The 72089-nt window shown below is 37.0% G+C and overlaps 1 protein-coding gene and 1 pseudogene across 1 annotated transcript; both read left to right on the forward strand.

Annotated features, from left to right (window-relative positions):
- Window positions 1-13453: 13453 nt before the first annotated feature.
- On the forward strand, window positions 13454-37715 carry LOC149262202 (protein TPR1-like; annotated as a pseudogene).
- An 8215-nt stretch (window positions 37716-45930) lies between these two features.
- Window positions 45931-51331, forward strand: LOC149262203 (malate dehydrogenase, mitochondrial-like). The gene is made up of 6 exons (XM_089375830.1): window positions 45931-46200; window positions 48373-48546; window positions 49372-49552; window positions 49914-49975; window positions 50220-50347; window positions 51216-51331. The coding sequence occupies exons 1-6, from the start codon at window positions 45931-45933 to the stop codon at window positions 51304-51306; spliced, it is 906 nt and encodes a 301-aa protein (XP_089231956.1). The 3' UTR covers window positions 51307-51331.
- The last annotated feature ends 20758 nt before the right edge of the window (window positions 51332-72089 follow it).

The raw sequence follows: 72089 nt of genomic DNA on the forward strand, positions 1-72089 counted from the left end.
AAGACAGAGGTGATTTGTTTCATTTACACTGCGCAGCACCACTCTATCATTTCCTTATCCTTCTCAGTCGTGCCTAAGCCATCTCCTTACCTCCCAGCTAGATCATTTGTCCACCAACTCTTCTATTATCCATGTTGTTTTATCTTTTCGGCCTTCCATTGCCTCCACCCTTCTATCGACCTACCAGCTTTACACACCCCCTCTCCATCTCATCTCTCTGTCCATAAGCCATCACAAGCTCCCCTCTCATCCTACCTATCCACCCATACATCTCATTCACTCCTCCATCACCCAAAACTCCGATTGCAGAACATCCTGTAGAAGTTAGCAGACTTCCTGTAGAAATCCCGAGCTTCCTGTAGGATCCCCTGCAGACATCCTGTAGGAGCTTGCAAACACGGTTGCCAGGAATCTGAACGTTGTGAACTTCTGTGGAATGATGTTATGGATCCCCTTGAACCTCTCAGAGTCCTCCTGACCTTTTCCAAGCCTTCCTCCCCTTGAACTACCCCTGCACAGTCAAGGCCCAGTAAGAAGCACAGTCATAATAACTCCGACCACTTGAGCAAAAATACAAAAACATGTTCTCTTCAGATGAAAGTAGTTTAGACTCATGCATCTCATCTCACTAGAAGTAATGGCATTCAGTTCATTCTTGCAAAGTAGGTTAATTTCCTTTGAGATAGCTTTCATTCATCACTTAAAAAGCTTCTTCTGAGAATATATAGAAGTTGGCTTGAGCCCTAGCGGACTTGTGCCAGCTGACCAAGTGACAGCTGCGACAAGAGCTAGTACTTGTGCATACAACATCGTCGCTTCCAAGTTTGTTACGAACTACCGGGTTGATAAAATTAGAGAAGGAAGCTCCAGGAGTTGTAGCATTATTGCTACAATACTGGAGCCCACCAACACCATCTCTAAACATTGATATTGCATTTAATTTCTTTAGACCAACCCTCAATGGTATTAAGCCTAGTGACAACGTTCTTTATAATCAAATCACAAAAACCATCAACTTGAAAGAGGAACCATTATCCCTTCAAGTCTTTTCCATAACTTGCCCCGAGGAATTGTGTCAAAAGCTTTTCTAAATTCAATAAAACAACACACAAATTTAGTTTTACTATTGCAACATTCCTCAACAATGATATTAAGAGTGACAAAATGGTCAATAGTTGAGTGATGTCTTCTAAAATCAACTTACCCTTTAACTCTTTAACCATGACTTTCAAGTCATATACTAATTTTCTTGTTAGCCTCACTCTCTTAAAAATCAATAATAAATCCAATTATTAAATTAAATAAATAAAATCACGAGAATTCCTCAAACTAAGGGTTCTAGTTTGGATGAGAGATTCTCTCCAATTAGCTCTCCTAAATTAGTGTGTAAGTTGAGAAATTGTCTCAACCAAATGAGTCTAAGATAGACGCACTATCTCAAGACCACTTGCTCATGTATTCAAATGTATTATTAAATTATTTGAATAAGGGTGAATTACATGAGCATGGGAGACCACGTGATGGCTCTCTGCCTTTTCCGCCAGTTTAATTTTTGTTTGTTAATTTATTGTGAATATTTTTATATGGCTTTGTGATTCTTCTTCATGTGATATCAGAGTTGTAGCCTATTGAGGAATCGATTGTACATTCAAACACTATGTATTCTCTTTTGGTGGAGCAGTCTGACTGTCTTGTGCGTTGAGCCACAGAACTATGGAAAGATCTGAGCCACTTGACCAGTGTGTGATGCCAGATGCTAAGTCGGCCTTTTGAGGGAGATCGTGGATTATTTTGGAGCCACGTGAGGGCAGCGAGGCGTGCCTCTGGATCTGCGGAGTCACAACGTCCTTTTGGAGTGTGGATAAGTGAACTGGTGGACGCGGTTGCACAACAGTTTTGGCTGGCGTTCCGATTTTTCGAGGTTAGCTTTTATTGCAATTTTTTTTTGAGATACTGCATACATTTCAGGCCCTTTTTCCATAAGCTAGCCAAAATTCCTCCGTTGGCGCAAAAGGGTTTATGGCTTGACGTCTGCAAACAATGAAAACTTTTTAAATTTTAGGGCCTGGAAAATCAATGGAAATAAATCATAAATTCTAGACCATTTTTCTGCCTGACCGTGAGCCCTTTAAGATCGGTTTTTCTTTGAGCTGATATAAAGAGAAAGGATCAAGAAGCTATGTGAGTTGTTCTTGGCGAGATGAAGGAAGGAATCAGCAATGGCTTGATTTCGGTGAAAATTTCTACATTTGCGTAAGTGTCAAGCTAGTTCTGCAGCTTCTTCCACTGGCATATCTCAGCGGTACCCACTATCCAGGACACCATAAGCATGAGGCAAACCAGATCCAACAGAAAAACGTGTCCCCTTTTTGGAGTTTTTCAAGAAAATCCGCCAAATGTTTGAAAAAAATTCTAACAGAGAATCCATCAAATTTATAGGATTCCCTGCAACAAGACTTGAGTGCCACAGGAGAATTATAGCGAAGTGAGCATCTAAATCTATGGATTGCCTCTTATTATACTTCTCCAGCATTGATGTTGGTCAGATACACATTTGCATTAAAACTCCTTGTTTCCTCCAGTATTTGTATCGATGTTGAACAGCCGGCCTTGTAGACACAATTTTCTATCTCTTATTGAACAATGTAGTATTGGGATTGATGAGTCGCAGGGGTAGTTTGGGGAAGGATTTAGGGTTTCTCCATAGGAAATTTGTGGGTTTTTCGGTGTGAATTGTTGTCAAGATGAACTGGATTTTGGTCAGGATTGACTTCTCCAGGCTTTTTTAGGTTCTATTTGGACTGTTTTCCTATGAAAACCACGAAGGGAAACCATGGATATATTTTTTTCAGTTGTGTATTATTAAAACCTAGTTCTTAGCAGCCTGTTTGTGGACAAGCTTTGGAATTTTTTTAGGTGAAATTTCGGTTACAAACATGCTGGAGTAAAGAAAATATGTTGGGAATAGCCATGTCGATTGTTCGTTTATGGAGAAGGATCTGATGCATTGAAAACACATTCAGTGTGAAAATACTTGCATTGGAAGACTTGCCCAGGGAAGACCTCCTTGTGTTGCTAAATTAAATGGTGCGTAAATCAAATGATGTTTACATGGATGAACATGGATAAAAGTAAAGTTTACAAGATTCCAACTAAAAGGGATTGATGCACTTCCTTCAAGGTATGCTTAAAGTGATACTTAATGCACATTTTTTTAAAGACATAAGCTTTTGAAAATATATTTTATTACTTTTCATAAAAGTAATAAAATATCTTATATTTCTTGGTGACTTGTAAAAGTGCTTTCGGGGATTCCTATTTCAAACATAAAGAGGCTATATTTTTTTGTATTTGGAGTAATAAGGTGAAAATATCTTTTGTATTTGGAGTGATAAGTGATTTTTTTGGAGAAAGTTATTGTTGTAATCAAAGTAATCTTTTACTTTGAGAGTGATTGAGTCACTACAGGCAGTTTTTTGAAGACAATTTGACACCAAGGAGTTCTTAGTCTGTGCTTGAGACGCCTCCCTAAAGACATTGTTCTGATGATGTATCTTGAAGGTTAATAAAAACATATATTTTTGTGGTGATCGTGACCTAGATCCGCCCGAAATTGAATAGGGAGATCATAGGTACACTTTGTGTCGTGAATGTTCTTGCATGATTTGAGTCGAATTTATAAAACACTCTCTTTATTATGCTTAAACAAAACAACTAGATGCACATAAGAAAGTTTACCTATACAAGTCATCGATCAAGCTCCTGAAATCAAAGCTCCCATAAGCAATTAAGTTCATAAGCACAAAGCATCACATCATTAACTTGATAAAAGTAATATTCTGCAACAACATTTCACAACAGCTAATTCACGCGATCAAGTCAAGTACGCTACAAATCAAGCATTTCAAGCCAAGACGACATCAACATCATCAACACTTTTTGTATCACTTGCAGATAAGCATTTTTTTAACAGAATTGTACGGGTGCATTCTCGGTTGTAACCAACGCCCTAATTTGAATTGTTAAGGTGAATACATTAAGTCAAGTAAGTCTGTAACTGAGTCATTCAAATCATTGTAAGCATTTCTCTTGGGTGCATTTTCGATAGTATTCGACACCCTTCTTTTGATCAATCAAGAGTGTAAGTTCAAGCAAGTGCAAATCTCTCAACATCAAGTGAGCCTAAAACTGATTGAAGCAAGCATCAAGTGAGCGTGAAAGAAAGAAAGTGTGAAGTTCAAACAATCAATTGTCAAAACAAGTTCAAGCGAGCGTGGAACAATCAACCAAGCATCAAGCAAACGAGTTCTGAAAATCCAACAAGTATTAAAAGCAAGTGAGTGTGAATTCCAACAAGTTCACATGGTGACAAGTATTTAGTTGTTAAAGATTCTTCACAATTTGATCCTCTCAACTAATGAAGGTATGGCACAAATCAGCAAAGCAACTCTTGTTGATATTCAAGTGCATATTCAACGTGCACATGAAACGATTGAGTTCCTTCAACTGGAGTCGCAACTGCAGAGACATGAGTTGCAAGAGAAGCGTGTTGCTTCCAAGTCTTTGACCAATCCAGATACAGTTGATCATTCGACTTCATTCATCCAACCAACTTCAAGTGTTGAAGTTGTTCCAATTCAACTTTCTTCCAAACCCATCATCAAGCCATGGGAAGAAATTCAAAGTAATTGAAATCGACACGGCTTAGGATATGTCAAAGATAATGACAACTTACATATCCCTGATTATTCAAAGCCCATTCAGTTCGTCAGTGCCAGATTACTTGAACAAATCACCTCAGCAAGTTCTCAGCAACTTGCAGACCGACGTCAATACACACAAACTGAAGTTGCAGACAAACATAAATGCACACAAACTCAAGTTGCAGTCAAACCAAAATGCCTTCATTGTCAAAGAATTGGTCATCTGGAAGATCAGTGTTTTGATCTCCATCCTTGTTACCATTGTGGCAAGTCTAATCATTCATCAGAGAAATGCTGCAAACACGACCAACTTGCCATATTAAAGATCGATTATTCATGGATTGATGCATGGGAATGGTCATCCATAGCCAGAAGATTGTACAAGTTTTACAATCGGCTTCACTCAAACATATTGCAACCAATAGTTAAATGAAGATGGTACTCTCGTGCAGTTGAACGGGGGAGTACACCAGTGACACACTCCTACACCTACAGGGGGGAGTTCAGATATATTTTGGAGAAGATTGCCTCTCCTTTCAGCTGACAAAGGGGGCAAAATGTCAATGAAATTGACAAGTGGTTGTTAGACTGAAAGTCTCGACAACATCAACAAAGCAGCTAGTGAGTGATCATCATCAACAAATATGTTAGTGGGCGTTCATCAATTGTGTCAGTGGACACCGGATGTTGCTTTCAAGCAAATAACAGTTGGATCTTTTTGCAGCTTGGCATGTGATGGAGTTGTCAAGCGACATTCAGAGATGAATCAAACATGCAGCTAATTCATGTTCTCTTCAGATTTGAGTTTTTTTCCAGCATCCAGCTTTGGCGGTTTTTCAGGCAAATGTTTTTTGAGGATCAACTTGAGAATTTGTAAGATGGTTCCTTGTTCGTTTTATCATTGAGGGGGGGAATGTTAGCCTCACTCTCTTAAAAATCAATAATAAATCCAATTATTAAATTAAATAAATAAAATCATGAGAATTCCTCAAACTAAGGATTCTAGTTTGGATGAAAGATTCTCTCCAACTAACTCTCCTAAATTAGTGTGTAAGTTGAGAAATTGCCTCAACCAAGTAAGTCTAAGATAGACGCACTATCTTAAGACCACTTGCTCATGTATTTAAATGTATTATTAAATTATTTGAATAAGAGTGAATTACATAAGCATGAGAGACCACATGATGGCTCTCTGCTTTTTCCGCTTAATAATCTTATAATTAATTAAAAAAAAAACAAAACAAAACATTTTTATATCACTTTTAAAAATAAACCCAATCAAACTTTATATTTCATAATATAATATTATGAAAAAACAATCATCACATACTAAACTAGCAAATATAAAACAGATATAAAGCAAATAAAAAGGTATATACATATGGGTATTCAATAATACTCTGCTATATACGATAAAGCCCGATGCTCCATCAATAAACAAGGGTGGTGCCCGCTCAACATTTATTTCATGTCGTGGCCGAGAGAGATGAACGCCACCTTTCCAGAATCAATGAGAACCCAAAGCGAGCCCACATGAGAACAAACCGAAGTTAGAGCCCGGTCCGCTGACGACTCATGACTATAACCATGAAAGTACTCACCACGTTGCTTTTTTTAATATGATATCTCTCCTACTAAACAATCTCAACCCAATTACGTTATTTTCGAAAGGGGAAATTTGGTACGAATGTTTCGTTCGATGTATGCATCAAGGATGGGACAGGTACACATGTGACCAAACCCCAGGAAAACACACACCCTCCTTATATTTAAAGCAAAATCTGAGTGTAGGGACGCCTCCACCGCCTACCAATTTCGTTACCAAATTCCATCACTTTCTTCCTTGGTAAGCGAAGCTTTCGGAGATTTCCACGCGGCATAACAATATTTACTTTGCCTACATGCAAAACTGGTCCTCCACCTCTGACCTCATCTCTGATTCGCTAAATATTTGAAAATTAAATTGATATGAGTGTGGTCAATTATTTGAATGTATTCTTGTTTCATGATTTAAATATAAAATTAATTTTTCATTTTTAAATTTATTTAGAATGTTGATTTACTAAATATTTGGTAATCACATAAACATAAACGCGGTCAATTATTTAATTGCATTTATATTCATCTATATGTTTAAAAAATGGAATTAATCTTTTAACAATTTTTCAGTATCCCGAAGATATGCTACAGAATCATAAAACTCACAAAAACCTCAAAGACAAAAAAACATATTCTATCTCATTACCAAATATTCAAAAAAATCAACAATCTAGAAAGATACCTTCAACAACCTCTCACGAGATAAGCATGTCCATCCTCCCCTTCTCACATTCGTCCTTTTTGTCAAATTCCAAGTGAAAATGTGACCATTCGAATTTTCGGCTCCTACAAAGTCGCTCACCGTCTCAGATCATCGGGCAGCGACCGACGTGGCATCAATTCCCTCCTCTATTCTTTTTTTTGACGCTCTATAAGTCCTACAGCAGCCTCTCCAAAACCCATAATCGAACTGTTCCTTCTTCTTAGAGCAAGAAATTAGGTCTTTGAGTACTGTCCGGAGCTCTGTGCAGAAGCAGAGGAAATGGCAGTTGGAAGATTAATCACTTATTTTCTCTCCTCCTCTACTTTTTTCCTTCTGCTTCTGCTTCTTCTTCCTCACACTCACTGCTCGCAATTAGTGAGCGATGCTGTTCGTGATGTTAATGTCAATTTCAGAAATGCAAAACCGATGGGAATGACTCCATTTATCTGCAAAACTTCATGCAGTGTTAGTAGAAGACCATTAACGATATCTCGAAAGCCTTTCATTAATCCGCTTGTCGTTACAGCGGTGACTTTAGCTCTTTGTGGGTGTGTAATTATAGCGATATTCTGGATATTGTTTGCGTTTCTCTATTTGAAGTCCCTCGGTAATCAAAATGCTTCCACTGCAGCCGCCTCCGAGGAGGACGACGACTTTAATGACGCATACGGCATCATGTGACGACGCAGGATTCGAACTCAGAACCAGCAGGCCGAGTCCAGCGTCAGCTGTGTGGACTCGACGCAGTTAAGTGAGTGACATAGAAGGAAGGAATCCAGCAGGCTTTATGTATATGTATATGCATTTGCACATTTCATTTTCCTGCAGTTTGTGTTTCCATTGTAACGATTCCATTTTATATGTAGCATTTTTGCGTAATATTGCTGTCAAATATATATGTGGTGGGGGTGGAGCGGGTTAATTTTGTAAGAACTGATTTGAAATAACAAAGGTTTGAAATGAAATATGCTTCAATTTTCTACCCAACTTTAACACGCTTGATTGATGTTTTCATTGTGAGGTATGCATGCATTTCAAAAAGGACAATATATTATCATAATTTTTTAAATTAAATCGTCAATAAATATGGGTAGAATGTGTGCAATATAAGAATGGATGTTTCCATAGTTAAATTGTAAATAATATTAAAAATATTTTTACATTATTAAATTTATATCATATATAATTCTTTTATTTATTTGAGTGAAGGTTGTTGTGAATAAAATTGTTTAAATATTTGGTTTTTGATGTATCACATAAAAGTATAATATGGAGTGTTGATGCTTTTAGAAAAAATGTGATTTATTCATCATGATGTCAGCTATATTTTATGTGATGGATCCAAAAGAGATATCTAAACTTTTTATTTTTCAAAACATGGAAATTCTAGAAGGCCTATTCCAAAATAGACAAAATACTTAACCATGTAAATAAAATAAAAATGAAGATACATATTTAATAATTAAATATAGATTATGTATTTTATATTTTTTTGGGGTAAAGAGATCTTTCCATTAATAACATAAAGTTACATATAGCTTGGATTTCTAAAAGAGCATTAAAATTCAAGAGATTCTTGAGACTAGCAAGTTGCTTATCAATAATAATCAATCATAAACTAACTACAATAATCACGACTAAGTAGAAATCTCCTTGAAGATTCAAGATTTCAAGGGGGGAAATGCCTATGACATTGCCATGATTTTCCCTAAGTTGTCAAACTATTCATTGTCTTCTTGGATAAGTTCCTTATTGCTCTTGTGGCCTCATCTTTTGGCTTCTTTGTCTTGCCTTGAGACCACCTTGAAATCCTCTGTTTGAACTTGAAGACTAGACTATGAAGAACACAAGCTCAATTGGTTTATTTCCTTGTTTTAAAAATAGACATTGTACAAAATCCTAGCATGATGATCTAGTATGTCCATATTTTTTACATGCCATTCTTCTGCAAGGGCAATTAGTCGTGGTTCATCTAGGTTCATATCTTCTACACTTCTACTTCAACCTCTTCCATAGGCAAGCTAACCATTTCCTATTGTGATGGATTTTGTTTATGCTCTTCAATAAACTTTTTCACTAGCTCTATAACATTCAATAGAGGGTTATGTGATTGTTTTTCTACTGATTGCATGCTTGATTGAATGTTATATTTCTTTGGAGAATCCTTCAAATAGGAGAGAGGCTCAAACCTATTCCAAATCTAGGGATCTGGCCAATATTTTTGGTACCTTGAGGACTCAAAATTCTTTTTCTTTGGGTGAATTTTCTGAAATTATCTTGCCCTTTTTTAGAAAGGTGTTCTTCATGCTATTCTTTGGTATTCATTAGACAGACCCTAATAAGATGCTCATATTCATGACAATGCCTAAATCTAAACGAGACATGTTCATAATTTAAATAATGCTACCAAACACTATACTCATAACAAATATCTATGGAGGCTAGAGGAGGCTGGAAAATAATCACGTAAACATAGATCCAAGCATATGATGTGTATCTCCCTCTCTTAGTATCATCCAATACTTTGAAAAAGTTGTTGATGGAATTACCAATGCCTTCAAGGGTTTCCTCCTCCCAATATTCCTCATGAAGAGAAAATGACAAACCCACATCGGGGCAGTAAGGAAATTTCCCTTTTCTAGATTACACTTCCCTTTCAAAAATAACATGAAGAGACCTACATTGTTAAAAAAAGGCAACACTCCAAAAATCCTCAATCTGTTTTTCAAGATGGAGAAGATGATAATGAATAATACTTTTGCCCCTAACTCCAATTCTATTTAACCTTGGAGGTTTCATTTATTTTGGATCCACTAAATCAGTGTCTTTTCAAAGGGTCATAGTCGAATGAATTTGGAGCGTGATCCTACATATATTAGATATATTCTTCAATATTACTAAATGTAGCCAACACCATGGATTTGTATCTTGCCATGATGCACTTTTGCTATGAAACCAAAAACCATACTTCACCCATCTACTCTATGAAAAGGATTTCGAAGATGATAAGATTGAAAGGGAGTCCCAATAGATCTAGAATAATTATGAACTCCTGAAACAATTTGACTAAAGGAGAGGTCATAGCCCCCTCTTGCGGAACTAAGCATAGTTGAATATGTAGAAGAAACTATAGAATTTTTAGGACAAGAAAAAACCTTCAAAAAAATAATTATTTTATATTTATAGTAATAATAATAATAATAATAATAATTTTATATTAAAACTATAAATAGTTTATTTTTTTTTAAATTAAAGAAAAATATTTAAAGTATAATATTGATATTGAGAGATGTAATTCTAAATTTTTAAATTGAAAATTAAAATAAAATCGTATTTACATATTAAAATATTTGATCCTTTCATTTTAAATATTTTTTTTCACAAGATAGAATATTTTTATTAATTAGTAAATGAGATTCTTATTTGATTTAACCTATTAATTGGCTTCATTGACAATACTATTCCTATTTGACTTAATAACTCTCAAATTAGCTCTCTTAAATGAATAGCTACAAAGTTAGATGGACCTAACATGATACTTGCCCATAAGGAAACCACTCATCATCAAAGTTTGACACAACGTTTCTAAAGTTTGAGTACATATTTTTCCATTTATGAAAACCAAGAATTTTTTGAGCTAAGTAGACCCCGATAAAACATAAACCATAGAAAATATTCCATACAATGAAATTAAATCTAGTTGTAAGTTGCAGTTGTAAGAGCATCCTTAGGGATGTCAATAAGGTTTTCCTTAGAATCCAAATTAGTCTCAAAGATAAGGACTCCTACCTTCTTTTTTCCCATCCACTTGCAAGGAGCTAGAAGAAGGCACTCTTGCTTCACCACTTTATCTAGTCAAGCTCATAAGTCTTTGCACTCTACTTCATGTCCAAGGAGGGCATGATCAATCATCATTTTGGTATGCTAATATAACTCCAATGTAACATGGTACTTTATGTGGTGAGTGTGATTGGTTCCCAAATCTGTGCTAAATCTAGGAGAATGTCCGTAGTGTGGTCCATTACTTTTTCATCATCCATCATATATCACTCAATTTTAACCTCATTTTCTAGCCACCTTGTCACATTTCTCGACATATGACAGGTGGAGCTGAAAAAAGAATGAGTAGCTTCACTTGTTGTAACCTTCACGTGGATTCTACATACCATAGGGCACCCTCCACAACTAGGTAAGGAGCCATTGGAAATGTTACAACACCTTTTTTATTTCAATTGAATTCATAAGAGAGGATATACCAAATTGTTGCAGAGATATGAAAACCACATTTCAAAGCATGTAGGAGTTGAGCTTATTGCAGTAAACATTCCCCATAGGCAAAATCAGTCGCAGGACCATATCCTTATATTATCACCTTGCATCATTACCTTGAAAGTCATGTTAATTAATAAATGAATAAGTTACCACCGCAATGGAGGAACCATTATATGGTATGCCAAAATAAATAACAAACCCCATTTATATTTCTATTCCCCTATAACATTTTTATCCATTTTTCTTATTAATGTTATTATGTATTTCAGGACATATATGATCAAAAAGGGCCCTGGGTCGAAGAAAGCTTCATCTCTTTTGAAGAAATAAAAAATTCACAGATTATAAATAGTGGACATCTCTCTATTGACAAGCTTCATCACAACAACTTTCAGTAGACCTCAAAAAATATAGTTTTAAGGCAAATCTGGCATTGTAATTTCGATTATGCAGTGTCTTTCTAGTGTTCTCATGCTTCTCATTTGGTCATTATAACTGGCATTTGGATCAGAGACAACTATATGTTCCCTGTGTTTGCTCAGTTGTAAACATTTTGGCTGTCCATATGTGTCCAGCCAGCTAGTGTCTTGTAGTTTCAAGATGAAAAATTATTGATGTTATATGTGCCCAATCATAGACAACTATATGTCTCATGTGTTTGCTTAGCTGTAAACACTTTGGCTCTCCATATGTGTCCAGACAGCTAGTTTTTTGTAGTTTTAGGATGCAAATTTTTGATGTTATATGTTCCCAACAACTTTCTGCCACATATTTTTTGGAACTTATGATCCCACAATGAATTTTGGAGTTGTCTTTAGTGCGATTATTTTGAGATTCCGATGACGGAATCCGGCAGAAAAAATTGAGGTTAAATCTTGATTTGCATTATTTAAAATGGTTTTTTAGCTGCATATTTGGATTTAGCACCCTGAAAAACCCTTGGGACGCTTTGATTGTGTAGAAATTAGCTATCAAACTTGCGATTTCAATAAATTGCTGCCATATTTTGACTGGAAAAACCCACCGGAAAAGCTTCCAAAAAGTCTCTTTAAAGACAACTCCATGGATTTTTTTCATTGTAATGATGGGCGGTAGAAATTCTGATGTATATGTCGTAATCTTCGGCACGGTGAGGTGTATACAATTTTGGTATAAAAATGTATTTTTCCTATTTTATATAAATAGAAAAATCAGCTTTTACCATTCGAAGAGAAAAAAGTTGATGGAACAATATTTTTTTGTAAAATTAAATTTAGGTGCAGTAATTTTTATTATTTAAAAAAAATAAAAAAAATATAGAATCCCAATGAATAGCTAAAAATAAACTTCACTCTCGAAACCTACATGAGGCGGTAGAGTGGCATTGGTCCTTGACAACATGGTATTACCAAAACAAATGACTAGGATAGGGTGAGTGTCCAAGAAGCAATGGAAGCCTTCCCGTCCATCTCATATATGTCACGTCTATCTGTCGTTTAATCAACACACAATCATTATTAAGTAGCGAGGTCTGCTCACTTTTGATATCACACATTTATTTTACATTTGTTGCTCTACAAGGTTTGGTGTTCAAAGCATTTCGAAAGGAAGTTGTTGGGGATTGCGGCACAGATGAGGGAGAAGGATAAAAATGAGCCAGGTTAGGCTCCATTGTTCAAACCAGGGGAGTTCACATCATGGTCCTTCTGGAGGGTGAGTATTGCAGAGTTTATAACGATGTTCTTGTTTCTTTACATCACGGTCCTTACTGCGACGAGTTTCAAAGGGCTAATAATGTTTGAACCAATTCTGTTGGAATTCAAGGGATTGCATGGACAATTTTTCCATGCATTTACCTACACCAAAGCTAACTAATTTTCAACATTTCTTTGATTAACTACCATCATGGGGTTATTTTCCACTAAGAAGTACCAAAGACAGTAGTGCACCATTTTTTTCCTCTTCTTGGAATTCCTGAGTAAATAGTTTCCTTGTAGTTTGCAGCATAAGTTCCCATAACATGATAGTCATAGTTTCTCAAAATGGTCACAGTAAGGGGAAGGATTTGGACCACATCAATTGCAATTGAGTTTGTGTGTACAATACATTTCTTGGTGTTTGGCCATAGAGAAGCTTGATAGAGTTTTACTTGTGATAAACTAGTTAAGGAGGAAGGGTATTCACTTTCGAGATATTAATGTTGGATCAAGTTGGGGAAGCAGGGTCAATATCGTCCCTGAGCAAGGAGCTTGTGTTCTTAATCATGCAATTTTTGGATGAGGAGAAGTTGAAAGAAACATTCCATAAGTAAGCAATCAATCATTTACCAACTCTTTGCTCTTTTGTAACAAAATTTGCATGGGTTTCTCAACTTTTCTCATTTCTTCTACCCTGTACCTACAATTCTATGGTAAAAAAAATACAAACAAACTTTGTTATTTTTCCAATAGTAAAATGCATGGTTTTGAAGGTAATGTCAATTAACTAAATATAAATCCTTGATTTTCTATTTTGTTATCTATTTAAAAGGAGATTGGATTGATAGAGAGATATTTGTTTGTTATTATTTTGAATCCATGGCATAATATTAATGTTTCCAAAGTTTTGAAGTTCAAATTTATAAGATGTTGGATGGAGACATTTTTCATACCAAGTTCTAAATACATGTTGTAGACTAAAGCTAGAATCTAGCTTTTACTTCAACATGAAATATTTTAAGGAGATCAAGTCCACGCTGGAGAGTGGCGTGAAGTGGAGCGGTCTCTTTCTAGTTTCACAAAAGTTGATGACAATCAATATTCCATGGAAGTCTTGTTTGAGATAAGAAGCAAAAATTTCTTGAAGCTTTGGACAAGTGAGTCATGTCCTCCTTTAGAAAAATTGCAAGAATTAGTGTTTTGTTGGTTTTCATGTGAATGTTGTTGGATAAGTCAGTTCTAATTGTTGTTTGGTTATATTGTCCAGGCAAGATTGAGAAAAAGTCATGGAAATACTGGTGAAGGATCTTAAAGTTTTCTCTTCTTTCAATGAGGAACTTTACAAAGAGATCAGGCAACGTCTTACTCTGGATAAATTTATGTCCATGCAAACAATTATTTCTTCTCTTTATTTTATTTTTATTTTATCTATTTAATTTAACTGAAAAGTATTATTTTATTTTACATGGATCCACCTCGCAACCTATCTTCTATCAATTTTTTCTTCCTAAAGCATGAGTAAAGATGGATTTTTTACTTCACTTGTGAAAAGTCAATGCCTTGCGTTATTCCATGTGGTGTTTTAGTCTACATGAATTCCTAAAGACTTGATAGGTTACAGTTGAAGAGAAAATGAATAGATTTTTAAATATGGAGATACAAAGTCAGCTCAAAATTTTATGTTGTTGGAGCTCAAAACGTTAATTGAAGCTAACCCTATTTTTCGAGACAAGTTGTCATTTCCTAGTCTTAAAGCTTCACGGCTCAGAACATTAATAAATGACAGGTATATCCACCCCTTACAACTCCTACCTAGAACCTTAAAGATCACATCAAAATTCTTTCCGAGGGGTAGATAATTTTCATCATCTTGTCTCGTGTGTTGTGGCATCCTCATTTCTAATTGTATCTTCTCAGTTTCGTACTTACTTTGGATGACTTTAACTTTGATGTATGAGGTTTAAACTCATATGTAAGTGAAAGGCTACCATTTAAGGAAAGTGAAATGAAGTCAAAACGTTATATTTTTCAAATGAACATTGATCATATCTTATATAAATTGTAAAAAAATTCTGAAAATTTTTCAGCCTCAATGGTTCTTATGTAGAGGATTCACTTATTTTATGTTTGATGAAGGACTCCCATGAATAATAGTCACACATTAAACTCGCCCATAGAGAGAGCGAAAATGACGCCCCTGGACTAGAGAGGAGCTACCTTAGAGTCCTATATTGTTGAGAAAACTACAGAGAATGTGAATAGTAGAGATCTATAGGAAGCGACCATTAGACATGAAGAAGTCATGGTAAGCCTTGTATACATGCATCTTCCTATCTAGCTGGTGGTTGTTGTGGGTGAGTTACCTACACAGGTTGGTATGCATGGTTCATGTATAATAAGGATACTACTACTTCAAGTAGTGATCAAAGACTTTGTTGAGGGTGGGGGAGATGTTGAGGGTTCTCTTAGCCCTATGTTTGTCATTATATATTATGCATCATGTAACTGGGTGTAATACTTGATAAATGTATAAGTAGAGTAAATGAAAGTTGATTAAGAACTGGTACAATCACTCCAACTATATCATTTATGTATAAATATACACTAAGTCTAATGGAAACATGCTTGGAATTCCTTCCCAATATTCTATTGTTCTTTGTGTATGTTCGTGTGTGTTCTTGATCATTCCAAGATGTATCTGATCCGGATTTAAGCAGGACCGCAATAGATTACAGAGATAACCATAAATACAGAGATGCGATAACCATAAAAACAGAGATGCAGTGGAAATAATGCTTCATTTCATTAATGGAGAATATTGGAATATGCTTACAAATAGAAATAACCCAGCTAGGGCGATGGTAGCTTATCTCTGAGAAGAGATGTGTCGGTTACATGCCTCTGAACTGTTTCCCAACTGTCTTTACAATGAGGCTCGAAGGCCTATTTATTATTGAGAAACAATGGAAAACCCTTCACATTCAAAAACTAACCCTAGAAGATGAAACGCCAAATTGTGGGCCCCGTTTTGGGGTGAGTTGGACAGCCAACTTCCCAGGGTCACGAATGTTGGCATTATGATTCAAGTGTTGTCCTTGATGGCAACTCACTCAGAGGCAGGTACAGGTGATGGCAACTTAATCAGAGGACAGATCTTAGTACAGCAGGTCAAGAAGGTTCATACACGCAGGTTCATTAAGCCCAAGTCGCGTATACACGCTGGTTCACTATATAACAAGTCGCGTGTACGCAGGTTCGCTATATACCAAGTAGGGTATACACGCAGTTTCATGAATAAAAAAGAGTGTACATGTCGGAAAGCTTACTTTTGGTCCGTGGTAGTTAGTCCTTGGAATTTGTGCCTATGGTTTTGGACCATGGAGTCTCGACAGACGTGTTGATCCCTAGTATTGAGTTGATGGTATTGGGTTACTATGGTTTTGGACCGTGGTATTGTGAAGGGCCTAAAGCTATATAAGGAGAAAGATCATTAGGCCAGAGAAATGTGCAAGAGTGTGTAAGTGATGAAGATCTGAGGAAGTGTGAGATCCAAGTGCTGGTTATGGGTTGGTGATCTGAACCAAGGTTTCACTCATGTGGAGGATGATGAAGATGGAACGAGATCTCAAGGCTTGGAATGATTATCTTCATATGGTTTGACTGTGGATAGACTAGATCTACTGACGCATGTTTATTATTATGATCTGGGTATGTTTTGATGTCTGATATAACTGCGGAGTTTTAAGCTTGAATTTGCAGATCTGTACGCAGGTTGGTTTTGGTAAAAGAGCGTATACACACAGGTTGGGTTCATCCAAGTAGCGTATACAATGTGAAGTATGATATTTGAAGATGGAGTTGGATCTAGTTGTTGTTATGTTGTCTGTTTGTTGTTGACAGGGTTTCAGTGATTCAGTATTGGGTGATTCAGAGATTGATGATGCATGTTGTACTACAATGGTGATAGTTTCATGGATCCAGGATGAAAATGTATGAAACGTGGTCCCGGGAAGATCGTAGGCCGGCACCTACGTACTGGTAAACATATCAGCCAGTACAAGAGCCAGGGGGTTGTAGCTCCCTTCCAGGAGCAGATGGAAAACGATTGAAGGTTGTAGCCTTTTGTAGGGTTGGCACCTACGTACTAGTAAATGGATCGGCTAGTACAAGAGCTATGAGGGTTGTAGCCCTCTGCAGGTTGTAGCCTGCGTGCTGGTAAAGGACTGCACTAGTACATTGTAAAAGAAGTTTCTTATTAAAGAAGAAAGAGACGAATTGCAGCAGGTGGTTTTCACCCACATTGGGTTTCCACCTTATATCATGGTGTTCATGTGTGTGGCTTTTGTGTGATGATCTGTTCTGTTATACTGCACCTGTTTACTGTTAATATGGTTAATAATGTTCTGATGCATTTACTGAAGATAAGCTAACTGAATCATAAGATTTCTGGATATACGCAAGTTGCTTTAGACACAGTAGCGTGTACACGCGGGTTCACTTAACTGAAGTAGCGTATATGTTTCTGAGCATGAAATTAGAAAAGTTTTATTGATCTGATAATACTGATTCACCCCCCCTCTCAGTATTATTTCCAACAACGAATTAGTCGTATTATCTCCGTTTGACGCGCATGATAGCCCGTTGAAAAGATCTCCCCGAGGACTACGACGAAAAAGACGATTTTTATCTGAAAAATCGCTGGTGGTGGATTTCCCAAAAAACGTCATTTAGGGCCTCAAAACGGCTCCGGAGGTTTAGGACCTGAAAAACTGCTAAAAATAGTAAACTGTGCTATAATTAAGAAAACTGAAAAACTGAAAGAGACAGTTGTGGGGGTCCAAATGGGATAGGTGGGTGGCCACCAACATCCACCTGGATCATTCCTCCCCCCTTAGGAAGCAATGGTCCCCATTGCGTTGAGTTCCTCCCTGAGATGAGGAAGCTTCTGCTGAGCTGGGTCTCTAGTGAGCTGTTTTGCAATCTCTGATGTGTCCAGAAATGGTGGGAAGCATGGTCGGCGATGGTCCACATTAAACAATCGGTGCAAGCGAAGGAATGGAGGAATGTTGTGCTTCAAAGCATTGTTGCCCACAGCCTTGTTACTGGTGTAAGGACCATGTCGAAGCGGTCTGAGTTTCTGATGGGTTCTGGTAAGGCGTTCTCTTTGCAGATGTAACCAAACTTTTTCGCCCACCTGAAACTTGTGTGGTACCCCTCTGGGTAAAGAGAAGTTGTTCCTGTGTTCTGTCATGACTGTATCCCTATGTTGCTGCTGCTACGTGGAGGAACCCTTTGCGGGGGTCATGGATGTAGCAGCGATCTTCCCCTTACTTTGGGAGCGAACCAGACAGAAAATAAATTTCCTAGTCTGTGAGATGAGCTTGCTGCCTTTCTTAGCAGTGATCAAAGAGGTGGCAGTAGGTGGGGCTACCTCTGGTATCCTGTATAATGAATTATCTAAAGAAATGATGACAGCGCGAGGCCTTGACTCATACACAACATGTCGCCTCCACAAGTATGGCTGGCCTAATAGTACATCACAAACATCCAGAGGTGTAACATCACACAATACCTCGTCTATGAAGGGCTTGATGCTGTAGGGAAGGCGGCACTGTTAGCGAACTTTGAGATCTTGTCCTTCGTGAAGCCAACCGATACTGTACGGTTATGGGTGTGGCGTAGTTGGTAGGCCCAACCGCTTCACGACCTCTGCTGAAACAAGGTTCTTTTGGCTGCCACTGTTGACAATGAATTGCAGCGGCGAACCCTTCACCCACATCTGTGAGTGGAAAAGACGTTCCCCCTCCTCTGGATCTTCGGGCTCATTTTTCTGGATCTTGGCAGTAGCAACAATGGCGCTGGGATCCGCATCAATGATCTACTTCCCTTTGTCATTCCCCTTGTCGGGTTCTGACTCAGAGTCGGAACATGCATCTGATTCGGAAGCCTTCAACTCGGCCACCAGCGACTGCTTGGTCCGACACTCACTTGTGTTATGAGTGGGACTCTTGTGGAACTCACACCACTTTCCTGTGTCCTTCTTCGGCTTCATGGTGTTGTTCTTTTCTTGCGGCTTCGACGGGTTGTCTTGGGTCACCCCGCCTTGGCTTTGTCCTTTGGGCTTTGGATTTGCAGATCCAAAGTCCCGCTTCTTCTGTTTGAACTTTTGCTCAATTTTGACAGCGTATCGGTATGTTGTGCCGAGTGAGGAGATGTTCAAGAACTCCATCTCTTCCTGGATGTATCTGTGTAGGCAGCCGCGGTATTTGAGTACCAGATGCAGCTCAGAATCTTTGATACCCAATTGTGTGCGAAGGGTATGAAAAATGTTTGTGAACTCTGGCACATCTTGGTCTCGTCCCTGCCGCAATGTGGTCCATTTGATGTATTTGTCCTCATAGCTTTTGACAGGGTAGTACTGCTCCTTGATGGCATCCCAGAAGTCATTCCAAGTGGGTGCGGCTGAAAACAGTGAGCCTGTACTTTCATCCTTCTGTTCGCAGTAGGTTTCCCACCAGTCCTTGACGTGGGGGGCTGCTTTGAGAAGAGCAAAAACAATCTTTTCCCGACTTGAAAATTCATGAAAAGAAAAGAACCCATCTAGCAGATTTAACCATTTATCTACGACATCTCCGTCTATTTGACCCTCAAAGATGGGGATTTCAAAATTAACTTTTACCTTAAACGGTGTGGCGTTTCCAGAGTAGCTGTTGGAAGTCGATGCGTCGCCTCTGGGTAGCCGCTGAAGGATCTGCGCGAAGCTATCCATCATCGTGTTCCTTTGCCGCTCGAGGGCTTCTTCGAGCAAGATTCTGATAGGATCTCCTGCCCCCTCGTCTTTCTTCTCATCCGCCATGGGAGGTCATCGAGATCTGCAAGGCTGGTCTTGCAAAGGTTCGACCAATTCAAGCCCTAACTCCTTATATCTCGACCTCGTCGGGGACATGCAAAGAAAAACAGAGAAAAAGCAGACCGCTCTGATACCACTGATCCGGATTTAAGCAGGAACGCAATAGATTACAGAGATAACCATAAATACAGAGATGCGATAACCATAAAAACAGAGATGCAGCAGAAATAATGCTTCATTTCATTAATGGAGAATATTGAAATATGCTTACAAATAGAAATAACCCAGCTAGGGCGATGGTAGCTTATCTTTGAGAAGAGATGTGTCGGCTACATGCCTCTGAACTGTTTCCCAACTGTCTTTACAATGAGGCTCGAAGGCCTATTTATTATTGAGAAACAATGGAAAACCCTTCACATTCCAAAACTAACCCTAGAAGATGAAACACCAAATTGTGGGCCCCGTTTTGGGGTGAGTTGGACAACCAACTTCCCGGGGTCGCGAATTAGTCGTATTATCTCCGTTTGACGCGGATGATAGCCCATTGAAAAGATCTCTCCGAGGACTACGACGGAAAAGATGATTTTTATCTGAAAAATCGCTGGCGGTGGATTTCCCAAAAAACGTCATTTAGGGCCTCAAAACGGCTCCGGAGGTTTAGGACCCGAAAAACTGCTAAAAATAGTAAACTGTGCTATAATTAAGGAAACTGAAAAACTGAAAGAGACAGTTGTGGGGGTCCAAATGGGATAGGTGGGTGGCCACCAACATCCACCTGGATCAGTATCATATTCTTGTTCTCCATATTATATGTTTATAATAGATTTGGTTCCTAGCCTCGTGATGGTCGAGCAACAACTTTCCCACTAGCATCATTAGATGCCAATACAAATCCACATTGTGAAGAAATTGGTTTTGTTGTCAACAAGTGTTTCTTGGGTCCAAAATCCACAAAGCAATGTTATTTAGAAGCTCGCCATCATAAGTTCACTAACAGTCACGCCTAATCTCCATTTCAGTGTCATGTTGCTTGGACTGAATCTTTGAAAGGGGTGGTCCTAAAAATGGTGTGCAAATGCTTCTACTCTAAACATGGCCCTCAAACCTCTTGTGTCTCCATGAAATCGTCCTCCTCAAAGACTACATGCTCATTACCTGGTCATGGTCGAGGTGGGGAGAAAGAGTATCGTTGGATTAAAAAGTGTCAAGTTGGAGGAGTCTTCAGTGATGCTCAATAGGAGTTACCATTTATCAATGGAGGACCACCATGTGTAACTTGTCCTCCCACATTTACTCACTTTTACACTCTCCAAGGTAAACATGAACTAAGTGTCAATATGACATGACCTAACCTCCAAGTTCTAGTTATGTAAGTGGGGACTACAAACTAGAAATAAACCGACATCCCTCAGAGACTATAAAACACTAAGGAGCCTACCAACCACCCTAGGTGATCAATCCTTGAGCTAGAACTCTTTTTCACTAGGTTTACACCCCAACCAGACCCTTGAAACACTGTGCATGCGGTTAAGAGGCTCCAACAACACCCAATGTGCTTATGACCCAATTTCCTCTATTCTATGTAGTCGCAAGATATATGCCACCTTTTCAGGCTAGCCTCCAGACCAATGCCCAGAATTGCTTGTTCATGCCTAATACTAGATAGACATTTTGTCAAATAGATAATAAATATATAAGCTACAATTCATGAATGCATATCTGATTATAAAAATCTAAACTTCATCTAGAAATCACCAAAAATGCTCAATTCCCTCTCAAGCTAGCTGCAACAACACTTGTTAACCCATGCATTCATCAACCATCCAGTGATTTATTAAATCATGAACAAGAACCATAGCTAGTGCACATCATAAAACCATGCAAATAACCAACATATGACCAGAATAAATACCATGACAAATCAACCATAAGATCACCATAATAACCAATACAAGTGCTCATAGATCACAATGGGAAAATAACTCATATTAACATATGAAAATGCCAACCAAGTTATGAACTTCCACGTATCACCCAACCATACATTGGAATAAACTAAATCTCTCTTTTAGCCAATCAACCCTGCACCATATTCCAACCACGAATGTGGGATCATAAGAATTAAACCAAAAGAGAACCAAACAGGGCTTCTAGAGGCCAAACCACCTCAACTCTCAAGCACGATGATCTCACCTATAGGTTCCATAAATCATTAACAACAACAACCAAATCGGTCTCTACCCATGTTTTCGAGGGCTCCAAGAACTAGTAAATCAACCCATAGCCTCCATGTAACCAAAGTTATTTCGGGCTCCAGAGAATTTATCCCATCCCACAGGATCTAGGGACTAGTAACTCAACCCACAACGTCTAGGGACTAGTAACTCAACCCACAACCTCTAGGGAACCCAATTTTTTTTAGGGATGTAGAGAATCTATTCCAACTCACAGCCATAGGAAACCTAAGAACCAATCAGAAAACCAAATGGGAAAACCGATTACATCATGGTTATCTAGGAAATGACAAGGCATGGATGAAAACACTATCAATCTAGCAAAATATCAATGCCAATGAACCACATGCACATACAATGCATCCAAAAAACAACAAGGAGATAACACACGAAACCTGTTACCTACAAAGTAAACCTGTTGTAGTTGTTGATCCAACTGTCGCCTTCCGCTCCCTTGCTTTCCTTTGTTTTCTCTTTACTTTCTAACTTCTTTTTTTCCAAATCCAAGTGATTGCTAGAGTGCTCCAAGAATACTTTAAGTTTTCAAGAGTATGAGAGAATTAGAGTGTGGAAGAAGAGAACTAAAATTGAACTGACTAAAGTTGTAATGACCAAAAGATAACAATTGATTCTCAGATGCCTTTTTATCATTGATGTCTTGTTTTTTTTTTCATTTTCCTTCATTTCCCCTCTAATTTCCCTTGCATGCAAATTGTGTCTCTTCACCTTCCTTTCTCCTATTTTCCTTTATTTTCATAATAAAATGTCATTTATTGCCTCTTTTCCTTTTCCAATTTCCATAGTCATTATTAAACAACAAGGGATTCCCTCTATAATGTTTTCCCACCATTCATCTTGGAATACGTGTCTCATGACCTTGGTCTTATTTTCATTTACATGGAAAATAAACTAGGCGTTGTTACATACCCATCCCTCTTAGGGGAACACCGTCGTCAGTGTTCAATGACGCTTGTGACCAAAAAAACATACTTCCCATGGAGCTTTATAACACAACTCGATGCAACATTTACATCATACCAAACTGCTAAAACCATGAACACCATACTACTTATTAGAGCTTTATAACACAAATCGATGCAACATTTACATCATACTAAATTTTTGAAACCATGAACACCATACTGCTTATTGGAGCTTTATAACACATCTCATTATAGTGTTAACAACACACACACACACACATAAACCAATACCATATGCTCAACCAACAAATAAAGAAGGATAAAAAGTCTACATTTGATCAACCATATCCCATGTAGCTTCATTGAGACCCAAGTGTTTCCGTTGCACTTTAACATGCTCTATTGTTCAGTTCCAGAGCGTGAGTTATTTCCACTGCAAAATGCACTGAGTTTCTGGTTGGAACTCTCCCTCTGGTTCCACATGTAATACAAACCAATTAATTGCATGATCAACATTCTGTACATATCTCTTAAGCAATGAAATATGGAAAACATCATGGACTTTCACTTTTGGCAGTAGTGCAAGTCAGTAGGCCACTGGTCCAATCCTCTTAAGGATCTCAAAAGGCCGACAATGTCGAGGTGCCAACCTGGCACATGAATAATCCTCAAGGAGCTCCTCTTAGGATTTATGTGCAAGTACAAATACGATCCAACCTGAAACTCCTTAAATGCTCTATGCTTATTCGCATAACTCTTCTACTTGTCCTGCCCTGCGTTTAAGTTCCTTATAATAGCAAACATCTCTTTCTCCATCTCAACCAACATATCTAGTCCAATCAATACCATGTTCACTAGATCATTCCATCTGATAGGAGTATTACAAATCTACCCATAAAGAGCCTCAAATGGACTCATCCTTAAGGAATCCTAACACCCATTTTTATATGAAAACTCCAACAATGGAAGATATTCCTCCCACTTTTGTTATTGATGCATGACATGCATCCTCAAGAAGCTCGTTAACCCTCTATGTCTATCCATCTTTCTGCAGATGATAAGTTGTGTTGAAAGCTAACTCTGTCCCCAAGCCTGGAAAGAACTCCGTCCAAAACCTGGAAGTGAACATGGAATCTCTATCTAATATAAGCTTCTTGGGAACACCATGCAACCTCACTATCTCCCTTATGAATATATGAGCTATCTCACTAGCTGAATTAATAGACTTCATTGTAATGAAGTGAACTACCTTGCTCAACCTATCAACCACAACCATGATGGAATCATTATACCTCAATTTCCTTGGAAAACCTGTAATGAAGTCCATGGAAATGACCTCCCATTTCCATTATGGAATTGGAATAGACTGCAACAAACCAGTTGGATGCTTACACTCTACTCTCACCTGCTAACAATCCAAACATCTTGCAATAAACTTAGCAACCTCTTTCTTTGGATTCGGCTAATAATAGAACTTATTAAAAAAATTAAAAGTCTTTGAATATTCCAGGTGGCCTGAATATGGCTTGACATCAAACTCCCTCAAGATAATATTTTTGAGATCACTACTATCTGGCACATAAATCATGTTCCTGATTCTCAGCAAGCCATTTGTCGTGAGGTGATATTCCTCATCCCTATCACATTCACCCTACTATTGTAATCTCTGCTTCATTTGTTGGTACATGTCATCATGTTATCATGCATGCAAGATCCACACTTGCAAATCTATCCCAAATGAACTCATAATAGAAATATGGTTCACGTGCACTTTCCTACTTAGAGTATTTGCAACCTTATTCTCCTTGCCCTTAATGTATCTGATCTCAAAGTCAAACTCACTTTTTGTAGCCAACCATCTCACTTGCCTAGCATTCATATTGGGTTGGTCAACCAAGTACCTTAGCCCACTATGATCACTCATCAAAAAAAACCTCCTACCAAGGAGATAATGTGTCCACATCTTTAATGCATGCATGATAGCTACCAAATCAAGATCATGAGTCACATAGTTTCGCTCATGGTCGTTCATCTTCCTTGAGTCATAGCAAATCACCTATCCTTCCTTCATCAGGACCCCACAAAGTCCTTCCTTGCAAACATATGTACATACCATGAACTCCTTATCAAAATCTGTAATCGTCAAGACTAGACCATTTTTAAGCAAATGCTTGGACTTCTCAAAACTAGTTGCACAATATTTAGTCAATTCAAACTTCTTCCCTTTCCTCTGCAAAGATGTAATAGGATAGCTAATCCTTGAGAATTTCATAATGAAATTCCTTTAATAACCTTCTAGTCCCATGAATGATATGACCTCAACCACATTCCTAGGATTTTGCCACTCCATGATAGCTTTAATCTTTTCCAGCTCCACTACTAACCCTTCCTTGGAAACAACATGTCCCAAGTAGTGAATCTAAGGCTGAAAGAAACTACACTTGCTAAGATTGGCATATAACTGATGTTCGCTCATCAGTCTCAACACTGTTGTGAGGTGCTCTACATGCTCTTCCTCATTCTTGGAGCATATCAATATATCATTAATAAACACTATCACAAACTTGTCCAGGTAAAGATGCAACACGTTGTTCATCAAACACATGAAAGTGGTTGGAGCATTTGTAAGACCAAAATGAACCACCACAAACTCATAATGTCCATACCTCATATGAAATGCAGTCTTGTTGATGTCTTCTTCTTTGATGTGCACCTGATAATATCTTGATCTCAAATCAATATTTGAAACAATTTCTGCTCCATTCAACTGATCAAAAAAATCATCAAACTACGACAATGAATACCTATTCTTGAGAGTCACCTTATTCAATTACCTGTAATCAATTCATAATCTGAGAGTATCGTCCTTCTTCTTTACAAACAATACTGGTGCACCCAAAGGTGACACCCTTGGCCTTATGTATCCTTTATCAAGCATCTATTTAAGCTACAACTTCAATTCCACCAACTATGGAGTACTCATCATGTACGGTGCCTTAGGTGCTGGTGTTGCTCCTAGCATCAACTCAATAGAAAATTCCCCTCTCTATGAGGAGGTGACTATGTAATCTCTATAGGAAAGCATCCTGAAACTACTGCAAAACATGATACCTCCTTATGACTTTATCATCTTCAACATCCTTCCCTTCGTCATTGGAAATATGAGTTGCAAACAATACACACCCCTTCCTGCAACTACGCTTTTCCTACATAGTTGTAATTGTTCTCACTGATATATGCTTCTTATTTCCCTACAAGACTCTCCTTTCCCCATCATCATTTAGGCACTCAATAGCCTTGTCATAGCAGTCTACCTTGGTCATGTGAATGAACAACTAATCCATGCCCAAAAGCATACTATATGATCCCAAAGGAAGATAATTTAGATGTGTTGATGTAGGCATACCATTAACCTCAAATGCACAAGATCTCAACCAATGATGAACTCTTCACTTGGTCCCTATAGGCAACTACACCAACCAAGATTCTACAAGAATTTATTTATTCAAGTGACACTTATCCAGCAAGTCAGCACTGATATAACTATAATTATATCCAGGATCAATCAAAATGGAAATAACTTGATTATGGAGCTTACCTTCTATATCAATAATGGATGCCTAGTGATATTCCTACTTGTTATCGAATGCTACATAAATCTAAGGAATAATATGAACAACATCTCCAATTGTTTGTGCATCATGAACACTATAAATCTGAGGCCTGCCACCTTGGTGCGATGGGCACTCACTCCTATGATTCTCTCCACCACAAATCAAACACCTCAAAGGCTTCCTTCCATTGTCCTTATCTTTATCCTCATGTTGAAATTCATAACTTCTTATAAGGTGCCACATTCTCCTTCTAACCTATATCTTGAGGTCTTCCTTGCTTCTTATCCCACTTTCCTTTAGTCTTCTCATTACCTTTCCAATCCCACTTAGGCTTAGACTTGCACTTAGGTTGCTCATAACAATGCTTCAACTTCCCAATGACTTCCTCCAATGACCAAGGCTCATCATACTCAATTTGATCCTTAAATTATAAAGGAAATCCACTAATGAACCTTTGGACCTTTGTCTTCTAGTCCTTGAGGTAGGACCTATACCTCAACAATTCTAGAAACTTAGTCGTGTACTCTTCATCTGTCATGGAAGCCATCTTCAACTCATAAAACTCCTTGGTCTTTCTGTCATTATAACTCTCAAACAAGTAATTCTTCCTAAAATATTTTAAACTCATGCCAACTCGGCTCCTCTTCCTTGATGCTTCTAACACGCTTCACATCTTCCCACTGTATATTTGTTTTCCCTTGAGACTGAAGATATCTATCTTGGGTTTTGTATTATCTAAATAATCATGCAATCTGAAGAACTTCTTCATCCCAAGTAGACATGGTTTTTCCTCTTTTGATTTAACCAAATACCCATCAAAAGTAGGAGGCTTTGATTTCTTGAACTCCTCTGGGAAATAATGCTTCTCACTGGTGGTAATGACGATGATGTCTCTCAAAACCATAGCTAGAATAAAATCCATGAGTTCTATCCTACTTGTTAGGTGCATCCAAAGATCTTCCACCTCTAACTGTGTCATCCCCATCCAACATATGCCATGTATGAGACTTACTATTGTATGCCCCATTTTCCTTTCTTCCTTTCCCTAACTAATCCCTAGTTGTCTGTGCTTCTGCAAATCTGAAACACTCTGAAGGATGACTGCATTAACTTCTGTTTATTTTTCCTAAGCCCCAACAAGCCTTTCATGTGCCTCAATCGACCTGTTATTATCTTCCTTGCAAGTTCTAATATTTTCCTTCAAACTTCTCAACATGTCTCCTAAATCAGGAGAGGACTCTTCTCCTTGTTTCCTGAATGATCTTTACCATTCCATAGAATTCACATCAGGCTTATAAAGGGAGTTAGGTGAATTATAGTGAACTGTAGTCCACCAATATTCTCTTCATCTATGATCTTCTATCTCTTGCAAAAATGTCATGTTATATAAACCAAATATAGACATAACCAAAATCATACCTCAGTGTATTTCAGGGGACGTTATCTCGTCTACACAATTAACCCAGATTAGTAAGATATCGGTACATAATGACATCAACATATCAACATCATGCATGATAAGAAAAAACTGAAATAATGACCACACGCATGATAACCATAATCATGACAATGCATGCATATTAGACACATATAACATACATGCATAACAAACACATTTACCCCAACGTCCAATGTTACAACCTCGCTCTGATAGAACCCTATAATGCCAATATCAAAGGAGAGGTTGTAGGGAATGAAACTGCTCTAATACCACCTTGTGGTATCAAATATCACCAAAATAGAAAACAAAAACCTGCTTTGGTACCACCCTATTATGTTGGTATCAGAGGAAATTTTGTAGGGAATATAATTGCTTTGATACAACCCTGTGGTATCAGATATCACCCAAAGAGAATGGAACTCACTCTGATACCACCCTGTAACAACTCCTCCCACATTTACCCACTTTTACAAAGTTTCCAAAGTAAACATGAGCTAAGTGGCACTATGGCATGACCTTATCTCCAACTTTTAGTTATGGAAGTGGGGCCTACAAGCTGGAAACAAACTGACATCACTTAGAGACTATAAATCACTCAAGAGCCTACCAACCACCCCAGGTGATCATGAATCCCTGAGTTGAAACTCTTTTGCATTAGGTTTACACCCCACCTACATCGTTGACACACGATGCATGTAGTTAAGAAGTTCTAACCATACCCATGAGCTTGCTTACATTTAGTTATGACCCAATTTCCTTTATTCTATGCATGCTATCATGAGATCTATGCCACTTTTTTAGGCTAGCCTCCATAACATTTCCCATAATTGCCTGTAAATTTCTAGAATCATGACAATGATGATAACAATGCTGAAAAATAAAGTATTTGGTAAGAACTTGACCTAGACATCCCTAATACCAAATAGACATTTTGTCAAACAAATAGCAAATCTATAAGCTACAGGTAATTAATACATATCTTATCATAAACTTTTCAACTTCATCTGGAAATCACCAAGAAGGCTCAACTTCCTCTCAATCTAGTTGCAGCATCACTTGTTATCCCATGCATTCTTCAACCATATAGTAACTTATCAAATCATGAACAAGAGCCATAGCTAGAGAACATCATAAAACCGTGAAAATAAGCACCATATAACCTTAATAGAAGCCATGAAAAATCAACCATAATATCACCATAATAACAAATACAAGGGCTCATAGATCACAATAGGAAAATAGATCATATTAACGTATAAAAGTTCCAATCAAGTGAGGGACTCCCATGTACCACCCGACCATAGATTAGGCTGAACCAAATCTCTCTTACAACCAATCACCCCCTCGCCATATTCCAAGCATGAATGTGGGATCATAAGGGTTAAACCAAAATAAAAACTAACCAAGGCTTCAAGAGGCCAAACCACCTCAACCCTCAAGCGCAATGATCTCATCTATATGGTCAAAAAGTCACTAACATCAACTAGATCGCTCTCTACCCAAGTTATCGAGGGCTCTAGGAACTAGTAATTGAACCCACAGCTTCCATGGAACCCAAGTTGTTTCAAGGCTCCAGAGAATTTGTCCCAACCCATAAGCTCTAGGGACTAGTAACTCAAACCACAGCCTCAAGGGAACGCAAGTTATTTCATGGCTCTAGAGAATTTGTTCCAACCCACAACCATAGAAAACTTAATAGCCAATTAGAAAACCAAATGGGAAAACCCACTACATCATGGCTATCAAGAAAATGACAAGGCAAGGCTGAAGCCATTGACAATCCAGGAAAATCTTTGTGCCAATAACACCACATAACTAGGGAACCATATGCACATAACATGCATCCAAAAACCAACAAGGAGATCGCACATGTAACATGTTACCTGCAAAGTAATCCTATTGTCACTACAACAAAACCAGCGATCAGCGTCCCTTTTTACTTCTTTTTTTGCATCTAGAGCCCATTTTTGGTGCTATTTGCATCCATTTATCAAATATGGTGCAAAACTTGACACAAAATTTGCATCAAGTTTTGCACCAAATCTTACACCAAGTTTAGCACCAGGTATTGCAATAGGTTTTGCACCACGTTTTGCACCAAATTTTATGCCAAGTTTTGTGTCATCCTTTACACCAGGTTTTGTTCCAGGTTTTGCATCAAGTTTGGCACCTAATTTTGTTTGACATACTTTTGCATCCTCATTTGCATCCACTTTTTGCACCTACACTTGCATCAACTTTTGCATCGACTTTTGCATCCTTTTTTGCATCCTTTTTTAAATCATTTTTTGCATCCATTTTTGCATCCATTTGTGCATCCCTTTTGCGCCAAGTTTTACATCGAGTTTTGTGTCTAGTTTTGCATCAAATTTTGCATCTACTTTTGTTGCATCCACTTTTCCCTCTTGTTTGGCATCCATATTTACATCCTCTTTTGCATCTATTATTGTACCCACTATTGCATCTAATATTTTTGTGCCACAATTAGCGCCTAGTTTGGCACCTCCTTTTGCACCCACTTTTGATTATAATTTTGCATCCACGTTTGCATCCTCATTTGCGTCTAGGTTTTCATCAACTACTACATCTATTTTTGCATCCCTTTTTGTATCCAATTTTGGACCGGGATTTGCATCGGGTTTTGTGTCTCGTTTTGCATCTACTTTTGCATCGACTTCTATTGCATCCACTTTTGCACACAATTTTGCATCCACTGTTGCACCCATTTTAAATTTCACTTTTTGCATCCCTTTTTACATCTTCATTTGCATCATACTTTGATTCTTTTTTTGCATCTATCATTACATCCACTTTTGTTATGCCACAATTTGCACCATGTTTTGCACTCACTGTTGTATCCACGTTTGCTTCCAATTTTGCATCCATGTTCACATCCTCTTTTGCATCAAATATTGCATCTATTTTTGCATCCACTTTTATGTCAGGTTTATGCATTGGGTTTTGCATCTCGTTTTGTATCTACTTTTGCATCTACTTACATTATATCCATTTTTTGCATCCAATTTTGTTTTGCTTGTTGCATCAATGTTTGCTTCCACTTTTACATCCATTTTTGCATCTTATTTTGCATATTTTTTGTCTATTGTTACATCCACTTTTGTTGCACCATATCTTACGCCTACCATTGCAACCACATTTGCTTCCACGTTTGCATCCCCTATTGCATCCACTTTTGTTTCATCCATTTTTGCATATACTTTTGTTTCCGTTGTTGCATCCACATTTGTTTCACCACAATTTGTGCCAAGTTTTACACCTACCATTGGACCCATGTTTGCTTCCACTTTTGCCTTCATGGTTGCATCCAAGTTTGCATTGACAACTGCATCTACTTTTGCATCCACTTTTGTGTCAGGTTTTTCATGTTGTTGTGCATATACTTATGTTGTATCCACTTTTCATCCAATTTTACTTCTATTGTTGCCCCCATTTCTATGTTCGCTTTTGCATCCCTTTTCCAACACTCATCATATTTCCTGCATTGATGATATTCCTTATGGCATTGACAATTATGAACAATTGATGACAATGTCAATAATATTGACAATGATGAAAATGAAGATGATGGCGATGACATGAATTGTGATTATGATGATAAAGACGATAGTGGTTACAATGACAATGATGATGATGGCAATGATTATGATGATGACGATGCTAATGACGTTGGCGAATCTTCCCAATTTTAGATGTTGTCATTGTCATAATCATAAGCATTATATTTGGTGTCATGATCATCATTTTCATCTAGGTCATCATCAAAAACAATAATGGCATGAATGATGATGATGCATGATTACAACAATGTCGATAGAAATTACATTAATGATGATGATGGGGATGATAAAAATGACAATGACGATGATAATGGTGGTGATGATGATCATCATCGATCATCTGTCAAAAATAGAGTTGTTATTTCTCTTACATATATCAATGTGTCCTAAACAACCCTTTTCTAGCACTGATCACATTTTTTGGGTTGATGATATTTCTTACAACATCTACAATTATGAAAAATTGCAAACAATGTCCATAATGATGATGATGATGGCATGAATGGTGATTATGATGATAATGTAATGATGGCAATAACAATGACAAGGATGATGGTGATGATGATGACAATGATTATGATAATGAGAATGACCTTACAATCTTATGGATTCGTGAACAATTACTAGTTTCAATACCATCTTCTGGATACGTATTACTAGCATTCTTCATGCATTACATTTCCATCGACATCTCTACTCTGAGTAGTGGATGGCATGTCATCAATGTATGCTAATTTCATCAATTCCTCAAATTTTTCACGTGGTAGTGCTCTCTTCAATGCTTCTCTTCTTCTCCTAGTATGGTTTAAAGGATGAATTGGATCATCTCGTTGAATTCTTAATGGTCTAGTTGGATCTTGATCATTAATAGGTGTATCATCAACATCGTTTACCTATAATTAAATGCAACCATTATTTAATGTTAGATAGCAATTACTGTATAGAACATGGATCCATTTCAAAGATATACGCAATAAATTACTCAACAAAACAACATTATACATGTATACAATAAATTAAAAATATTATTTTTGAACACATTATTTTAAAAACAAGCCACATTAATTTCATATTCTTAGATTTTCTACCTTAGGAACATCCAAAAACAACAATTGTCTCAAATTATTCATCTATGCATGTAGTATCATCATGACCAACCTCTTGTTCATTGTGTTGATTTTCTATTTCATTTACAAACTCCATTGTCATATCCTCTTCCACCCATTTCTTTTTGCGTGATTTAATTGTACGGCGTAGGCCACGTCCATATGCAGGTATTTGTATTGGTCTATCAAAATGATTAAACTCCTCATTTGTTCTGATTCCATTGCCAACCTAAAATAATTGATACATGCATTATTTTTTCCAAGGTTAGAGATTAGACTATATGATGTACTTATATCGTCCATTAATTTATAACTGAACTTATTTATAACACCCACAAAGTATAACAATTGTATCAAAGTATTCATTCCATGTATTATCATCATGACTAACCTCTTGTTCATTCCCAACTTTGGTTGAAGATTAAGATGTCATCTAAATACACCACCACAAATGCATTGGTGAAGGGTCACAAGATGTCATCCATCAACTTCATGAAGGTTGCAGTAACATTCGTCAACTTGAAAGGCATGACCAACCATTCGAAAAGTCCCTCCTTGGATTTGAAGGCAGTCTTCCACACATCAGAATTAACCAAACTTCAAGTTAATATTGCTGGAATATTTGGCCCCCTTGAGCTGGTCCAAAAGGTCATCAATCCAATGGGATTGGGTACCTATTATAGACAATGATTTTGTTTGGCACCTGATAGTCAATATAGAGTCTCCAGGTCCCATCCTTCTTATGTACCAATACAATCAGACTCCCACAGGGTGATGAGCTTTTCCTAATGTGCCCTTTCTGCAACAACTCCTGAATTTGCCTCTTGATCTCATTCTTCTCCAGAACACAACGTCGATATATTGATCCATTGGGAATGACGCGCTTGGGGTCAGATCGATGGAGTGATTGACCTGACAATGGAGAGGTACCCCCGCAGGTGAGGTGAAAATGTCCTTGTACTCCTCCATGACCTTGTCCATCTGCTACTACTGTGCGGAGGAGCCATGTTTGGAATTTGTGGCCACAATCTTCTTCTTGTCCTGAGGGTGAATCATAAGGAAAACAAATTTCCTAGTCTGTGAAATGATCTTACTACATTTCTTTGCAGAGATCAAATAGATGGTGGTAGGCGGGGCTACTCGAGCTAAGGGAGTTGGAGACTTTTGGCTAGTCTAGAGAATATCACAAAACAACTCCTAAACTTCAATGCACTCGCTTTCCAACACATACTAAGAAACGACAACAAGTTGGTAAACATGCTTGCCAATGAAGGGCTCAACTTCACTTTAGAGGTCATGGAATCTCTATGGGAACAAATTTTTGTTGCTCAATGGAAGCATGAATGTCAGGACATTGTTGAACAAGACAAAGTTCCCTAAGGTGGGTGCACAACATTAATTTTCTTGATTGACCATGATCTGTAGTAATCATATGAGAGGGAGGCAAGATGCCCACACCTAGCGACCTGCATGGCATATCTGCCACCACCATCACAATTCTCAGTAGAGGATGATATTTATGGTATTAGAGGCATTTGTACGAAAGGAGGTGGGCTACTATCATTTCGTAGATCTCACACTCTTCGAATCGAGCACACATTCATGGTTTTGTGTAGGTGAGTACACCACTGTCATTTAAAGAAGCAAAGCATATCATGTTGGATCATTAAGAGAAAAATACAGCCAATTCTCGAAGCCTTTAAAATAGGGCATATGGTCATGGGGTCCTGCAACACTCTATCAATGACTCTAGCTTGCAAGCACCATGTAATCCCCGACGTTTTCACTTGCAATCAACCCCTTAGGATCTCCACTTTCGGTTATCATCCATGCCTCTCCTTTACAAGGATCTCTATCAATCAAGTTTGGTCTTCTCCTTTACTCCCCTTGCAACTCACTTCAAGATTGGTTCTTTTCCACAACCTCTCTTCTTGCTCCGATTTGGAATTTCGGATCTTGTCTCTCTGTCCCCATGCTTGGATTTATTTTTGTTGCAGGTTTCCTCACCTGAGCCTCCTCACAATTTTAACCCCCCCCCCCACTTTCAGTTAGAAAGGTTAACCTCTATCTAGTTTATTTTTACCCACCATCGACTTGTTCCTCCTTTCAATCGACTTTCTGCCGCCCCTACCTCTCACTCAGTCATGGTTCGATGTTGCACCACCATCTCCACAGAGGCAGAACATAGGGGCAGATCGAGTCAACCCCCCTCTCCTACTCCTCCCTCCCTGCATGCCTCCCATGCTCAGGATTCCACCGGAGCCATCGTGGACCATTATCAACGTCTCGTTCTTGAGGTCATGTAGTGAGCTATCGCTTACATCAAAGGGCAAGTTCGCTAGGCTAGAAGATACGTGCCAAATCATCACGTGGAGCGAGAAACACAAGATTATATTCATGATAACAGAAACTCCACCAGGGCGAGGGCCTCTGCTTAAGAATATTAACCTGTAATGGCATACTGAGACACTCATGGGCGGGTACTTACTGACAGGGTTGACACCTAACAAGAGCTCCTTATTTGATGTTAGAACTCCTAAACAGAATGAACAACACGGAGAACATGCTGAATGACATGGATGACAACCTCAACCAAATTCTATCTACTACCCAGCCTCCATCAACCACAGGAGATGACTCTCACCCTCGAGCTCATACTTAACACCCTGTAGAATGACAACTCAAGTGCAACTCTAGGAAAAATGATAACTCTCTCTATACCGTCTCTATTCTTCTACTTGTTTCAGAATGTATTTTGGTCTCTTAGTTTATGTAATTTTGTCTATGTATATCCTTGTTTTTGGTTTAAATTCCCAGACTCTCAGGTCAGAAAGAATGCGAGCAATATGAAAATTTTGTTTATGTGCTATTGCTTTGACCTCCCTAACGATAGACCAAACCAATCCATCTATGTTATAATCACGTTTTTTCTCGCAGTAATATAATCTAAATCCTCTAATCTTACAAAAATATGTCATTATTAGCTCAAGGCTGAACTCTTATGGGATTAATACCCTTACTTACCGGATTTTATTTTAAAATACTCGTTTATCTAACTTACTTGCTACATTAACCCAACTACCTTGTTATTTACTGCGCTAAGCGCATGAAATAACTCCATTCTTTCAAACAATTCTATCTCTTTATTTATCCTGTAAACTATTTATAACAACATTCTTTAACCCTACCTTATACCTTTATAAAAAAATTTAATTATCATTATAAATCTCCATCAACAATTATATTTTTATAATATCTTTCCTCAATGATCTTATTACCTTGAAATAAAAATTAAAAACTATCCTAATCCCTAAATATAAACCTTTCCCTTTCCCTAGAATGGAAAATGGTCCTTCACACTCTTATAACCCCTAAAAACATATTCTTTTAAAATATATAGCTATCTCAATTATCACTGCCTTTTAAAAAACACCCTAACATCATATTCACCACTTTTAAAGATTCTCTGCAAAGATTCACCACTTTCGAGGATTCCTTGGGATTGGACTATTCGACATACATAACAAACAACTAAAATGGTCCAATATCAATCAAAATATCCACAATATGACATATTCCATAAATAACTAACACCCCTGAAAAAAAAAACACTTTCCTTTTAAACACACCGAGATTTGCAATGTTTAAATACATTGTAAACTAGTCTGACCCCTAACCAGAGTTTGATAAAAATCTCCTAATATTATTAAATTTATTTAAAAAAATAAAATAAAAAATATCTCTATTTTTACGCCGTAAGGCGTTCCCTCTGAGAAAGACATCCCTAAAATGTGACGTGTGCGATCGTGAGCCATTGATTTTATGTGTTAGATGATTGGAGTGTTTTCTGCCGTTCGTTTAATCTGTTTTATTCATAGAAAAATGGTATTTTTCCCATGGTAATGGGCCATGAAAAGCCAGGCCTGGCCTGCTGGCGATGAGACTCTTCTGCTGCCCATGAGACTCTTCGCAGAGACTGCCTGCTGGCGCAGAGACTCTTCGCAGAGACTCTTCATGTCTTTCTGGTCGACAGTTATATTATTTGGCCTCCATGATTCAGTGGATTAGTAGCTATTTAAGGTTCAGATCAAACCCTCATCGTTTACGTTTTCCTACTGTTCATACTACATAGCTGTCTCTTCTATAAGCTTACATGCTTTCTGGGTTTGTCAAGTATCCAGTTATGATCCAAGTCCTCCAAGGTATGAACTCTCTATCCGGTCAATTTGAAGGGTATCATGCATTGATTAATCAATTTTCCAACACGAGATAGAGGGATGCTCTTCTTCTGCACACATAATCCTTTGATAAATCATTTTTTTATTTTACTTAAATCGCTTCAGATGGCAAGGTAGCCTTCCCAAATTTTATTTCCTGTTCAATGTTTTTCCAGGTATTCACTACACTTTGGTTCATGGCATGAGCCTCGGCTCTTTCTAACTACATTGGCGCTTCTCACCTTCATCTCTATGATTTCGATGGTTTTCAAGGTTGGTCACTTCCTTGCAATAGGAATGGTTAGTCCTAGATACTTAGGACAAATTTCTGGGCTGAAATTCCTGATGCTGAAATACCCATTCGTTGCAGAAACGGTTTGCTGCAGGATCTGTTTATTAGATGCTTCCATCTGGGTTTGCAACTTGGCGCAACAGTGCAGGACTGGTGTGTGTTCGCCTGCATATCGTGTGCTCAGACTCTTGTTTCTGCCCTCCTCCTCTTTCTTGGTTTTCTTAGGGTTAGGGTTGCAGCAAAGGCGATGGTATGGTATGTAGGTCTGAATTCATCCCATCCCGTCTGGGGTTTCTGAGCTTTACAAGCATCTCACGTACACTTTTGTAATGAATCATTACTTTAAGCCTTGGAAATTTAGTCTTGATTCATGTTTAGATGCAGCTCAGGGTGAATTTCACAAATATATGATGCTTTATTGTCAGTTATTCTCATGCAGGACTGCATCGATTAATGGGTCTCCTTCACATATCCACCATGCTCTGTAGTGACTGTAATTCGCTGTAAAGTTCCCAACTCTGACATTCTCTGTGCTCAGCAGCCCTGTTATTCTGTTATTCTGGTTTTAGTTACATTCCGCAGAGAATAAATTTCGTTTTTATTTGTGTAAAATAAACCTTTTATTGCAGGCATTATATTGTTTTTTATTTCAGGATGTGGTTACTCTAGACTCATGAATTTTCTGAATGTATGGCAATGAGGCCTTCCCCTATAGCTTATAGGTATGTCATTCTTATGTTTACTACTTCCAAGAGAACAATAGATCACGCTTGTGCTCAAATGAACGAAGCTTCCACATCTGTTAATGAGTTAAACATAAACGGTTCAGCTCCCCTAGGGCATTCTCAAATTGCAAATTCTATGTTCTATGGGCTTCCTGCAGAAAGTGCTACTACTCATGATGGCATCCACAGTATTTCTCTTGCCACAATGATGGTAGATCAGAGAGCTCTATATGGCAATGATTCTGAGTTTCTAAGGACATTCTTTGATCCCCGTAGCTGCAACCTATCCCCTTTTAATGGGCTTTCCTCACTGAACGCCCTCAAATCTTTTAAACCCACTTTTACATGTCTCAATTTTAATTCTAACCCTAATAGAACAGAAGCCCTAACTAGAGCAGTCAGAGATATAGATGCCAGCTTCTTTGAAAGTCTCCCCACACAAATCTCAGAAGTACCGTTACCAGTGCTGAATTCCACTAATTTTGATTATTTGTCTCCGTATTCTCTATCTCTGCAGGAAGGGATCAATAATGGCAATACCAACAGGTATTCTGAGGCCAATCAGTGGAGTGCAATTGCGCAGCAGAATTTTTAGTGCATTCGGTCTTTCGTGATTAGACCCATCTCCAGTATCTCATGGCAACTCAAGCTCAAGCCTTAGCAAGCAACCATCAAGAGCATTCTGAGTCTTTCTCCACCCCCAGTTAAAATGCCACTCAGTTCCTGCTGCGTTATCTCTTTTAAGTCATTCTCTTTCCTCTCCATTTTCAATTACAAGCCCACCTTCAATCACATAAAACACTCATACTCTGTCAGTCAATGTACACCCGATCAGAGGGAACAACCACCGAAACGTAATGACAGGGCATCGGAGAGTAACCACAACAGTATAAGAACATCTAATATTACCATATAAAAGACATTTCACAAGGACACTTTATGAAGATGAGTAAAGAGAGATTATGAATCAAAGAGTTTTGACTCTGACAAGGAGCAGGCAATTTTGGTGAAAATTGAGCCTTTGGAATGTGAAAAAAGTTTATGAATTAAAAAGCTTTGACTCAGACAAGAATCAGGCAATTTTGGTGAAAAGTGAGCTTTTGGAAGCCGACTTACAGATGGTAGCTATAAATCCCTTGCCAGGGGTGGACTGAGTTAAAAGAAAAAGAAAAAAACAACAACAGGATTGAGAATTTCTTTGTAAAGTGGATATTTTTGAATACCTAAAAGAGTATCTATTTGTATTTACTACATACCCTTGAAGAATGTGATTTCCATTCTTTTTTATTTAGGTTGTACTACATATTTTTTTTAAATGATATCTATTCCTTTTTGTCAAATAGAGGATTTGCAATACTTTTCCTTGAAAAAGGAAAAAGGAAACCACTCAGGTTGTAGAACACCATCATTTTTTTATCAGTAACTGTACATTGATGTATGACATAAAAAAATTTGACTCCTAAAGATGAACAGACAAAATTTTAGACGTTTGAAAACAGTTGTTTTGCAAGCTTTATGTGCAATCTCTCACTTGAAAGGGATTGGCGTTAATGAGATAGACAATGAGCATGTTGAGATAGCAAACTTGTTGGTGAGACGGATATTTCTGTCAGATCTCCAGCTCATTGGTCGTTCATCATTTAGGGAACATCCAGCTAATTAGGAGTACATCAATTGGAGCATTGGGGGCTGTTTGTGAATCATATATAGAGCTCCAACAAATGGCATTGGAGCTTTCATCTTGGGGCAGCCTTGGTGAATTATATATGAAGCTCCAAATATTGCCAATTATATCAACTATCCATCTAGCAGCTAATGTTACTATTGTGCGAAGAAAACTGTTCGTTTGTTCGTAAGTAATGTACCAAGAGATGAGACCGTGAGAAGGAGAATCGGGTGTCTTCTTTATGGCTTCCTACATGGGCTAGCCATGGATATAATGAATCCTCTCCTCTCACTTCCTGGTATACGAACAATGCATTCTATATGATCCTATTTAGAACAAATGATTTATTGCCATCTGTCGTCCATTTCAAGTGTTGCTCGTTATATTTTAATGCCCATACATTCATAATGACAGTATAGGGTCTTACCATATATCCTTTCAGATTAATGGCTGGATTTTCAAGGTCCTTGTTGTGTCTGTAGATGACTTGAGCTAACTAAGGAACGTAATGGCCTGGAAAAAACAATATTGGAGAAAAATCCATTCAGGTTAATTTAGCTATGTTATGGGATGGATCCAAACTTGTATTGGTAATGAAGGAAACATCCTCTAAAATCTACTCAAGATCAGAAAAAGCTCGAAATCTTAATTCAACAGTGTCTTTATAAAACACTACAAGCCAACAGTTTGTTATTTAATACTAATGTTATTGAAGCCTGAGACTCCAATAAGAAAATCAAGGTGTGTGGATTTTACATTTAATTTCTGTTTCTTTGGGTAATCTCATCTCAGGCTCCCATAGCCTATCCATTTGTTTCATGGTATTAATTCTTTTCTGCAAGACATGCAAGAGATATTGGACTAGAGGAGGGACTCTGCGCAACGTTCCTGTTGGTGGTGGGTGCCGGAAGAACAAGCGTGCTCAGAGAACAATAGATCACGCTTGTGCTCAAATGGACAAAGCTTCCACATCTGTTAATGAGTTAAACATAAACGGTTCAGCTCCCCTAGGCCATTCTCAAATTGCAAATTCTATGTTCTATGGGCTTCCTGCAGGAAGTGCTACTACTCATGATGGCATCCACAGTCTTTCTCTTGCCACAAGGCTGGCAGATCAGAGAGCTCTATATGGCAATGATTCTAAGTTTCTAAGGACATTCTTTGATCCCCGTAGCTGCAACCTATCCCCCCCCTCTCAATGGGCTTTCCTCACTGAACGCCCTCAACTCTTTTAAACCCACTTTTCCATGTCTCAATTTTAATTCTAACCCTAATAGAACAGAAGCCCTGACTAGAGGAGTCAGAGATATAGATTCCAGCTTCTTTGAAAGTCTCCCCACACAAATCTCAGAAGTACCATTACCAGTGCTGAATTCGACTAATTGTGATGATTTGTCTCCGTATTCTCTATCTCTGTAGGAAGGGATCAATAATGGCAATACCAACAGGTATTCTGAGGCCAATCAGTGGAGAGCAATTGAGCAGCAGAAGCTAGCTGAGGGTAGTGATCCTGTACAGGTAGGTATAACCCCTTTCTCTGAACTGGAAAACACTAATAGCTCCAGGAATGATCTTAACCTAAGAGTGGTCACAAGCCTCCCTTCTTGTGTCAAGGTGGAAGGTCAAGACAATCGTTTGAATATAACTCCAGAATGGCGAGTTCCATTAGAGCCCTTGTTTGAGGCAGCTAGTGATACTGCATATTGGAATGGAGGAGTATGGCCTGAGCTCACTAATTATGGATCTTCTGTAGGCTCCTTGATCTAGAATTAAGATAATACCCATTAGCTGATGCACATGAAATGCTTCTTGAAAGAGCATGAATTGATGAAAGGAACGTATTTTTTCAGATGAAGGAAATGTCAATCATTAGGGTTTAGACTTCCAGGGCTGACTAATTGTCATGTAGTCTGGCCAGTCTCTCCAGATGAAGGCTTCCCTACACTTGAATTTTGTTGTGTTTGTTTATTTGTTTTTCATTTGTCATAAAGATCTATAAGATGGGTCTTCATCAATGTCCAAATTCACTTCATAGGAATGCAGTGACTTGATGGACTTGGGACATGATCACCATGATAGAAGCTGACTGAGGAATATAGATCAAATGTACAGCATAAGAGGTTTGAAGCTTCATTTTTTTCCAGCTTCAAACATTACGGGGCAACAAAGGTTGGGGTTAATAATTTGCCTTAATTATCCTAGCAAAATTGCAAGGAGAGGAGGAAATCAAATTATCACATCCAGTTCTATGCAGGACAGCTGAATATGCTAACTCACTTTTGTCTGGAGTTTGTGAGTCAAGACAAAGTTATTGCTAAGGTCAGGTGAAACTGTTTCCCAAGTTTAACAGTTTTCTTTTGATAATCAGTTGGTATCATGATGATATTCTTTGTAAATATGCGAGGGTTCATGGCAGTGGGTTGTGCTGTTCTTCTTTCTCCTCTGTGGCTATTGTTATTTCCTTCGTTTGGGATCCTTCCAATTGTGGGGAGAACTTCGGATTGGGAGCCTTTGGTAAAGAACAGCTTAGGGATTTTAGGAGCAGCTGCTGCTTTTTATCTGACACCCATTGGTTAAGAGACACATATTGTATTTGATATTATAGTGACCATAGTGGTGAAAGGTTACATTAAGAAAGGGAAACAATTAGTGGGGCTAATACATACTGCAATATATAGGAATATCTAATAGTAAATTCATTATAAGTATTTCCTATCTATTTGTTTCATGGTATTAATTCTTTTGGATTCTAACTGTTCCATGTTACTGCAGGATATGTTTATTAGATGCTTCCATCTGGGTCTGCAACTTGTTGCAACAGTGCAGGACTGGTGTGTGTTCGCTTGCATATCGGTTTTTCAAACTGTAGTGGTTTTCAAAGTGTTGGATTCTAAGTTAGCTTTAGAGCTGAAATGGTTCTCAGCTCCATCCAAGTCTGCATGGATTCTGACTAGCCACAAGTATAACAATAGCATAATTGCATTGCGATTAGGCTCAGACTCTTGTTTCTGCCCTCCTCCTCTTTCTTGGTTTTCTTAGGGTTAGGGTTGCAGCAAAGGCGATGGTATGTAGGTCCGAATTCATCCCATCCTGTCTAGGGTTTCTTAGTATATTATATGCATATTTTGTAGCTTTACAAGCATCTCACGTACACTTTTGTAATGAATCATTACTTTAAGCCTTGGAAATTTAGTCTTGATTCATGTTTAGATGCAGCTCAGGGTGAATTTCACAAATATATGATGCTTTATTGTCAGTTATTCTTAGAATTTCATCTGAATCACAGCTTCTTCTACTAGCATTCTTATTCCATGGAGGAGGTCAAATGTTTTGGCTTGTGTTGGAGATGTATCAGTCTGTCAGAATCCAAGATCAAGATCCTTTTCATTGATTGTTTTTGTTTATTTGAGTTTTATCTTCAGGATACATCACATAGAGATTTATTGTGATAAAGTTTTCAAGGTTGGAAAGTTTAATTGAGTTTTATCTTTAGGATACCTCACATAGAGATTATTGTTACACAGTTTTCAAGGTTGACAAATAAAAAATAGATTTATTAGAGAGATAAAATTCAAATGAATTAGAATCACAAAAGCATAAACTCTGAAACTTTCATTTATTTTGGCATAATTAGAAATTTGAGTTGTAGCTGAGATATTGATGCTTGTATTTGACGCAATATTTCCTTTGATTCTTTGTGCAGAGTCTCATGCACAAGAGAACCCTAAAGCCTCTGGAGGAAATGCTGCCGGCTTGTTCTCGGCCAATGATGGAACAAAGTGGATTGAAGTAGCCACCACCGCCAGATCAACCACTCAAATTCCCTCGTTGTGATTCAGCCAACACCAATTTTTGCTACTACAACAACTACAGCTTGTCCCAGCCTCGCCATTTCTGCAAGACATGCAAGAGATATTGGACTAGAGGAGGCACTCTGCACAACGTTCCTGTTGGTGGTGGGTGCCGGAAGAACAAACGTGCCAATAGAACAATAGATCACGCTTGTGCTCAAATGAACGAAGCTTCCACATCTGTTAATGAGTTAAACATAAACGGTTCAGCTCCCCTAGGGCGTTCTCAAAATGCAAATTCTATGTTCTATGGGCTTCCTGCAGGAAGTGCTACTACTCATGATGGCATCCACAGTCTTTCTCTTGCCACAAGGCTGGCAGATCAGAGAGCTCTATATGGCAATGATTCTGAGTTTCTAAGGACATTCTTTGATCCCCGTAGCTGCAACCTATCCCCTCTCAACTGGCTTTCCTCACTGAACGCCCTCAACTCTTTTAAACCCACTTTTACATGCCTCAATTTTAATACTAACCCTAATAGAACAGAAGCCCTAACTAGAGCAGTCAGAGATATAGATGCCAGCTTCTTTGAAAGTCTCCCCACACAAACCTCAGAAGTACCGTTACTAATGCTGAATTCCACTAATTGTGATGATTTGTCTCCGTATTCTCTATCTCTGCAGGAAGGGATCATTAATGGCAATACCAACAGGTATTCTGAGGCCAATTAGTGGAGAGCAATTGAGCAGTAGAAGCTAGCTGAGGGTAGTGATCCTGTACAGGTAGGTATAACCCCTTTCTCTTAACTGGAAAACAGTAATAGCTCCAGGAATGATCTTAACCTAAAAGTGGTGGTCACAAGCCTCGCTTCTTGTGTCAAGGTGGAAGGTCAAAGACAATCGTTTGAATATAACTCGAGAATGGCCAGTTCCATCAGAGCCCTTGTTTGAGGCAGCTAGTGATTCTGCATATTGGAATGGAGGAGTATGGCCTGAGCTCACTAATTATGGATCTTTTGTAGGCTCCTTGATCCAGAATTAAGATAATACCCATTACCTACTGCACATGAAATGCTTCTTGAAAGAGCATGAATTGATGAAAGGAACGTATTTTTTCAGATGAAGGAAATTTCAAGCATTAGGGTTTAGACTTTCAGGGCTGACTAATTGTCATGTAGTCTGGCCAGTCTCTCCATATGAAGGCTTCCCTACACTTGAATTTTGTTGTGTTTGTTTGTTTTTCATTTGTCATCAAGATCTATAAGATGGGTCTTCATCCATGTCCAAATTCACTTCATAGGAATGCAGTGACATGATGGACTTGGGATATGAAGGCTTCCCTACACTTGAATTTTGTTGTGTTTGTTTGTTTTTCATTTGTCATCAAGATCTATAAGATGGGTCTTCATCCATGTCCAAATTCACTTCATAGGAATGCAGTGACATGATGGACTTGGGACATGATCACCATGACAAAAGCTGACTGAGGAATACAGATCAAGTGTACAACATGACAGAAGCTAACTGAGGAATACAGATCAAATGTATAGCATAAGAGGTTTGAAGCTTCATTTTTTTCCAGCTTCAAACATCACGGGGCAACAAAGGTTGGGGTTAATAATTTGCCTTAATTATCCTAGCAAAATTGCAAGGAGAGGAGGAAATCAAATTATCACATCCAGTTCTATGCAGGACAGCTGAATATGCTAACTCACTTTTGTCTGGAGTTTGTGAGTCAAAACAAAGTTATTGCTAAGGTCAGGTGAAACTGTTTCCCAAGTTTAACAGTTTTCTTTTGATAATCAGTTGGTATCATGATGATATTCTTTGTAAATATGCGAGGGTTCATGGCAGTGGGTTGTGCTGTTCTTCTTTCTCCTCTGTGGCTATTGTTATTTGCTTCGTTTGGGATACTTCCAATTGTGGGGAGAACTTTGGATTGGGAGCCTTTGGTAAAGAACAGCTTAGGGATTTTAGGAGCAGCTGCTGCTTTTTATCTGACACCCATTGGTTAAGAGACACATATTGTATTTGATATTATAGTGACCATAGTGGTGAAAGGTTACATTAAGAAATGGAAACAATTAGTGGGGCTAATTTATAGTGCAATATATAGGAATATCTAATAGTAAATTCATTATAAGTATTTTTATTCTTTATGAAAGTATTTTTTTGTTGTATTTGCCTTCTTCAATTTATGCCTTACGGCGTTTCCTTTGCAACATCTGGTGAAAATGCTAGTATAATAACTTAATTAACATTTGACCAACTGAAAATTTCGATCACATGATGTTCCATTCCCGAACCTCGTCCCCCCAAAAGAGGGATTTCTATCACGAGCTGTCTGATTGTCAATAACTAAGAATTTCGCAATAAAATAGATTAAACCAAAGCCCTGCATAGTACCATGAGGCTTTAAAATCCCTTTTAACAAAGTCATATCCACACATCTCCATTGATTCGGCCTTTAAGCTCTGGAATCTCCCCCTTCTTCTTCATCTGCCTTCAGCTTGCATTCTTTCAGTGTTACCAGCGGCAAAAATGAGTTCTGCAATGCGACGATTGGTGGGATCTGCACTGAAGAATGCATCATCTTCTTCTTTCAAAACTAATGTTATGCCGAGAAGGTTTTATTCGAGTGGTGGAAGTCCGCCACGCAAGGTTGTTGTGTTGGGAGCTGCTGGGGGTATCGGGCAGCCATTGGCTCTTCTGATGAAACTCAATCCTCTGGTGTCAAAGTTGTCGCTCTATGATATCGCTGACACTCCAGGTGTGGCTGCAGATGTCGGCCACATCAACAGTCGTGCTGAGGTGGGTTCCTCTTTTCCTACCGCGTTTTTTTCGTTCTCTGTATGCTGGATCTGTTCTCTCTGCGAACGATAGAGATGTTTTGATTTTAGTTTCAAGGGATCTCCATTGGGATCGATCGTACGAAGACCCACTTGGTAGGATCTACTTTTCGTTAGTGTTTTACCTGTTATTAGTTCTTTGATTTTACGTTTCTGATATTGTCCATGGTCAGATAATTTATTTATTTTGGTAAGCGCCTATTTTTTTGAAGGAACCAGGCCTTATACCAGGCTTAGACTCCACTGCTATAACCTGTTAAGGTCTCTGAGATTCTTCGAATGTGGAATTTATTCTTTTGGCCACATTTTTGCAGGAAATATGCCTTCCGGGGCTTTTGAACGTGGGTTTGAGCCCTGAAAGCGCAATGATTTAATTTCTTAAACACAACCCAATTCACGTTAATGGTCAACTCAATTCACTTTCATGGTCAGTTTGTAAATGTGTTTGTGCATATTTTGATTGATGAAAAAAAGCACCTAGATATTTATTTCGTGGAAATCCATGGCTGCATCATGTGCACCTACTCGATTAGGGTTTTTAATTTTATGGATCTAGGTGACATTTGGCCCAACAATCCATTGAAGCAACGCCCATCGCATTGTCATTCTAAAACGATTGTATTGTACACCGTGAATATTGGATTTGACTATACCTGACATTCTTTGGGCCATTTCAAAAGAGGCAGATATTGAGAGGGCTACATTATTATTATTTTTGATTGTTTTCTTGTTGGCAAATGTCTTTCTGTTAACATAGTGGGCTTTGCCCTCATTGTAGATGCTACAAACATAGAATCTCTATTCCACCAATTTCATGCAGGATTTGCACCTGATCTTGTCTGTTGAATCTCAATGTGGTAGTTAACTCCGATGGTGAGATAATGCCGCAACATACTTCTAAGAGGGCACTGAAAGTGCTATGATTTAACTACTTGACTACAATCTGCCTGACATTTATGGCTAGATTGAAATTTGGGATGTGCTTATTATTATTATTAGCAGTAGTAGTATTTTCTATTGATAGGAGAAGGTTGAAATTGAGGTTGGGCTCACTATTATTGTTTTTGTTTGGTCAAGGCCTTTTGACTGGTGTGGGTGAAACACCTTAATTGCATCTATTCATCAAAGTCACGCATGACTTGCAGATGGGCTCATCTGTGCAAACCTCAATAGCACAGGGGTCATCATTAACAGCACCTCTGCATTATCATTGAACTGGTGTTTATCACGCTAACCCGACTTCATATTTTGGAATGACATGGGCAGCCGCATTATCATGGGAATATGCCTCCTGGGTTTTGAACCTGGGTCATCCTCATGACAAGCACCCTACAACTTGCCACTAAACCACAGCCCAATGGACGAGGTAGTTCATATTTTTTTGATGAAAAGTGCATCTATATTTTTAGCAGAATCCACGGCTGGATCATATGCCTCTGCTTAATAGGACTTTTTGATCTGATGGATCTAAGTCATACTTGGCCTAATGACTACTTAGAAGTTAGAATAGTCTCATTGCATTGTCAATTTGTTATTTTGTGAGGATTGAATTGATGACCCTCTGCATATTGGATTTGCCTCTATATCCAACCTTTTTGGGGTCGTTTAGATTTGCCTCTTTATCCATGAGTAGATTAAATCAAAATAGTCTTCGCAGCGTAAATTAAACTAAGGTTGAATAAACTCCCTAAAGTGGCTTGTGAGATGCTAATTATTTATCACAGCATCACTTTTATACCTGGATTGGATAAGACTATACCCTGATTGAAATGTCGTATACCTGGATTGGACAAGATTATACCCTGATTGAAACGTGGGTTGGTATAGGTCTTCAATCTCCTACGAGCATAATCATTGCTTTTGGTGCTCTATCTCCTCGGTAAAAGCCAAAAGGTGGATTTTACTATAGAATACAAATAATCCTATTCTTGTTCACTATGAGGAGGACATACCATTGCTTGGGTCATGGAACAAGGATAACAAGTTTTACTTCTTTTGGAACTTTGCGATAATAATTTCTTTTCTTATTTTTTGGTCTACATATTTATCATTTAATTTGGTACTTCCATATTGATTTTATCATGCTTGTGTCACGACCTTGTCAGTAATTCACAGCAGTGTGACCTGGGTGCAGGTTGCAGGATATATGGGAGAGGAACAACTTGGCACGGCATTGGAGAATGCAGATGTTGTGATCATTCCTGCTGGTGTGCCTCGAAAACCTGGCATGACCCGTGATGATCTCTTCAACATCAATGCAGGGATTGTTAAATCTCTTTTCTCTGCAATTGCAAAATACTGCCCAGAGGTAAGTTGTCATGATTTATGATCTTCTTTGAAGTTTTTGTTTTCATGTGATTTTCTTATTGACTATTTCATAGGAATAAGCATGACGTTCATTGTAAGTTGCTTTGTCGAAGGCTTTGTATGTTTGAGATCTATAGAGATGGCAATATATACAAATACATATTTGCAAGAATCTTTAAGCAAGTTGTTGATCTAGATTTACATACTGTTCTTGTATATAATCAATTCTACTGGAGAGGTTAACGAAGCTTGAAGACTTCTTTGAGTCAAACGAATAGGTGATTGACTCATTATTGACTCTTTATTTAGACAAATTGCAGCTAACTTTTGCCCATAAGAAGGAAATACTAATTGAAATGAACTTAAGAGTAATTAGCTGTGTAGTCCAATGCAAGTTTGCAGCCACTGTTAAAGCCCTGTTATTCTTGTTTCTCCTCTTGTAGTTAGTAACTTAGCTTTTGGACTTTTGAGAAAATTGGCATATGAATATCAATATAAAAAATATCCTTGGTCTTCTATTTAACTGTGCACAAATACACTTGATCACGAGGTATCCTCTATAACATTATATATTACATACAATCAGTATGTACTACCATTAGTGTGGCAAGTTAATAGATAAAGAAGTATGTTTCACAATTATTTGTTTTGTTCATGTACTGGTGTGTGTGTACAGTATGTATAGTATATTGTTACATATTATATAGATAGAGATATGGAGAGGGGGGAGAGTGTACTGGATAATGTTTTCCTTCTATCAGGAATGGTATATTTGGATTCAAGAAATCATCTAGAATTGGTTTTTATGGCATTGCTGAGGACTTGATATCCATGGCAGGCAATTGTAAATATCATCAGCAATCCTGTAAATTCTACTGTACCAATAGCTGCTGAGGTTTTTAAGAAGGCAGGGACCTATAATGAAAAGAAACTCTTTGGTGTTACTACTCTTGATGTTGTCCGCGCAAAGACGTTCTATGCTTCAAAAGCAGGAGTTCCTGTTGAAGGTATTTAAAATTCTGGCTTGTTATGCTTAGCTACTCTCAAATATTTAGTATTCTGTAAAATATTTTTATTTTTTATAATTTAATCATGAAATATGCATCCTGGGCAAACATGCCAGGCACTTCTCCTCATTTCAAGGATGGTATCATAGGGCTCAAGGCCATCAGAAATATAGTCAGCTCAAGATGTCACTTGAGGGAATTGAACCCGGGTGGGAAGGATAACAGTCTTTGCACACAACCATCTGGGCTAGACCCAATACATGATATGCTGCAGGATCTTACCAACATCATGATTTTTTTAACATTAGATACAATTCTCAGTTTTATGTTTGTTGTTGATGTCATCCTATGCTGTCTGCAGAAGTTGATGTTCCTGTTGTAGGTGGACATGCGGGTGTTACAATTCTTCCACTTTTTTCACATGTATATGACTTTGTTGGATCCTCATCTTGAGTTTTTTCTTTACTCTTGTGGACATGCGGGTGTTACAATTCTTCCACTTTTTTCACATGTATATGACTTTGTTGGATCCTCATCTTGAGTTTTTTCTTTACTCTTGGATATTAGAAAATTAATTTATCAAAGATAAAATGAGATCATAATTACCTACCCTTCAATATAGTTAAAAAGGGAACATACACTTTTTTGTTTTGATAAATTTTTTTAGGCAACACCAAAGCCAAACTCTGTATTGTCTGAGGAGGACATTAAAGCCTTGACAAAGCGCACACAGGATGGAGGAACTGAAGTTGTTGAAGCAAAAGCCGGGAAAGGTTCAGCCACACTGTCTATGGCGTAAGTTTATGTTTTGGTCCTCTATAGTGGCTAATATGCATTCATATCTTTTGAATTTTTTTTTATTCTTATGTGACTGTCTAGAGTGCTGAATTTTTCATCTTGATGCAGTAGTTGGAGTCAGATAATCTTATCATGGTGTGTGCTTCATGATTTCATGCTTGATAAGTACCTAATCTGAGATTCACTGTCATTGAGAATATGGCATGAAGGAGCTTCTTTCTCTTTATCTGAATCTTGTACTTCATACATTTGCATGTCTCAAATCTTTTGCCTTAAGCTTAGGTACTTATCCTACATGAAATCATGTAGCATGCATGTCTCAAATCTTTTCCCTTAGGCTTTCTCATTTGTGTGAAACTCAGCGGGTGCTTTTAACCTGTGAGGTTTGACCGATGGATTGTTGCCTTTCATTTACCTTAGTTTGATTGAAATGTTCAGAGTTAATCTAGATTCTGCATGCAAAGATCCTTCCCTAAGAAAAGCCATGAGTCTCTTCAAGGATGTTATTCCTTCTTAAACATAAGATATGTCAAATGGATCCCGCAAAAGTTGTGTGCTTGATGATGGGTAAATCTGGGTATGAGATTTACAAATTTGCACTTACATGTATGCCTGTGGTTGCAATTCACAGATAGGCGCATAACATCCATTCATTACCTCATCTTGAGCATTTGAGCATGGTTCATGCAAAAAACATTGCTGGTCAGTTAAATCCATTAGTTGAAAACTTGGAAGTGAAGAGTAGTGTTGTAGTCTTCTCTATGTTGATGAATGTTTTTTGAGACTTCAAAATGTTTAGACATGCAATTCCTTTTTCATCTTGCTCCTGTGTTCTCAAAATTTTTTTTTTCTACTGTTTTTTAAGGCCAAATATAAACCATGGGATATATATTTTTACCCTGAAGACCTCCAAATCATTTGGAAAAGGAGGTGCTGCAGCAAAAGAGATGGGTTGAATTTGTTGTTTGGATGGACTCTATGGTATGTAATCTTAATTGGATTTCCAATATACTTTTAAAACATATTTTCATTTTATTTTTTAGTACTATTAGATATTATATCTTACCTCATTTTATGGTTAACATTGTATAACAAAAACATGCGTTGTGTTATGTAATTAATACTAACATGTAATATTGATTTTTTTTGTCAGAATGCTATAGGTAATGATTGCCAAGACGATGATCCAAATTATGTTCAACATATATTAGGAGATGATGAGGATGAGGATGAGGATGATGGTGGTGAAGGAGGAGATGATGATGATAGTTGCGGTGTTGGTGATGATGTGGATCAGAGTAATGAGGATGGTCAAGATGATCATGAGGATGATCTTGGTGGTGGTAGCTAGGCATGCACATGCATTGTTTTTTATGAAGAAATTATTGTGTAGAATGACATTGTTATGTTTAGATGGGTGTTGTGAATTTACCCTATATCAATGAGACATTTTGATTTTGTAATCATACGATGAGTTTGATTTATGTATGTTGTTAATTTATCGTAGAATAACGATATTCATGAAATATTTTGATTTGTTAATCATATTTGAATTTTAGTTGTTTTGATTAAAAATAATACTGATTTTATTAGTATTATGTTGCTATTTTATACATGTTTTGAAAATTGTTAATGACACATTGTTATTTTTTTGGATGGATGTTGTCAATTTCTCTTAAATTTCTTTACAAATGATTTTGAATTGTGATATCTGCTTTAATGATATTTAGAAACTATCATATATTTCACTATGAATCTATAAAGGGGGTCATATATGTAAAGAAAAATATACTCTATATAAGAAGTCAAATGCAGATGTAACCATGGATGCAAAATTGAAAGTAAAATTGGATGTTAAACTAGGAATTAATACAAAATGCAAACAATTGACATACAAAGTGTTTTAAATTAGAAGTGAAAAATTGTGCAATAGTTGACACAAAGAAGGGAACAAAACATGGCATACAAAAGGATATCAAATTGGGCAAAAACAAGGACACATAAATGGGAACCAAATTAGATGCAAAAAAAGACAACAACTAGATGTAAAATAAGATGCAAAGTTGAGCGTTAAAAAGAAACAAAAAACGTTACAAATTAATATGCCAAATGATGATGCAAATAATGGTGTAAATTTGGGATGCAAACTTGGGTGCAAAAAAGGAAAAAAAAAAGATGTAAGAAAAGACATAAAACAAGATGCAAAATGGGGCTGAAAAAAGGTGAAACCAAGGATGCCATATTGGATGTAAAAAATGATTCCTAATCACATGCAAATTTAGGCTCGAACTTAGACACAAAATTATATGCAAATGTGGACACAAGATGAGGCAAAAAAAGATGCAAATTTGGATGGTGAAAACGATGTAAAACTAGACACCAAAAAAATGCAAAATTGGATGAAAAAATCGGTGTAAATAATGGTGCAACATTGGACACAAGTAGACACAAAAAAATGGTGCAAAAAGGGGCATAAAATAGCTTAAAATTGGATGCAAAACTTGGTGCAAAAACAAATACAAAAGTAGACGTAAAAAATGGCTCTAAATTGAATGTACCATTAGACACAAAATAAGATGCAAAGGTGGACACAACACATGACTCAACATAAGATGCAAATATAAATGCAAATTTCAATGCTCAAAATGATGTAACATTAGATGCAAGAGATGGTGTTAAAAATGATGCAAAATTGGATGAAAGAAATGACGCAAAATATGGTGCAAAATGAGATGGGAAAAATGGAGACAAATCAAACGTAAATGTGGATGTAAAAAATGGTCCAAAAAAAGATGCAAAAATGGGCACAAAAATGGATGCAAAATTTGGTGCTAAATCAAATTCAACACATGGTGCAAAGATAGGCACCAAAGCTGGTGCAAAAATAGAAGCAAAAACTAGTGTAAGACTAGATACAAAACCTGGCGTAAGACTAGATGCAAAAACTGACACAAAATGGATGCATAAAAAGACGTTAAATTGGATTCAAAATACAGTGTAAACTTGATGCAAATGATGGTGCAAAAATGGAAGCAAAGAATGACACAAAATAGGAAGCAAAAGAGAATGAAAAATAGATGCAAAAAATGACACAAAACTAGAAGCAAAACCTGTCATAAAATAAGATGCAAATCTTGGTTCAAAATTTGACGCAAAAAATGATGCATAGTTTGGTGTAAAAAATGATGCAAAATCTAGCGTGAAAAAGGATGCAAAATCAGGTGCAAAAAAGGACGCTTTAAAAATTGTACAATAGAGCCAGATTTAGCGCCAGGTTGCTCATCACAATTACAAAAAAAATGCACTAAAATCTGGCGCTAAATCTGGCTCAAATCGCTGGTTTTGTTGTAGTGTGTAGTTGTTGATCCAACTGTCTCCTTGCGCTCCCTTACTTTAATTTTGTTTCCCTTTACTTTCTTGCTTGTCTTCTTCCAAATCCAAGTGATTTCTAGAGTGCTCCAAGAATACTCTAAGTATGCTAAAGTATGAGAGAATGAGAGTTTGGAATGAGAGAATCAAAACTGAACTGACTAAAGTTGTAGTGACCAAAAGTTAGCAATTAATTCACATTTTTATCATTGACGTCTCTTTTTTTCTTCAGTTTCCTTCATTTTCTCTCTAATTTCCCTTGCATGCAAATTTGTGTCTCTTCGCCTTCATTTTCTCCTATTTTCCTTTATTTTTATAATTAAATGTCATTCATTGCCTCTTTTCTTTGCCAATTTATATAACCATTATTAAACCACAAGGGATTTCCACTATAACGTTTGCCCACCATTCATCTTCGAATGCGTGTCTCGTGACCTTGGTCTTATTTTTATTTACATGGAAAATCAACTAGGGGTTGTTACACCATGGCTACTAAGTGTCATAGAGGGTGAAGGGAGTGGATGTAGAATTCCAATAGAACTAGAGGTAAATAAAGATTTAATGCATGGAAAGTTGATGACATCTAATGAAAATATCAACACATAGTTACCAATCAAACGAGAAAGTGAACTGGTACTCGTTTTTTTGAGGTAGCAAAAAATCACTCGATTTTGAAAAGTGGTGATGCCAAAATACACTTTTGTTTTTTTGAGCATATTTTTGGCACTTTAAATTTTCTTATGTATCAAGTATGAACATTTTTTTATGTTAGTGATTTTCATGCTAATTTTGAAAAGTGTTGATGCAACATCAACACATTTTTTTAAATGTTAGTGATTTTCATGCTTATTTTTGAAAAGTGTTGATGCAGCATCAACACATTTTTTAAAAAAGCTTATTTTTGACACTTTAAATTTCTTATGTATCAGGTGTGAAACATTTTTTTTGTTAGTGATTTTCATCTTGATTTTGAAAAGTGTTGATGAGCATCAACCTTTTTGGTTTAAAGGGCTTATATTTTACACTTTAAATTTTCTAATGAATTAAGTGTGGATAATTTTTTTTAAATGTTGGTGATTTTCATGTTAGTAATAAAACATTAAAAAAAAAAAAAAAAAAAAAACAAACAAACAAACAAACAAACATGAAAAAAGTTCAAAGACAAAAACAAAAAACCTATAAAAATGTAAAAAAGAAAGAAAAATTAACTCGTAAAAATAAAAATAAAAATTGAATAAAAATCTAATGGAAAAAAAAAAAATCAAAAATAAAGAAAAAATGAAATTATTTCAAAAATATATATAATTAAAAAAAAACAAATAAAAAATAAAAACTTCATTAAAAGAAAAGAAAAATAAATAAATAATTAAAAAATCAATTATATATATATATATATATATATATATATAATATATATATATATAATTTATATAATTATCTATATATATATATATATATAAAATTTATTTTTCTAAATTATAAAAATAAAGAAATAACATAAAATAAAATTAAAAGAAAATAACAAATTCCTATTTTATAAAAATTGAAACAAAATTAAAAATATATATATATTTAAAAAAAAATCACAACAATTAAAAAAATCATATTAATTGTCCATAGAGGCTTGGTCTCGTGGCTAGCGGACGATCTGCTAAGTCATCCGTGGCGCTGTGCAAGTCACGAGTTCGAGTCTCATCTTAATCGAGAGTTGTTCTTTTGGGCTAGGTGGTTCCTCCTAGAGGTTATAAGGGCAGCCGATGGGATTCACCTCATGTAACACGAGTACGATACCACCGTCGTTGCCAATTCCGCTAGTCAGCAAAAAAAAAAACATATTAATTGTTTTATATAAAAATTACAAAACAAAGTTCAAAAAAAAACAATTCAAAACATATTAAAAAAAAATTCAAAACAAACTCAAAAAAATATAATATATATATATATATATATATATATATGAAAAATAAATAACTAAAACATTGAAAAAATATAAAAATAAACAATTAAAAATAAATAAATACCTCGGACCCCATCCTCTCCCCCTACCCCTCACCCCCTGCCCCATGCCTCACCACCCATCCCCTCTCCCCCGTCCCCTCTTCCCTCCCCCTGCCTCTCCCTCACCCCTCTCCCCTCTCCCTCACCTCTCCCATTCCTCAACCGCCCTCCGCTCCTGACCCCCAGCCAGCTCGACCCCCTCCCCTCACTCACCCCCCTCCACTCTCCCCTTACCCCCCTCGACCCTCTGCTCTCACCCATCTCCGCCTCCACGCTCCCTCACCCCCTCCCCTCCTAGCCCATATCCAGCAGCCTGGAGGCCGCAGATTGATTCCCAAAATTGGCTTGCAGCCTCCAGGCCGCTGGCTGGGGGCTGGGAGGGGAGGGGGGTGAGGAAGCGTGGAAACGAGGAGGTGGAGAGGGGTGAGGGTGTTGGGTCGAGGGGGGTGAGCGGAGAGGGGAGAGGGGTGAGTGAGGGGAGGGGGTAGAGGCAGCAGGGAGGGGGGTAGCAGGGAGAGGAGAGGGGAGGGGGTTGAGGGGCAGTGGATCGGGGGGTGTGGTGGAGGGCGTAAGTGAGGGTGGCGCGAGGGTGTCCGATAGGGGAGAGCGGGTTAGTTACTTTTTTTTTTTTGGTAATTATTTAACTTTTTTTAAATGATGTTTTTATTTTTTATTTTTTATTCTAAACTTAAAAAATGGTTTTTTATTTTTTAAACTTTTTATTTTTTTACTTAAACTTTTCATTTTTACAAGTTAATTCTAGTGTTTTTTTTTACATTTTTATGGTATTTTTGGTTTTTTAATTTTCTTTGATTTATTTTATGAAATTTAATTTATTTTTTGTCATGAATCCCCTTGCCACCCCTGGGCAATTGGGCCTCGGGGTGGCTGGGGAATTTTTTTTTTCTTTAGGTTTTTAATTTTTTTAATGTCGTATTTTATTTTTGTAATTTTTATTTTTTGTCTTTTTTTATTTGATTTTACTCTTTTTTATTATTTTTTATTTGTAATATATATATATATATATATATATATGAGTTTTTTTTTGCTAACTTTTAAATCTATTTTTTTAATTGTTTTTTTTAGTTTTATTTTAATTATTATTATTATTTTAATATTATTTTGTGTTTTAGTGATGTATTGTTTTTTATTTAAGAAAAATGTTTTTTATTTTTATTTTGTTAACTTATTTTATTTTGTTAAATTATTTTGTGTGTTTGTTTTTTTGTATGATATTCCTAATTTTTTAATTTTTATTTTTTTGGCTAATTTTTTTTATATTTATAAGGTAATTTTGTTTTATTTCTTATTTTTTTAGGTGTTTTTTGTCTTTCTTTTATAGTTGATTTTTTTGTCATGTTTTTAAGTTTTTTTTTTATTATTATTATTTTTTAATTATGTTTTATTATTGTTGTTGTTGTTGTTTCTATATTTGAATTTTTGGTGTCTGTTGCATTATTCATTCTGTTTTTTTTACTGTTTTTTGTGTTTTTTTATTTTTTTTAATATTTGATTTTTTTATTGTTTTTATTTTCTTTTCAATATTTAGATTTTCATTATTATTATTTTGTGTTTTTTCATTGTTTTTACTTTTTATCAATATTAAAATTTTTATTTTCTTTTGAATTGTTATTATTATTTTTCAATATTTGAATTTTTTTTTTTTTTTGTATTTTTCATTTTTATTTCTTTATACATTTATTTTTTGTTTTTTCTAGAAGGTCTGTGTCAATGCTCGTCTAGCGACCCGATCCCATTATGGGCAATTTGATAGTAGATTTTAAAATTTTCGTTACAATGAATCGAGTCTACCCCCACAATATATCAATTTCATGGTTGGTCTTTAAGTTTCCATTGCAACGGGTCGAGTTCACAGACACTTCCTGTCAATTTGATGGTTGATTTTTAAATTTTTGTTGCAATGTATTGAGTTGTCTTAGGCTAAGATTTTAAAATCGCTATTTAGCATTTAAAGAATAAATTATTCTTGGATGTTCAATTTTAAAGTGTTTTATAAAATTTTACCATAATGTCATGCTTGAAATATTTTGAAAACTTGAGACTTTTTTGTAATCATAATCTTTGGTTTTAATTACATAGTTGAAAAATTGTCAAGATTTTAATGTTTTTCTAAGTCATGATATTTTATCTTTAATGTTATGGTTGAAAACAATTACAATTTCAGGGTTTTTTAAAGTAAAGATATTTTATCTTTAACAACATGGATGAAAATTGTTGGAATTATCAGAATTTGAAATATGATATTTTATTTTTAACATCATGTCCGAAATTTGTTGGAATTTTACAGTTTTTCAAAGTCCAGACATTATATCTTTAATTCCATTGCTAAAAAATTAACTCATTTTTTTTTGTTATTCCAAAATCAACACTTATTTTTATAAGGGTGTTTTTTTCATCCGTTTTGCCAAAATAATGGTTTTACTTTCATTTTAAAAATGTTGAAAATTTACCCTAAAAAAAAATATCGTTCTGGAATACACAATTTTTATTTTTGGGTTGTTTTTTCATGTTTTTTGGGGGGGTTTTGGGCTAGAGTACTCGTTTTGAGGTAATAGTTCATGTTTGATCGGTAACTATGTTCAACGGAATGGTTAAGCTAATGAGTGGAACAAACGACCCTAATATCGCATTAAGGCACTGTGTGGTGAAATATCGAGATATTGGCATGCCACTTTGAGCATGTGGGGTGCTATCAAGTGGGCTAACTGGCATAGTGAGTCAATGACCACCTCCCCTTCCTCATTTATCACCCACATCAAGGAACTCTTTTTTATTTCGTTAATGTAAACATTACTCGTTATTTAAGTATAATGTTACCAAACAACTATCTCCCCCATATTAATTTATAGAGTGTTTCTCAACACAATCAAATTATTTTATTAACACTTTCTCTAATGTCTTTAAAAATAATGATTACTTCAATTCAAATATAAAAAAATGATATATATATATATATATATATATATGGTGTTAATTAGATAGAGTTATAGTAATATAAACGTTATTATCTTTCTCACTAAATTCCTGTGTTATATTAAATTTATAATAAATATATCTTTTGGTATGTTAAAATTTCTTAAAATTGTTAAAGTCTAAATCATACATTTTCATTTTCTTGATATGAAATATGAAAGTAATTTAAATCATATATATTTAAATAACAATTAATATAAAATTTAATAGAATTAATAGTTAAAATAAATCATTTTGATTTTTGAGAATTTTTTTGATGAAAATTACATCAAAATTTATTTGTGACGAGTTTGGAATTATCCAATGTGTTCATCCTCATGACAAGATGAGTTAAGGTGAAATCTATTTAATCAATTTTTTTTGCTCTTCCGAAAAAATGGAAACAAAAAAACATTACAGCAGAGAAAGTTATACAGATATTTTGGCAACTAGCTCTTGCAATAATCTATTCAATGAGGAAAACTAAAAACATTTATTGTGAGATTTCATAAGGAAAAAAAACGCTAAAAACATTTATGGTGAGACTTCATAAAAGAATCTATTTCATAATTTTTTTTAACTTTGTAAACTTAATCAAAATAAAATTTACCAAATTTACCCATGCGAGTGGACCTCCATCTGGTCTCATATTTTCTCAACTAAAAATATTCCCCTTTTGTCGTAGATCTTTGTAAACTTAATCAAAATAAAATTTACCAAATTTACCCATGCGAGTGGACCTCCATCTGGTCTCATATTTTCTCAACTGAAAATATTCCCCTTTTTCGTATCTACGAAAGAAATGACGAAGTCATTCAAAATCTCACGACGATTGACACGCCATTCCAATTTTCACTTCTCACAGTCAAAGTTTATAAAGTGTTGCACCAGCCTCTCCAATACCCATAACTGAGCTCAATTAAATGTTTGACTGGCCCAAATGGAAATGGCAGTTGGAAGATTAATCTCTTATTTTCTCTCCTCCTCTACTCTTTTGCTTCTTCTTCTTCCTCCCATTCAGTCCTCACAGTTAACAGGTGTTGCTGCTCATCATATTAACGTCAATGGCCGGAATTCACGTCGCATGCGCGGAATCGTAATGTAAAAATATTTGTGCAAGGCTTCTTATTTTAAAAATAATTTCAGGTAGATCATGGATGTTCTTATTGTTGAAAATGAAACAAGATGATGGAGCTTAGTGAAAAGGAGTCGCCTTCACTAAGTGGGCCTGCAGGCTATTTTTGGCGCAAAGTCTATTTTTAGACTATTTCTATTTTTAGACATATGGATCATGGTCTATGAGTTGCAGGATGCTATTTGTGGATGATTGGTCATGTTGGGAAAAATAGATGGACTTCTATTTTTGGTTCACAGCGGAGTGATCAGAGTCTATTTTTGGACTGTCAGGCTAAAAATAGAAACAGTCAAATATTATTAGCCCTTAGTAATATTTGGACTCTATACATTATCTTATTCTCTTGGAGCACTTCAGTTCGAGCTACGGATGTGGCACATGCAGCTGACAAAAGGAATCACGTGGTTTCTTATGTGTTAGTTGAGATATTGCATGGAGGACTTCAATTAGAACTCATGCATGTGAGTTTCTGTGGAGTTGGATGTGGAGTTGATGAAGTTGTGTTCAGTTTGACTTAGTTGAACTAGTTGTATTTAGTCTAACTAAAGAATACACTAATGATGAGTTGTGTGAATTGATTGTTAATTAATTCACTAATTATTAACTCATAAAGAAACTAAAGAATACATCAGTTAACTCAGTGCATGGACAGTTCAACAGAGACAGGTGTTAGAGGTAAGTGAAAGGGTGAGTTGTGACTATCAATTGTGCATGAGATTTTGCACATGCATGGATTGAGTAATGACAATGAGGATTGCGTAGTGTGGGCCAATACCAAGGAATTTGTAGCTTGTGCTCACGTGATTTTCACTTTGGATTGTGCAGTGGAGGCATGCAAACAGTGGAGGAGATTTGAACCTATGACTTGTTCGGATCTGAGCTAGTTTTGTGTATAACAGGTGGAGATAGTACTGAGTACTTGTGAGGAGTATTATACTATGTATTGTTACATGTTCTCAATCATTATAATATACAAATAGTGTGGGGTTTTCAGCTGTATGCTTTCCCCGGGTTACATACTGTGTTAATGTGCGCATGCAATTGATGTTTCATTGTTTTTAATGCTGCTAAATTGATGATCAACATAGAGGAGGTTATGTATTATGCATGTATTCCGCAATAGTGTATAATCGGGATAATCTTTGTGAATAAGTGTCATATTATTCAAAATTTCTACATGGTATCAGAGTTGTTGATCATCAGATCTATTATTCAGGAAGTGTTTACATTTTATTTCTTCAGGCAAAGTCTGTAATCGGGCCAGGTAGCCTCTGGATTCATCCTTCCTTTGGAAGGTGAGATATCCATTGAATGCCCATACAGTCGATCTCTATACAAGAAATACTTTGTTCTCACAAATTTTAAATCAGAAGCAGTTGAGTTTTTTGAGCTGGTGGAATGGCTCTCAAGGATAAACTCAAAAACATTAAGTGTGAGAATGGAGACAGTATGCCCAAGTATCTCACGAAGTTCACTCAATGCAGGGATGAGCTGGGAAGTGTGGGGGTGACTGTCGATGATGAGGACTTGGTGAGCTTGGCTCTCCTTGGTCTTCCGAAGAGTTGGCATTCCTATCAGGACTAGGTCAATGGTCGGGAGAAATAGCCAGGATGGGAGAGACTTTGGTCAGATCTTGTGCAGGAGGAGATCAGGCGGAATACCAGGGACAGATCTTCATCAAAGGCAACTGATGAAGAAAATTGCACTTTGGCTGCCAAAGAAAAGAAGGGGAAGAACAAGAAAGCTTCTCATTCCGGTGCGAAAGGAAAGAAGCAGAACATGTCCAAGGTGAAGTGCTTTCACTGTCACCAGCACGGACACTATGCCACTAATTGTCCGCAGAAGAAGAAAAATAAGCAAGCTGTTGGATCTGTAGTGGGAGAGACCTTAGCCTCGCAGTTTGAGCTAGATTTTTCGCTGATCGCATGCTTGGTATCAAGTGTGATGGGATTGGTATGGTTCTTGGATAGTGGTGCGTCTTCTCACATGACAGGAGATCGAGATTTGTTTTCTGATCTGGATGAGAAAGATCTTGGAGTGCACATCGAGATGAGCGATGATGGTAGATACAGTGCGACCGGTATCAGTACCATTTCCTTTGAGAGGGAGTCTGGTAAACCCTTCAGATTGAAGGAAGTGATGCATGTTCCAGGATTGAAGAAGAATCTTATCTCTGTGGCGATGTTAGAAGACAAGGGATATGATGTTGTCTTCAGCGAGGGAAAGGCTTTCCTGCGCAGCAAGACAACTGGAGAAACCCGGAAGATAGGGGTTCGAGTCAGGAACCTTTATCAGTTGCATGTAGATGCATGCAAAGCCTTGAGCAGCGAGGAAACTGATGGAGACTTGGTGGTTGAGAGGGAGCGTATATTACCTTTCAACATGCAGAGCCAAAAGAAGTCTCGGAGGATTGTGGAGGAGCCACGATTGGTGCAGCAGCTTCAGGAGGTTGTGGAGCAGCCACAACAAGGGAAGCTGAGAGGAGATCGAGTAGAGACATCTACTCATGTAGAGACCTCCAGTAGGGGGAAACTTTGAGCCAGGTGGGCAGAGGCATCACATGCAGCCATACCTCCAGGTATGAGGTGGGGTGATGTGGATTGATCGTCCCAAGGAGGAGGGGCAAGATCTTTGAGGTACCCAACCTCTTGGATGAAATCTTGCTACGAGAGCCCCGATGTGGAGTAGCAGGAAATGACTGATTGGGTAGAGACAGATGCAGATGGAGCGGCAGAGAGCGCGATAGTGCAGGGAATCCGAGGAGAGCGCATAGCTAGTAGGCTACAGCAATGCGAGAGGCACAAGTGTTTTGCACAGTGCTAGGTGGCATAAAGAGGTGTGAAATGGTGCAAGATGCATGGAGATGTTGCAGTAGCACAGATGTCAGAGAGGGAGCACTTGTCAGTAGCAAGTAGAGCTTTAGCATCAGAGTATGTTCCTAGCCCAACAGAGTGGTCAGTTGGGAGTGTTTTTGTTCCAAGTGTTGTTGGAGCAAGTGGACCGAGCAAATGTGTTGCATGCAGAACATTCTAAAGTTGCAGGATAGGGGTTGCAGATAATCCATATCTTGTTGAGAGGGAGTGTTGAAAATAAAACAAGATGATGGAGCTTAGTGAAAAAGAGTCGCCTTCACTAAGTAGGCCCACAGGTATTTTTGGCGCAAAGTCTATTTTTAGACTATGTCTATTTTTAGACATATGGATCATGGTCTATGAGTTGTAGGATGCTATTTGTGGATGATTGGTCATGTTGGGAAAAATAGATGGACTTCTATTTTTGGTTCACAGTGGAGTGATCAGAGTCTATTTTTAGACTACCAGGCTAAAAATAGAAACAGTCAAATATTATTAGCCCTTAGTAATATTTGGACACCAAACATTATCTTATTCTCTTGCAGCACTTCAGTTCAAGCTACGGATGTGGCACATGCAACTGACAAAAGGAATCACGTGGTTTCTTATGTGTTAGTTGAGCTATTGCATGGAGGACTTTAGTTAGAACTCATGCATGTGAGTTCTATGGAGTTGGATGTGGAGTTGTGTTTAGTTTGACTTAGTTGAACTAGTTGTATTTAGTCTAACTAAAGAATACACTAGTGATGAGTTGTGTGAATTGATTGTTAATTAATTCACTAATTATTAACTCATAAAGAAACTAAAGAATACATCATTTAACTCAGTGCATGGACAGTTCAACAGAGACAGGTGTTAGAGGTAAGTGAAAGGGTGAGTTGTGACTATCAGTTGTGCATGAGATTTGCACATGCATGGATTGAGTAATGCCAATGAGGATTGCGCAGTGTGGGCCAATACCAAGGCAATTGTAGCTTGTGCTCACGTGATTTTCACTTTGGATTGTGCAGTGGAGGCAGGCAGACAGCGGAGGAGATTTGAACTTGTGACTTGTTCGGATCTGAGCTAGTTTTGTGTGTAACAGGTGGAGATAGTACTGAGTACTTGTGAGGAGTATTGTACTATGTATTGTTACATGTTCTCAATCATTATAATATACAGATAGTGTGGGGTTTTCAGCTGTATGCATTCCCTGGGTTACATATTGTGTTAATGTGCGCATGCGATTGATGTTTCATTGTTTTTAATGCTGCTAAATTGATGATCAACGTAGAGGAGGTTATGTATTATGCATGTATTCCGCAATAGTGTATAATCGGATAATCTCTGTGAATAAGTGTCATATTATTCAAAATTTCTACACTTATTTTAAAAATATTTCAGGTAGATAGTGGATTTTTTTTGGTGAATGACATTATTTTTTTAAGTTCTGAATGAGGATGTGTTGATTTTTATTTTTTATTTTTTTAATGAGTGACCGAGGATTTGTTAATATTTTTTTAATTGATGACTTAAATTGATTTTAAAAAAATTATGTTTAGTATATGTTTTTTCTGAATGAGATTTTGTTGAGTTGCTTTGAATTTTAATAAATTTAAAAAAATTGATGTTAGTAGATTTGGAATATTGCTTAGTATAGAAGTAGGATTGGATTGTTGGTTGTTGGAATTTTGTTGAGAGATTTTATCAATAATATTCTCTTTGTTTGGAATCTATTGGATCTCGAACACTCTTTATGTGACTTGTAATTTAACTTTGTAAATGATATAACAATAATTTTATGAATAATTTTTAGCATCATATATGCTCATTCAATTTCTTTTTTTTAGAGACTCTATAGACTTGACACCATTAAAAGAAAGCCTGCTTTTCTGCACGTAGATAAAATAGATAATGTGTTGTGATTTTTATTCTGATTGTCCATTGATGTGTTACATTTACTACCTTTAGTTGTGCCCATGTGAATGTGACAGTTCTATATAAAGAAAAGGTTGTGGGAGAGATATGCCCCGGAAGCAAAGATCATGTGTCAAATTAGAGGTATGCCCTGCCATCGACCATCCTTTGTGAAATATTTTTCCAGTGCGTTGAGAGCATTTGTTTGGAGGAGAGTTGAGCGTGGGTCGACAGAAACATGCCTTTTGTATCTCAATTCTCTTCATTTTAATTTTTCACTAATGTGGAAGAATGGACAGAGACCATGGTGTTTGCGTGTTTGTGTTTGTGGCATTTGTTGCAGGGAGATCCAAGGAACCACCGAACAGTTATCAAACAATGTAATAATTCCATCAATTAAATCCGCTTCAAGAATACAGAGATTTAGTGGAGAAGATTTCAGAAATTTGTGGAGAAGTGCTTCTCTGCTTAAAAGTTTTGGAAGAAAAATGGGAACTCTCAATTGATATAGAAAAATGTTGCAGTTACAGAGCGGACTAGTTTCATGTCAGCTATGAGGCAGGCATCTCCATACATAAAGATCAGATTCCACCTCAACTACCAATGAACATAAACATGTGCGACATAAAGATTTTGGTTGTTGAAACTCCCATATAGTCTGCGTTGTTTCCTGTTTTGAGCTTGTACGGGGAGTTGGTATGGTTCTGTTGGCGTAATTTTTCTTTCATTCCCCTTCCTCGTATGTGAAGCCATTGCATATGCTAAAAATGGAGATCCCTAAAGTCGTGCGTCTCAAATGCCTCTTTGTTTATGTATTATATAGTTGTTGGTCCCTGAAACAAATCTGTGAGAAAAAATGTATATTTATGTTGTGCATCCTTTTTGCGTTGGGCACGCCAGTCATAATGGTTTGTCCTTATGCTTGTGCTCTGCATGTTTCACGAAACACAAAAGACTCCATATTTTGACAGGGCAAGGGAGGAGAAGAGCTAATTATCTCCAGGAAGGGACCAAGAGACTTGTCTATGCTCTAATGACAGCTAATAGTCTCATGTTTATTGATTTTGGTGAGTGATTTGTGTAATATTTTTTTTATGTTAGTAAAAATGCAAAACCAATTTATGAATAGAGGAATGTAATTAAATTATGGCTGATAGATTTTGTTTTGCTTAAGGTTCAAGAGTATCAGTTACAATGATGTTATGAGATCTATGTATGTAGAAATGTCAGTTGCATAATTGATTCTTAGATAGTCTAGTATCTGGAGATCAGAAACGTCAATTATAAAAAGTTCATCAAAGATGGTCAGAGACAGTTATGAAATGAGTTGAATGGGAAGCTAAAATATTGTGGTGGGGATAAGTGCAAAGGAAGACCAGTTAGACATATATGACATGTGAATTGTAATTTGTCATTTTTATATTAATCTTTGTAATAATGTAATTTATGTATTAAAAGGAAAACATGAAATAATATTTACATTAATATGTAAATAAAATTGTGTTGTTGATTGTTGAAGTTTGAAATATTTTATCAACAATATTTTTTTATTCGAAATCTATTACATCTTATAAATACTATTTATATGAATTGTAATTTAACTTTATAAATAATATACAAACATACTATGATCACTCATCAAAACAAACCTCCTACAAAGGAGATAATGTGTCCACATCTTCAATGCATGAATGATAGCTACCAAATCAAAATCACGAGTCACATAGTTCCGCTCGTGCTCGTTCATCTTCCTTGACTCATAGCAAACCATCTATCCTTCCTTCATCACGAACCCACCAAGTCCTTCCTTGCAAGAATATGTACATACCATGAAATCCTTATCAAGATCTACAATCTTCAAGGCTGGGGCATTTTTAGGAAAATGCTTTGACTGCTCAAAACTAGCTGCACAATCTTCAATCCATTCAAACTTCTTCCCTTTCCTCTACAAAGATGTCATAGGATAGCCAATCCTTGAGAAGTTCCTAATGAACTTCCTTTAATAACCTTCTAGTGCCATCAATGATATGACCACATCCACATTCCTAGGAGTTGGCCACTCCATGATAGCTTTAATATTTTCTGGGTCCACTGCTAACCCTTCTTTGGAAACAACATGCGCCAAGTAGCGAATCTAAGGCTGAAAGAAATTACACTTGCTAAGATTGACATACAACTAATTCTCTCTCATCTCAACATTGTCACGAGGTTCTCTACATGCTCTTCCTCATTCTTGGAGTATATCAATATATCATCAATAAACACTATCACAAACTTGTCCAGGTAAAGATGCAACGTGTTGTTCATCAAACACATGAAATTGGTTGGAGCATTGGTAAGACCAAAAGGAACCAACACAAACTCATAATGTTCATACCTCCTATGAAATGCAGTCTCGTAGATGTCTTCTTCTTTGATGTGCACTTGATAATATCTTGATCTCAAATCAATCTTTGAAAACATTTCTGCTCCCTTCAACTGATCAAACAAATCATCAATATGATATAATGGATGCCTGTTCTTGAGAGTCACCTTATTCAATTACCTGTAATCAATGAATAATTTGAGGGTATCATCCTTCTTCTTTACAAACAATATTGGTGCATCCTAAGGTGACACACTTGGCCTTACGTATCCTTTATCAAGCATCTCTTTAAGTTGCAACTTCAATTCCACCAACTTTGGAGTACTCATCATGTACGATGCCTTAGATGCTGGTGTTTCTCTTGACATCAACTCAATAGAAAATTCCCCTCTCTATGAGGAGGCAACTATGTAATCTTTACAGGAAACTCATCCTGAAAATACTTCAAAACATGGTACCTCCTTAGGACTTTATCATCCTCAACATCCTTCCCTTTGTCATTGGAAATATGAATTGCAAACAATACACACCCCTTCTTGCAACTACGCTTTGCCTACATAGTTGTAATTGTTCTCATTGATATAGGCTTCTTCTTTCCCTGCAAGACTCTCCTTTCCCCATCATCATCTAAGCACTCAATAGCCTTTTCATAGCAGTCTACCTTAGTTCTATGAATAAACAACTAGTCCATGCCCAAAAGCATACTATATGATCTCAAAGGAAGAACATTTAGATGTGTTGATGTAGGCACGCCATTAAGTTCAAATGCACAAGATCTCACCCAATGATTAACTCTTCTCTTGGTCCCTATAGGCAACCACAACAACCAAGATTCTGCAAACACTTCTTTATTCAAGTGACACTTATCCACTAGGTTAGGACTGATATACCTATAATTATATCTAGGATCAATCAAAATGGAAATAACTTGATTATGGAGCTTACCTTCCATCTCAATAATGGATGCCTAGTGATTTTCCTACTTGTTATCCACTTCTGCATAAATCTAAGGAATACTTTGACCAACATCTCCAACTGTTTGTGCCTCATGAGCACCATAAATCTGAGGCCTGCCACCCTAGAGTGATGGTCACTCACTCCTGTGATTCTCTCCACCACAAGTCAAATGCCTCAAAGGCTTCCTGCCATTGTCTTTATTTTTCTCCTCATGCTGAAATTCATAACTTCTTATAAGGTGCCACATTCTCCTTGTCACCTATATCATGATGTCTTCCTTGCTTCTTATCCCACTTTCCTTTAGTCTTCTCATTACCTTTCCAATCCCTCTTAGGCTCATATTTTTACTTAGGCTGCTCATAACAATGCTTCAACTTCCAATGACTTCCTCCAATGACCAAGGCTCATCATACTCAATTTGATCCTTAAATGCCAAAGGAAACCCACTGATGAACCTCTGGACCTTTGTCTTCTCATCCTTGAAGTAGGGCCTACACCTCAACAATTCCAAAAACTTAGTTGTGTACTCTTCATCTATCATGGAACCCATCTTCAACTTATAAAACTCCTTGGCCTTTCCATCATAATATCTCTCAAACGAGTACTTCTTCCTAAAATATTTTAAACTCATGCCAACTCGGCTTCTCTTCCTTGCCTCTTTTGACATGCTTCACATCTTCCCACTATATATTTGTTTTTCCTTTGAGACTCAAGATAACTATCTTGGGTTTCATATTATCTAAATAATCATGCAATCTAAAAAACTTCTTCATCTCAAGTAGCCATGGTTTTTCATCTTTTGATTTCACTGAATACCCATCAAAAGTAGGAGGATTGGATTTCTTGAACTCCTTTGGAAAATAAGGCTTCTCACTGGTGGCAATGATGATGATGTCTGTCGGAACCAAAGTTAGAATAAAATCCATGAGTATTACCCTGCTTGTCAGTTGCATCTAAAGATCTTCCACCTCTAACTGTGTTATCCATGTCCAACATGTGCCCTTAATGAGACTTATTATTGTATGCCCCATTTTCCTTTTCTTCATGTCCCTAACTGATCCCTAGTTGTCTCTCCTTCTGCAAATTTGAAAGGCTATGAAGGATGATTGCATTAACTTCTGTTTTTTTTCCTAAGCCCCGACAAGCCTTTCACGTGCCTCAATCGGCCTGTCATTATCTTCCTTGTAACTTATGATATTTTATTTCACACTTCTAAACATATCTACTAAATCAGGAGAGGACTCTTTTCCTTGTTGCCTGAATGACCTTTCCCATTCCATAGAATTCACATCACGCCTATAAAGGGAGTCAGGTGAATTATAGTGAACTGTAGTCCACCAATCTGCTCTTCATCTTTGATCTTCTATCTCCTGCAAAAATGTCATGTTATATAAACCAAATATAGACAATCAAAATCATACCTCAGTTTATTTCAGGGGAGGTTATCTCATCTGCACAATTAATCCGGATTAGTAAGATATAGATACATAATGACATCAACATATCAACATCATGCATGATAAGACAAAACTGCAATCATGACCACATGCATAATAACCATAACCATGACAATGCATTCATAATAGACACATATACAACCGACATACATGTATAACAATCACAATTACCCCAAGGTCCAATGTTGCAACCTCGCTATGATATAACCCTGTAATGCCAATGTTAAAGGAAAGGTTGTAGGGAACGAAATTACTCTCATAACAACTTGTGGTATCAAATATCACCAAAAGAGAACAAAACCCGCTCTGATACCACCCTGTAATGTTGGTATTAGAGGAAATGTTGTAGGGAACATAATTTCTTTGATACAATCCTGTGGTATCAAATATCACCCAAAGAGAATGGAATCTGCTCTGATGCCACCTTGTAACACCTCCTCCCACATTTACCCACTTTTACAAAGTTTCCAAAGTAAACATGAGCTAAGTGTCACTATGTGTAGTATACCTAGGGGGGATAATATGGGGTACAAAGAGAGGTACCTAAGGGAATAATGTAATTATGATATGGGCCATAGTAATAAATAAGGTGGTTAACTCGTATCATGTAAGGGACCACAAGTAGTTAGTAATAATGTAATGGGCCCATAGTATTAGATAGATGGTATTGAGGGAACCATGGTAATGACCCATGGTATTGTATGTATAAGGCCTATATAGAGGCTAGAGACTCCCCATTGAGAGATGTTAAGGAATTATTGTATGAACAGGCATATGGCTTGTGGAGTGTTCTCCTTCCTCAAGGAGTGAATGTATGGTGTTGCCCTACCTTAAGGGTTTGGATCAATAAAGAGAAGCATTTTTATATTTCTATCTTGTTATTCTTGGGTTATTTCTATTATCATATATTTTTGGATTAGATCTATAACAAGTGGTATCAGAGCACTTTCTTGGGCAAAAGTGGAGAAATTTTTTTTAATTTTTTGCAGGAACTTTCTGGGGCGGCGAGTTTGCAGATCAGATCTGTACGTTTTGGGGAAAAATATGCAAAATATAATTGTATATCTGGATTATTTGTGAAAAAATACCCAAGTTCAAAAAAAAAATCGGCCAAATCGGAGTCCGGATGAAGGAGATATCACTGATCTAAAAATCAGTGGTGTTGTAAACATTTTTCGGGGCGGCAAATTTGCAGATCATATCTATATGATTTGGGGAAAAATCTGCAAAATCTAATTGCAGATCTTGGTTTTTGGTGAAAAAATACTCAGTTTGAAAAAAAAATCGACCGAATCGGATTCCGGATGAAGGAGATCTCACTGATTTAAAAATCAATGCTGTTACAGTCATTTTTTGGGAAGCGAGTTTGCGGAGCATATCTGTACATTCTGGTGCAAAATATGTAGAATCTAATTGCAGATCTGGATTATTTGTGAAAAGATACCCAATTTCAAGAAAAAAATCAGTCGAATCAGAGTCTGGATGAGGGAGATATCGCTGATTTAAAATCAGCGTTTTTTCAAAAATTTTGGTGACGTCGGGAGAGTTGCAACGCGGATCTGAAATTTCAGTACCTACATCGGGATTTCTACCACATGAAAAGATGCAGAATGGTTGTTCCATTTCCGAAAACAAGTCATAATAGGGATTTTGAGCAATATAACGGAATTGTGGTCATTTCAAATTTTCGTCAAGTAAGTGAATTTTTTTCAAAACACTCCTCATGGCGACTCCATATTTTACAGGAAAAGATAATGGTCCTACTATTGAAGAACACATAAAAATGCAAAAGTCATTATGGAAAGAACATTGAAAATTTTGGGTAGTGGCTAAATTTAAAGATGAGGCGGCCACATGGTGGGAATTATTTAACCAAAAGAAGTGTTCCAATTTGCCCGATAAAGAATTTAAAAAATTCCTTTTAGATAGATGGTCTCATGCCAGAAAACAAGATAATGAGAAACATGTGGGGTTAATTCCTATTGGTATCTCCTTATTGCAGGTTCATGGATTGATTCAAAAAGAGAAGATTGTTGTGTCTAAAAATCCTAGTTGCAAGCATAATTTTATCAATGGTAATTTATCAAAAAAATTGCAAGTTCCAGCAAAACACATTGAAAACACACAGGTTGATAATGAGGATGTTCAAGTTTATAAGGATTTGAAGCTTTCTATGGATAAGTATGTGTTGCATGGTGATTTTTATACTTCAAATATGGATAACATGGATGTTGTTTTGGGATATTCTTGGATGGAATCTATGGGTACTATCCATATTAATGTGCTTGCAGAAGAAATTCCTGAAGCTTTGGTATAAAAAGAAGAAAATTACATTGCAAGATATTTTCATCAATAAACAGGTAGAGTCCACGGAGGCTGAAGCAAAAGATGTTCCAGGGACTGACATATCAGATGATGAGCCATTGATGGTCAACAACCACACACAAACATCAAACCAGGTACCAGAAAAACAGGTAGAGGCTGAAGCAGAAAATGTTACATCAGAGGGGGACTCAGTGGTTGAAGTAATATTGAAAGATAAGAAACAACAACAGGCACCACAACAGGTACTAGATACCCATCAGGCTCCATTAGGTGGTGAATTAAAGAAAGATACGTCGTTGGTTAACACTTCAGCATATCACCCACCACATCACCCCGTAAGAAAACAACCAATATGATGGCAACGAATTAGCCACAAGAACAACAACCCCCGCATGACAGATAGAGACAAGTG

This window comes from Pinus tabuliformis, chromosome 6 (assembly GCF_031772625.1).
Source record: "Pinus tabuliformis cultivar Carrire ecotype Pingquan chromosome 6, CPIR1, whole genome shotgun sequence".
In the NCBI taxonomy this organism is placed as follows: domain Eukaryota; kingdom Viridiplantae; phylum Streptophyta; class Pinopsida; order Pinales; family Pinaceae; genus Pinus; species Pinus tabuliformis.

Excerpts from the sequence above, each read along its gene's own strand:
- LOC149262203 (XM_089375830.1), top strand. The coding sequence starts at position 45,931 with ATGAGTTCTGCAATGCGACGATTGGTGGGATCTGCACTGAAGAATGCA. Across the intron at positions 48,547-49,371 it reads TTGCAAAATACTGCCCAGAG|TATCCATGGCAGGCAATTGT; the intron begins GTAAGTTGTCAT and ends CTGAGGACTTGA. Across the intron at positions 49,976-50,219 it reads TTCTTCCACTTTTTTCACAT|GCAACACCAAAGCCAAACTC; the intron begins GTATATGACTTT and ends AAATTTTTTTAG.